The following is a 72,089-nucleotide window of genomic DNA, read 5'->3' as shown; positions in this document are numbered from 1 at the left end:
ACTTGTGGAAATGCAAGAAAAGATGAGACTGCTAATGAGGAAGGTTGATCCACCAGCTGCCCCAAAGAAGAAAACAAAGAACAAGTCTGCGAAGACAGTGGCGGACAAGAGTACCTCCATGAGAAGCAAACTGTAGAACACTCCGTCGGACAACACGAATATCTGTTCCCCCCCAGACACCTCGGTGAGTCTACCACCTCTGGACTACAAAATTGTTGGTGACATGAAGAAAACTCAGGCGAACATCATTTTGTTCAAGTTAGCTATGACTAGAGTCATCAAGACATCCCGTTGCACGCATTGGGACAAACAACAATGAACAACGCAACCTCTACCAGCAAGGGAGCAAGCACACCTCTTGGATCACTTTCTACTATGTTCAACACACTCTGGATGGAAGAATAAAACTCGGGTTGCCCTCCATTCCTACTATCATTTGAAATATTCAACTGCAATGTTCACAACTGCTTGGTTGATTTTGGCACATCTGTCAATGTCATGCCACTCTCCATTGCGAAAAAGATCAATGCACAATGGAGCAAGACATTTCCACGAATCATCCAACTTGATCAAACATCAGTACCAACTATTGGTGAACTACGAGACGTGATCATCCAACTATCTCATGATAGTCGAGTCAACTAATGCATCAACATAGTTTTTATGAACATACCGGAAGCATACAGTCTACTACTCTGCAGAGACTTGTCTAGCAAGCTAGATGGATATTTTGCTATATATTGGTCTCACACATGGCTTCCTACAAGGGAAAATGCAACCAAATATGGGTATTCTCTAAGAGATACATGAAGCATAATGTCACTCCCCTTAACGGTAAGAATGAACAGTTGGCCTTTGTAGAACTCATGTTTGGCAACTGCCTCCTTGAAACAGCATTGGGGTGTTATCTTACACGGCCAACTCCAACCCCACTAGACACGCAGTTGGGACTCCTTCCTTGCCCAACTAATGGTAATGAAACATGTACTGTGCATTGTACCACTAGTAGTAGTAGCAGTAACATTAATAGTACTAGTAGTACTATCACATCAAGCAGTCCATCTACAGACAAGTTATGGACCATGTACTTTGACGGATCAAAGGCACAGGATGACTCAGGAGCTGGGTGTGTCTTGATCGACCCTTACAACAGGAAGCATCTGGTTTCAAGTTGCTTGGAGTTCGAGTGCATGAACAATATTGCTGAGTATGAAGCACTCATGTTAGGCTTGCAGAAAGCCATCAGCCTCAACATTCTCACGCTTAAAGTGGTAGGCGATTCAGAGATAGTGGTATAGCAGGTATGTAACACCATTCATTGTTTGTCACCACATCTCAAAATTTACCAGCAAGAGGTATGGTAGCTAATCTCTAACTTCCAAGCATTTAACATCATTGTTGTACCACGTACACGTAATGCAGCTGCCAATGCTCTGGAAAATGCAGCTTCATGACTGTCACCAATTAGGGATAGATTTACTATTGAAATTTTGTACAAGCCATCTATCTCAGACAACATAACTAATTTTTGCGTGTTTAATGATGATCAATAGATACTACATTTCATGGCCAACGCTAACGTATTCAAAGACACATCGATTGATGATGACGAGCACGAGCGCTCTGTGCAAGAAAAAGCTTGTAACAAGAAAGGCCACCTTATCACTAAAGGTTTTGCGACATTGGAAATACTTTATGAATTTAAAGAACATTTTTAGGGACCAAGGAACATCAATACCCACAGTTCCACCATGATGCATGAACCGATAAACCTGGGAATAGAACAAGATCTTAAGTTTGTTAATCTTGGTATGTGTTGCACACAGTAAGAGAGGCAAGCCTTTGTTCGCTTATTCAAATAATACCAAGACATGTTCATGTAGATGTATGATGATCTCAAAACTTATGGCACGCGTATCATCCAACACATCATTCCGATCAAAGAAGGGGTCAAGTCATATCAGTAGAATTTGAGGAAAGTACATCCATCACTTGAACCACTCATACAGAAAGAGCTTACTAAGTTGTTGGATGGACAGATCATATACAATGATTGTCATTCCACATGGGTTTCAAACCTTGTTCATGTACATAAGAAGTCTGGGGAAATTCGCTTGTGTGTCAATTTCTAGAACGTAAACCATGCCTCCAACAAAGACAACTACCCTATGCTGTCTGTGGACCACATTTTGCAAACAATATCTGGGGCACATATGTTTTCTCTTCTCAAAGGTTTCTCAGGATACAATAAGGTTCTGGTAGCAGAACCTGGCAGACTTAAAATGACTTTTCATACCAAGTGGGGTACGTTCGCTTACAGACGAATGCTGTTTGGTCTTGTAAACACAAGCACAACCTTTTAGTGCACCATGGGCATCGCTTTCTGTGGACTCATTGGATAGAGAGTAGTGGTATACTTCGATGATGTGACTGTGTTCTCAAGAAGATGAGAAGACCACATATGCCATCTGAAGAAAATTTTTTACCGATGCCAGAGATACAGGATTTCCTTGAATCCAAAAAAGAGTGTATTCCTAGTGTCTAAGGGAAACCTTCTCAGACACATTATTTCCAAAAATGGGATCAAGGTGGATCTAAATTGGGTCTAGACTATCACGCAGATCCCTCACCCAACCAACAAGAAAGCCATGCAGTCTTTCTTGGGCAAGATAAACTCCCACCTGAAGTTCATCTTGGATTATGCACTGATAGTTAATCCCATGTAGGACATGATCAATAAAGATGCAGTCTACAGTTGGAGCAAGAGGGAGAAGTATGCATTTTCCTGTATCAAGCAGGCCGTTGCAGAAGTGCCTGCAGTCTACAACCTAGACTTCAAGAAATATTTCTTTCTATACACCTTCACCTCCGATAATTCACTAGCTGTAGTACTCACGCAGAAGGACGAAACAAACGATGAACGTCCCATCTCCTTCATGAGCACAAGCATGCTGGGACCAGAGATCAACTAGCCTTCCATTTATAAGCAAGTGTATGCAATGTATAAGGCAATGAAACATTTCAGGCCCTACTTTCTTAAGAACCACTGCATAGTCTTTGTCCCTCACCTAGCAGTCTGCACATTTCTTATACAACAAGAACTGGGTGAATGACTTGCAAAATGGATGACAGGATTGCAAGAGTATGATCTAGAAATCAAGCCAGTTCACACAATCAAAGGACATAGAATTTGTAGACTTGCAACTAAAGCAGTACACACTCTAAAGAGCAAAGAAGAGCTCGTCAGCTAGGAGCAGGAAATTGAGATGTATGATATAAGGCAAGCAACACCCATTGAAGATAGAACCTCTTGGTACACAGATGTGTGCTAGTACCTTGAGCATGACATCGTACCCTCTCACTGTTCCATTAAACAAAGGAGGGAATTGTGCCTTAAATCCTTAGCATATCAGTCGATGCACGAAGTGGTTTACAGAAAGCACAGTAATGGAGTTTTTCTCAGGTGCCTGGAGGCACATGAATCAAAGAAGGTACTTCAAGATCTGCATGACGGACCCATTGGGGGTCACCTTGCGAGAAACACCACTGTGCACAAATTTATGTGAGCCAGTTTCTACTAGCCCACGTTATTCAAGGATGCACATGCTTATGCCCGCAAGTACTTGGTCTGTCAGCGATGCGCCGACAGAACACAAATATCAGCAACCCCACTGCACCCTATTGTAGTGACCGAACCATTCCAACAGTGGGGCCTGGAAATCATTGGAGAAATCTTCCCACATTTGTCAAAGAAACACCGCTACATCCTAACAAAAAATGACTACTTCACGCGGTGGACACAAGCAGTGCCGCTCAAATAAGTGAACAACCAAGAGGTCATCAGCTTCCTCCAGCAAAACATCATCTCACACTTTGACATTCTGTTATCACTTGGTTTTGATAATGAAACGTACTTTTTGTATTTGAAACTCTACGATTTTGCATTACATAATGGCATTGCTAAAACATGAATATAATTATTACCCATAAGGAAATGGTCTCACGGAATCCACAAATAAAAACCTCATCTGCATAATCAATAAGAGTGTTTTCTTTAAGCAACGCAACTGGCATACCACCCTCACGAATTCATTGTGGGCTGACCGGGTAACACCCAAGCCCTCTCTGAATACATCATTGTACTTCTGGGTCTATGGTAAAGAAGCCATCCTTCCGCCTAATATCTTCTTGCATGTACTTCAGCTTTCCTGAGAATCCCAAGGCAAGCCTTGCCAGCTAGTTCAACGTAGGATGGATGCTCTCTATAAGCTTCAGGAAGAAAGGATGAAAGAAAAAGAAAAATTCACACTCCACCAAAACCATATCAAGAGATGGTTCGATAAGAAGTCTGCAAGGAAAGCTAACTTCGGTGTTGGTGACTTGGTTCTAAAATGGGATAAGTCCCATGAAGGAAAAGGAAGACACACGAAGTTCTAGTCCCTGTGGACTGGTCCGTACACAGTCCACGAGAAGTTTTTCACACACACGTATCATTTGCAATCACTTGACGGGATCCCTTGCACCCAATTTCAAAGCCTCCCTTGAGAGTTTCACTTGATGACTTCACACACTCAAGTTCACTCCGTCAGCTCGTGTGAGTCTTTTCATCTGCCTTGCTTTTTTATTTCATCCAAGTTTTTGCATGTTGATGTCAATGTCATGCTTGCGATCATGTTCTAGTCATGCTCAAGGTCTTCGCTTCATGTGTACATGTTGTGTTCACTATGAAAAAATCTATCACACTCACACACAAAGTCACATTCACTATTGCGCAAGTGGCATCATGATCAACCAACGATCAATCACAAGTGTTGCACTTGTCGCTTGCACCGTCGGTCATCCATGTTGAAAATGTGTGTCTGGATTGTTTGAGTTGTCTCGTCATCGAGTCATGTAAGTGTGTGTTTGTAGGATCATATGTGCATCTTTCACTCATTCACACACTTTGCCATTTTTCTTAAGTTCTGACGATTGGACTCCCCTCTGACAGTCAGAACATCACCCCACCATTGACTCAATCGAATGTCACCTAGAAAAATGTAGAAGCACCAAGCAAGTCATTTCAAGTTGAACTACCCACAAGCAAATCAATCTGCCTTCATGCTAGTCAACCAGAGAGTTTGACCCGATAGCCACCCCGAGACTCACTCCCCTCAAACATTTTGCAGAGGCTGCAGACCTTTGTTTCTTTGCTGGTTGAGAAAAATATGCAGACAAGCCAGACAGACACCCGGTGCCCATCCTTGTCTCCCTTGGAAAATTCCGTAGTTTTTCCAGCCAGGCTTCCTGAAAATCGGTTGGCTACTCACCTAGAAAAATGTACAGTTTTCATGAGCAAGCTCTTTGCTTCTCAGTAGTCCTCTCAGCTCAGAAACTACGTAAAGGTGTTCAACAGGCTAGCCTCCCAGTATCATCGCAAATTTTCTCACCAACATCTCCCGGCAGCAGACTGTCGGTTCCCTCTAGGAATTGTGCAGTTTTTGCTGCCAAGCTCCAGCAGCTGACTACCAGTTCCCCTCAGGAATTGTGCAGTTTTTGCTACCAGTGACCCAGCAACAAACTGCCAGTTCCCTCCAGGAATTATGTAGTTTTGGCTGCCAAACTCCCATTACTTGCTCGTTTAGGAAACTACGCAGATTTTGCCTGTGTAGCTTTCCTACAACTCAGACTGTTCCCCTAAAAAACTGCGTAGTTTTTTCCTCTAGCTAAGCCAAACTTCATGGACTGTAACTTTTGATCCGGATCACCCATCTTCATCACCCATTGACTCTTGCACAGTTTTCATCAATAGTGCCCGGAGCCTCCATCTCGCCTCGCAACCTTGTTACCTCTCCCTGTCACCTACATCCAAAATGATCATATATGATGGTAGACTAGGAGGTTTTTGGATTTGATGTCATATCGTCATGAGTGACTACAGGTACAAGTACAAAAACAAACATGGCACGACGACGAATGGGATGAATGAAGGGAGAACATGCAAAAGGACAGGTTCACCAACGGACGAACAAATGATGCATGTGAAGAGATGTGCTCGAGAATGGATGATCATGGAAAGATGTGTTCGCAGATGGATGGATGAGCAAACATGCAAGATGTGCTCACGGATGGACGGACAGACGAACATGCACCTTTCACGAACATATGAACTTGTCAAGCCTTCCAACATACAAGCAAGTAGCAACATGCAAAAGCAACATCAAGTGAACCAACGGCCATCAAAGACTCCACGCACTTTGCCATGCGGAGGTGAAGTTGTGACACACCATGAGGACATCCATCACCCAGCAGCACTGCAGCTCAACATGCACACCAGTAACTGCACGAATGTACTAGCACTATCATGTCGAGTCATGTCATAATTCATGTCATCCATATCTCTACTGTGGGCCATACTGTCAATCATTGTAATGTAACATGGAATTCCAAGAGACCTACTTGTTGTACAAAGAGTCATGTAAAGTTGAAAAGTCATGGAAGTCAAACAATCATGAGGGTAGTCGAACAAACACAAGGGTCGGTTTCACCCTTGGCTATAAACACCCCCTCATTTGTATATGGAAAGGACTTTTCACCACAACTCCTCCCACATAGCCAAGGGAGTCTGTAATATTTTCTTTGAGGAGTAAGTAGTGCCTCCAACGCCCCGCCCATGGGATTACTGATGTATGGTGTAATGATGTCTTTTGGAACTTTCGCTTAATTCAGAATCCTGTTAACAGGCCAACACATTTTCACACATGTATTGTAACTATTGTAAGACTAATATTGAACTCTTGTAATGCATGTTGCTTTAACCTGTGTTTACCACTTGAACTCATTCACTTGTTGTAATACATATATGTTAATGAAAATGTGTTGTATATGTTGTTAAAGTTGTCTTGCCCGTGGTGGCTACCTACCCGGACATCAAACAAACCTTTCACAGAAAAATTTCTATAACACTTGTTGTACTCGCATGGACTCATCCGCTGAGTGTTGTACTTGTTATATTACCTCATGTGTTGTGACTGTCGCATTTGTGTAGATTGTTCTTCTAGAAGATGTGCACGTCCTGTTGTGTTGTGTGTTCCTACTAGAGTTGGGACTTCATCGAAGCCAACTTTGGACTCACTCTCACCCTCTCCCTCTACAGTGAAAGAACCATTGACACAAGTAACACTAGCAATCACTAGGCACACGAACCTCACTTATCAAAGACAAAGCAGACCACTCTCTTGTGCTGGCAAGCAAGAGTTGAGGCAAATCCTTAAGATAATGGAAACCAGACCATCACACTGGATGGGACTCCCACACCAAACGGTGTGAGGTATAGTTGGGACTTCATACTAGGGTGATCCCCTGAATGTTGGCAGGTCCAACATCGTCAATAGTTAGCCATCTAAAAAATACATCACTTCATTAGATATTTAGCGAAAGATGGAAAAATAATATGTTGAGAAAGGATTTCTCTTATAACCAGGGAAAATGGTAATTGGGACATAAACTTCATAGGTTTAGAGAGAGAGAATGATCAAAAATGGGGAAAGAGGTGTCTAAGTAATTCTTAAAAATTGTACCCAACATCTCCCCCCAACTGAAGAAATTGTATGTCCTCATGAAAAATCTTTAGGTACTGTTGTTATATCAGTGTTGTAAATTTGTCAAGTTATAAGAACCAACAGTATCTTCGTCAACTAGTCGGTAGCCCTGAGTAGCCATCAATTGATGCGGCCTTGATTCCTCTTCATAATCACACCATCAGTAATGGGGATGATATTCTTAGACATAAGCCAAATCAAGAGATACTTAAATCTAAGTCATATCTAGAAGGCTCCCATTGATTTCACAATACGAGCATATTCTCAAACCCATGTAACAACAACCACAAAATTAGGAAACCCAAAAGGGTCACACTCTTGCAAACTTGCACTACCAGCCTCTGTATGTTTAAGGCATCTAGTCAATTCTCAGCTCTTCAGTTGTGCAAAGAGGTTAAGACAAAATCTAAAAATACTCCTCATGTAGATCACTGATTATTCCCTCATATCAAAGTTACTCAGAAATTTCCTAAATTCAGGCCTCAATTCAGTAACCATTCCTGGTTCTACTCTTATCCACAAGGTTGCCTTCTCTTCATTGGCGTCAGATGACTCCATGGCTAGATGTCATTCTACTTGATTTCTCATGAAAGAGATGAAGGCATGCCACTGCAAGTCCCCCATGTAGGAGAAAATGCGTAAAATCATATGCAGGCTAGCGTATTCACAAATCATATTATGTAGAAAAGCTCACAAAGTAAGCTTTTCTCATCAAAATCACATGCATGAAAAACATCTAAAAAAGATTGGGTAGAATTTCCTAGATAAGGTATATTCTCATAGACAACTTTTAACTGAAACAAATAATTTTTTTCCCAAATAAAGATAGGATAGGATGGGGAAGGCCTTCTATACCCCAACAAGTTCAGGGCGAGTCCGTACAAGTTATCTTTATCATCTGTTATGTCATGAACTTTCTGTTGTAACTGTTGCACTCATTGCTCCTTTTCCTTCTCAATTTTTTTCCTTTCCCATCTTGTCCACTCTTCCATAAAATTCCTCTTAGCCCATTGTTCTTTGACAGTATTTACAACTTTTTTATGCTCCTCCATCGATATCACTCCCTTTTGCAAAGCAAGTGCCAGCAGCTTCCATTTCTGTAATTATAATATATATAAAAAAATTATGAACACCATCCTGCTTCAGGATCTCGTGTTCTCTCACATGCAACATCAATAGGGGGTGTAACAACATCTCGAGATTCGAGTTTTTCTACTTCAACTGTTGGTTTTTGTGTAACAAGAGTGTCATCAGCATGTTCTTGTGGATCAGTTCTTACCTCTTCTTTGTGAGGGACCTCTGCCTTAACTAATGGTTCTTGTTTTAGAACAATATCTCCAACAGGTTCTTGTGTATCAACTTCTAGGCCAGTCACCGTGGGATTCTTCATTTCAGTTGTTGGTTCTTGTGTAACAACAACGTCGTCAACAGGTTCTTGTGTAACAACTTCCCAGGGTTTAGTTTGGGTTTCTATCGAGATGGTACTTGTAGCACAAGCTTTATACCCAATTGTTGCTAAATTCTTATCACATGTTGTACATACAAAACCTGGTGTAGTTTTTGTTCTCATCTTATCAACAGCCTCTGCCAAATTATCCAGACTGGGACCCTTGTTTCTACTTTACTATCCTCTAATTGCCGCCTTAATTCTTTATTTTCCTTTTCTAATTTTTAAATTTTACACAATAGAGTTTAGGTCTCATCCTTACCTGGTAAAGGAACCACTTCAGGATGGGCATGTTCTTCTTCTTTTTTCTCCCCTTCATCCTTATGCTTTCTTGACCTCATTCTAGATGGAGGCAAGGGCTCTGGCTGGGTACTGACTCCGACCCTCCTTTTTGGTGTCCTACCACATATTAGCTTTTCCAATGATCTTTTCTTGATTCTTCTTCCTTACGATTTCCCTTTCTCTTCAATCACCCTAGATTCCTTTGGAGTGTTAGCGGGGGTTTCAACTTTCTTCCAGCATGAATTCCTCGTCTTCCTGCTCATAAACTCTTCCCAGCTCCTACCTTGGAATTCCAAGGCATCCATTATGATTAATTTTATAAGGTAGTTCTTGGTGACACAAGTTTATGGATGCAAAGCAACCTTCATAGCCGCAAACATGTGCTTTAGGTTCTCCAACATGAAATATGGAAGGTTAACCGATTTCCTATGTCGTATATGGTTTAACAACAGGAAATGATAATTAAACACTATTGTCGCTCGTCCTTCACAAGTAATGTATTTGATAATGTATAAGGCAACATATCCCCATGGATGAGGAAGCAAAAATCGGTCAATTCCCCTACACTTAGTCTCGGACCAATTGTTCCTCCCCTTGCAAAAATTATGCCTTGAGGGAAGGATCTTTCATTTTCTCGCTAAACCATATTTTTCCTTCAAATTGCAATGTTGATATTGTGGCAATTACTTCTTCAGTGACTTCTAACTTCAACCCCCTGACCTCCGTCTGATTCCTGTTCAAATTCTTGGCAAACTCCAGGGCAACAGTTTCTTCTAACCCTTTGATTCGTTCGAAGAATTTTAACCATCCTGCCTCTTTAAAAATATGGCATGCCTCCGGGAAATTCTCCAATGCTTACGTGTAATTGAGCTTGTTCCTGATCGTTGCTCTTCCCATATATGCTTTAGACAATACTCGATGTTCTATGTATACTTTCTCTTCTAATAATTCTGTGAAATGAAGATGCAGTGCTTCGTTAGGATAGATATCGGGGCAGTAAAAGCAAGGATGTCAGATTAGGGGATCGTACGATATGCGTTATGGTCTCATTATTAATCCAAGGTCATGGAAATCTGTCTTAAATGTAATTTAAACCTATAGCACGATTGACATAAAAAGATGATAATGATTGCAAGATTTTCCAATGATTACAAGGTCTGTCACTTTAAGTCTGATTTAAATTACAGATTGCGAAATGATTCACCCTCCCCCTGAGTTTTAATGTGACGACTTTCCTCAGCCATCGGATGGAACATCATTTTAATTAACCTAATAGTTAAATAAAGAAAAGCAATATACCTTTCAAATGACTCACCAATGGTGATGTGACGGAAAATTACTGGTGACATGATTGACTCTGGCACAACATGTTGATTAGGTCATTTATTCTGACGGCAACATCCTGGTGATATCATTTTTTAAGGCGAATGATTGTGACCAATTCACTGCTGCAAATTGTTAGTTGTTACAGGTGTAACAATAGATGTAATTGCTAATCCTACTCTTTACAACAGAACTCCTATTTAAAATACTTTGAAAAACTTTTAAAGGAAGAAGGAAAAGACTTAAACGTGTAATAGCGTAATATAACATGTATGAAATACATAATTCCTTTACAAGGAAAAAAGCATGTAACAACCGCTACATAGTGGTTTTCAACTATTACCATTATCTGCATGTGCCCTTATAAGAGGTTTTAACATACAAATTTCTATTTATATATTATTATTATTATTATTATTACTATAATTATTATTATTTTGGTGTATCAGCTGCAAAAAGAGTTGGTTTTCAGCTGTTACACTTATTGAGGATTAAAAATTTGGTAGCGCAAGAGAACTTTCCCATGCTCCTATAATTTGAAGATCAGATTCCAAGACAATGTTGACAAATGAATCCTTTGAAGATGGTTTGTGATATAACCGAAGACGATGCCCATTAGCAAGTAATGGTGTCTTATAATTGTCAATGGTAACTAAATTCACAGTCCCATTGTCAAAGACCGTATCAACTTCATAAGGACCTATCCATCTGGTGCAGAGCTTCCCATTTATATCCTTGAATCATAAATCATATAGTAAAGCCCAATCTCCTTTCTCAAACACCTTCTATTTTATGAATTTGCCATGCCACTTAGCCCTAAAATTACTAGATGATATATGTTTGTTGAATGACAACCAACCTCTTTTCATCAAGTTCATTTAGCTTATTTAACTGTCGTTTCTTTGTTGTAGCCAAATCTAGATTCACTTGTAGTGTTCTTCTCGGTGAATTCATTTCGAACTCTATGGGAAATAAAGGATTTTTACCATACTCCAATTCATATGGTGAGAATCTCGTAGTGTTCCTTCATGTAGTCTTGTATGCCCACAATGATTCTAGTAGTTTATCAACCCAATTCTTTCGGTGGTTGGCCACAATCTTGGTAATAATTCCCTCAATAACCTTATTGATGCTTTCCATTTGGCCATTTGCTGGTGGAAGATAAGGTGAAGTAATTCTATGACAATTTTTGTATTTCTCAACTAGCTTCTCGATAAAATGATATGTGACTTGCGGCTCTCTGCCTGTCACAATTTCCCGAGGAACCCAAAGAAAAAAAAAATGACTTCAAACAAAAATTATGAAACAACGTGTTCTGTGGCTCTGGTTAGTGCCTTTGCTTCAACCCACTTTGTGACATAATCTGTGCAAACCAAGATGTAGGAATTTTGTTGATATGGAGGATTAATTGGCTCTACAAAATCCAAGGCCCTCTTCTCAAATGGCTCTAAAACTATTTGAGGGTGTAACAACATCTCATCGGACTAGATCGGTTGACCCATTCTCTAACAGCTGTCACATCCTTTCACAAATTTCTTTGCGTCCTAAAATATAGTAGGCCAATAGTACCCTGTTGAAAGCACCTTATACCCTGTCCTTTTATCTGCAAAGTGACCCCCACAAGGTTCTTCATGACAATCTTTAAGGATATCAAATATTTCATCCTCCCTCACACAATGTTTGATCTGATGATCTAACCTAGTGTGATAGAGGTTTCCTTCAATCCAAGAGTATCTTGCACTTTGTTGAACAACTCTTTTCTTCTCGTGTGAGGATAGGTGTTATGGGAGTCTTCCTGTAGCAAGATAATTAGCTATGTCTGCATACCATGGTGAGTGAGTTGAAATAGAAAAACGTTATTCATCAGGAAAAGAATCTTCAACAAGCATGCATTCATCACCAATAGTTAAACTAGAAAGAAAATCAACCACTACATTATCTTTCCCAGGTTTATCTAGGATTGTTATATCAAATTCCTGTAACAACAATAACCAATGTGTAACCCTACCATTAGTGATTGTTTTATTGATTAGAAACTAAATGGAAGAGTGGTTGGTGTGTATAAACACTTGATATCCTGTAATGTAGTGTCGAAATTTGCTAATGGAATGCACTACTGCAATAAATTATTTTTCTATCACCATGTAATTCAATTCAGCTGGGGTAAAATTCTTGCTTGTGTAATAGATGACATAAGGTTTTTTTTCCTCTAGCTGACCCAACATAGCCCCCACAACAATATCAGATGCATCTGTGGCTATATGAAATGACAAACTCCAATTTGGTCCTCACAAAACAAGGGTTGTTGATACACACTTTTTCAATTCTGTAAAGGCTTGCTCGGATTTCCCTATCCAAACAAATTCCACATCTTTAACAAGTAGAGAAAATAAAGGGGATGAAATTCTTGAATTTTTTCTATAAACCTTCTATAATACCCTGCATGTCCCAAAGCACTATGCACCTCTTTTTGTGTTTTGGGAATTGGAATTTTGAGAGTTACCTCATTATGCAGGGTCTACTTTAATTCCATCAGCATAGATAAAATGTACCAGCACAATTCCTTCATTCATTATCATGTGACATTTTTTTGTACTTAAAGCAACATTAGTTTGTAAACATCATTCTAGTACCTTTTCAAGGTTAACTAATGTTGTTTCAAAGGCTTCTCCATAAGGTGTAAGGTCATACATGAATACTTCTAAACAGTCATGTAACAGATCTGAAAATATTCCCAATACCGCCCTTTGGAAAGTTGTTGAGGCATTACATAGTCCAAAAGGAAGAACTTTGTATGCAAAGGTTCCCCAAGGACAGGTAAAGATGGTTTTATCCTGATCTTTTGGGAAATCTGTATATGATTGTAACCACTAAACCCATCTAGAAATGAAAATAATTTATTTACAAACAAGGTATCAAGGACCTGTTCTGTGAATGGAAAATGGAAATGGTCCTTTTGGGTCGCCTTGTTATGTTCTCTATAGTCTACACAGACTCTCCACTTGAAATTCTTTTTAGGGACAATGACAAGTGGGGATACCCACTTACTACCAGAAATTGGATAAATGAAGTTAGCATTTAGGATTTTTTGCAATTCTTCTTTTACTACCTCCTTAAGTGTTAGGTTCATACGTCGTTGTGTTTATCTAACTGGATTGAAACCCTCATTTAAATAGATATGGTGGGTGCATAGGCTAGGATGAATTCCTTTCATATCTGTGTAATCCCATGCAAATGCCTTTTTATACTTTTGTAACAATGGTAACAACATTTTGTTTTGTTCAAGAGTTAGGTTCGGGTTAACATTCAGATGTTTACCTGGTTCTATTTCAATTGGGTTTCTCTTGATGTTCAGAGTGGCCTTCGTATGTTCAAAGCTCAAATCCTCCACAACCTCTTCCTCCCCTGAGTCCTCAATAGAAGTAACAGAGAGAGAACTAATGATAAAAACATTTATAATATCATCTTCTATCTCATTCTTAAATTATTTGGTTTTACCGAGGGTAAGAAGTGGTTGGGAGTTATTTGATTCGGGTTCGAACTTATCCCACAAGGGGTTTCCCAACTCCCTACTTGGCTTTGCAAGGGGATAAAGGATGAGGTTTTTCATAGCCTGACCATATGAAATTGTCATACAGCTTGACCTACAACCTATAAATGCATCCGCAATGGCCAACCAGGGTCTTCCCAGGATCAAGGGATGCCCCCCTAAATTTTATTTAGGTTGCAAGAGAAGAAAATATGCTATATATCTCCAGGAATCCATTGTAATAACTATGTCTTCTAATACCCCTTCTGCTTTAACATGGGACCTGTCTGCTAATTCAAGTACGGTAGGCATTTGTCTCAGCTCATGCAAACCTAGAATAGTAAAGACTTCTTTAGTCATTACGTTAATTGCTAACCCTAAATCAATAAGTGTATATGGGATGGGTGTCTCATCAATGTAAACTGTAATTGTAGGATTGTAGGGAACAATTTCACCTTCTGAGCATCCGAAGTATAATCATATCTCCTGCATAGGATATCAAATTCAAACAAGAATGTATCAGGATCTTCTACAGTCATTCCTTGAAAAGATGGAAGAGATGATAAGGGAATGTTTTTCATGGGAGCTTCGCCCCTTATATCACCTATTGGGAATTCAAAGGTGGTAACAGTGGCATCAGTCCTAGTATTGTTATTGTTGTTATTGTCTTCCATTGTAGATTCCCTTGTTTCTTGTTTTGATGAGTCCTCTCCCAAATATCATTCAGGTGAGTGTCCTATGGATGAAGATTCTTGTGATGATTGTACAGGTTGCTCTAGGGCTGGTTGTTTCACGACACTGCCTGAATCTGGGTATTGATAAGTAAAAGAATTTTTTTCCAATTCTAGCTCTAAGTGCTCCCCACTAGTTTCCCCTTGGCCTTCAGATCCAAAGTCCTAGCCACTAGTTTCTTCGTGTTGTTCTCAAATTGAATCTACAATTTCAGGAGTATGTATACTAGTTTGAGGATGATGAGGTCCTAAGACGGAGGAACATAATTATTCTTACCTTAATATGGGAGTAACAACTTTCTGTGGTCCCGTTTTCCTTGTATCCCTACATGAATTTGATTGTTCTATCTCATCTTTTGAAACTAATTCCTAAATGAATGTTTTCCTCCCTAAATCTGCACTTTTCTTATTCCTTCTATGAGTTATTATGTTTCATGCTCTTATTTTCATACACTCTACACATGGACCCTATGTTTAATTAATTCACACTCCAAGTGCCTCAGTTGTTATAGTGGTGAGCTTGCTCAGGCATGTTAGAGCGACGTGTAGGTTCTTACCTCTCGTCTTACTGCCCAACGTCTATAAGAATCAGGACACTTCTAAAAAAATCAAAAGTTAACACACCCTAACTATTTTAATGATCACAGTGGTGAGCCCGCTCAAGTATGTTAGAGCGATGTGTTGGTTCTTACCTCTTGTCTTACTGCCCAACACATGTGCACTAGAAACACTATACTAACAAAACACACTGGTTGATTGTATTGTCAACTACCTTCCCCGACAAGAGTGCCAAAATTTTGTGCCAATTTAATTAATATTTGATTTGACTAAAATGCAAGCATTTAATTGTCAACTAGGGTAAGTTTGTTTATTTCAAAGGTGTCTTCACTATATGTGCCAATACATAATAGCTAGCGAAAGAAATGAAAGAAAATGTCGTTGAACACAATTGCATAACTTAAAGCACTCATGCGGAAATTAAAAGTACTATCTACAGGAATGAAGTTCACTGATCACACTTCATGTTTTTCTCAAATAACAGGCACGCCACACATCCTTAATTAAACTGCATCATCTGATTAAATATTATAGTTCTAACCAATCATGTGTAACAACATATAATGAATATGAAAATAGAAGTGCATCAATACTACAATTCATACAACAAAATTAATGAATCCACACTTAAAAGAAAGACAAACCAAACAACTAATATACTACTACTACAATCCCTGCTAAAGAGGAGGGCCCTTCCTCCCTAGTAGGGTGCAAGGATGAAATGGAAACTAGTTAAAAACTCAACATGAGATCTGTATGAACATCACCATAAGTGTTTTGTTTTCAAAATGACTAGAAATTACAAGATCAAAATTTTGATGTTGTTCATTTTTTGTCGTTCCCTTTTCATGGAACTGAACCTTTTTATAAAGTTTACAATCCCCAAAAATTAGGGAACAGATCAGTCATAAGAATATCATGATTCTCATGTTGATCAATATTAAGAGAAAAATAGAAAATGTTAAATACAATTTCCCAATAAAAGACCAATTCAAGTTATGCCATCTCCAAAATCATAACCGCTAAGATCCTTTGATCGTCTGTAGATAATTCATGATTCTTGACAACTATCTTTGAAGGCCACAACCATGGTATTTTGCAGTTGCAGTGTAACAACAAAACTTCGGACTATAACAACAAATCCTTGAAGTGTAACAACAAGTAATAACAGAAGATGCTCATCCTCAGTCCTTAGTTGTAGGCAACACCTGAAAGAAAAATAACCAGAAAACTTCTTCCACAATTCCCTTGGTTAGAAATTTCAAAAAGACATCACTTCATTCGATATTTAATGAAAGATGGCAAAATAATATGTTGATAAAGGATTTCTCTTATAAAGAGGGAAAATGGTAATTGGGACATAAAGTTAATAGGTTTAGAGAGAGAGAATGATAAAAAATGGGGAAATAGGTGTCTAAGATATGCTTAAAAACTGTACCCAATAGTGGTGCCTTCAAAGTGGCTTTCGAATGAATATGTGTCACCTGTGCGCATCCCCTGAAGGATTTGGGCAAAGTTGTTAATCAATGCATTCCTTTGTTGCTAGATGGCTTCCCCAAGCAATATTTTGAAGTGATCTCTTGCTCCCTCATATTTCTTTTCTTCTGCTATGGGAGGTCATCGAGGTTTGCGAGGTTGGTCTTGCAAAGGTTCAACTCATTCGAGACCTAACTCCTTACACCCTGACCTCATTAGGTACATGCAAAGAAAAACAGAGAAAGAGCAGGCTGCTCTGATACCACTGATTCAGACTTATGCAAGAATGCAACAAAATGCAGATATAAACGTAGAAACATATATGCAGCAAAAATAAATCTTCATTTCACTAATATCAAAGAACTGAAATATGCTTACATACAGAATGGAAATAAACTAGCTCAAGCAATGGTAGCTTATCTATGAGAATAGATGTGGTGATTACATGCCTCCAAACTATGTTACAATGAGTGTCAAAGGAATATTTATGATTGAGAAACAATGGAAAATTATAAACATCCAAAAACCTAACCATAGGAGATGAAGCGCCAAAAATATGGGCCTGGTTGGGGTAAATTGGTACAACAACTTCCCGGGGTCGTAACTTTGGTATATGATCTTCATTTGATGCGCACAATACCTCGTTAGAAATATCTATCTGAGGAATATAAATTTTGACTGTAAATGTAGTTGATAATTCATGTTTTCTTGTTTTCCAAAATAACGTCATTTAGGGCCTCAAAACAACTCCAGAAGTTCAAAACCTGAAAAACTGCCAAAAATAGTAAATTGTGCTACAATTAAGGAAACTGAAAAACTGAAAGAAACAATGGTGAGGGTCCAAGTGGAATAGGTTAGTGGCCACCAATATACACCTGGATTATAAATTAAATTAATTTGAGAGCCCAGGTCAAATAATGTTTCTATTTTGGTATGTTTAGACACGACCCTAATATGGAACAATTCACTCCTCTTCCTTTCATCAACATGAGATTCATTTATATCAATTGAACTAGAATCAATTTTAGAGCTTGAATTAACAAGAAGAGAGTTGTCACCTTGTATGCCCACAAATATAATCTACATCTCATCTCTGGAATCATATCCAAGATCCTGTTGCATTGTAACAACCATCTTCTGCTTCCCTTTTCCACCATATTTTTTTGGCTTCAATTCTGGATGCAGCGTCCAACAATTCTCTTCATGGTTCCTGTATTTGTTGCAATGTGTGCAAGATGGATTTCCCTTTTATTTATTTATTTTAGTTGTCTTCTTATCCTTTCCCTTTCCTTTTCCTTTGAATTTGTGTTTATGAGGTTTGGATGATGCCTTCTTTGGATGATCCTCCTTGTCATGTTTACCCCTACTTCCAAGATGGATAAATTTCACACTAGCCACATCAATAGTAGTAGGTAAAAAAAAAAAAAAATAATGCCAAACATAACTATGTAAAGCACCAATATATTTCATCACAATCTCAAGTGAATCTAAAGGAATTCCCAGTGCTAATGCTTGCTACCTAAATTACCTTGTGAAACTTTAAACATTTTGGCCTTTGCCATGTCTAAAATATTGCCATTCCATTATGGCATTTTTTTGATAGCCCAAAGGATATAATTGATCTCTTAATGCATAAACAAATTCAGACTAGAAGGAAAGGATTTTACCCAAATGTTTGCTACCTTTCTGAATTTTTCTCTCCCACCATACGAGAGTGGTGCCTGCCAATCGACGAGATGCTAACTGGATCTTGGCCTCATCTTCTTTGATCTTTTGTATCTGGAAATACACTTCAATCTGTTTTTTCCAATTATTTAGCTTTTATGCATTACATTCTCCATTAAACATGGGCAAATCAAACTTTACATCCAACTTAAGAGAAGGATTATTAGTAGCATTTCTATGTTGATTATTAGAATGGTGAGAAGAATATAAAGAAGTAAAATGTTCAAAGGAATATGGAGATGGAGGTTCAAGAGGTTATCCTCCATTTTCAAGATTTACTAAAGCACGGTCCTTTTCTTTCTCTTCTTTCTTTTTTTCATTCTTTTCCAATTTATTCTCATAATCTGCAAACATTTTATTTACCTTATTTTCCATGGTGTAGAAAGCTTTATGGAAAACTTGCTCATTCTTACTATGGGAATTTCCATATTCCATTTTACTTCATCGTGTTGCACGTCCAATCTCTGGGTTAAATGACTTAAGTTTTCCTTCACCCTTTTTGAGCTTGGACCTAGTTAGCATTCACACTTGCAATTCACATCAACAAGAAGACTGCTATGATATAAAACATGATCTAGGGTCTTTACTTCATTGATGTTTTTAGAATTTCATGAAAATAGTATGTAAATTCATATGTGAAAACACTTAAGGAAGAGGAAACATAAAGGAGACCATAAAGACAATGCACACAAAAATTTGATAATGGATCTTTCCCAGTGTGGACTACGTCTACATGCCCTACTTCAATAGTGGGGAGGCCTCTTCATTCATCTTAACAAAAATCAAATGAGTAAATAGAAAAATACATCATTATACCTCCAATCCAAGGAGTGACCTAAAAATGGGCTACTCAGATCCAAAAATGGATTGCCCCAGTGAAATCCTCTCGAAATTGTAAGAAATTTGAGTATAAACCTGGCTATATTTTGTCACCTGCAACTATGGCCCCTTAGGGAATCTAAAATATTCCACAATAAATTGTTTCAAAAGAATATTCTTGGAATATTCCCCTCTTAGGACCTTGAAGCGTGGTTCCTGACGCGTAGGGTTTTGTCATCAACTCTTGGTTCCCAACGCACAGGTTCCACCTCCCTCCACATGAAATTTCGCTAGCCTTCTCCTCTATTCTGTGACAATGGTTTGGGTTTATAAGCATGTTGGTGGACGGAGGTTCCAATGAAGCGTCATTGGCCCAATGGTCCCCCTAGCTATCTTAAGTTATTGGTTGCAATCCAGTAGGGGTTTTAAACTCTGAAAACGATTGTGAAATTGTTGTTTGTCGGTGTAACTGTTACCCATTTGATCGCCTAGGGTAACCACTGATAGTCATGCCATCATGTTGCCAAAATTTCCAATCTTCTACGGGGGTTGACCTAGCCCTTTCGGCTTCCATAGTGGTGCCATGTGGCACCATTTCATTGGGCCATGTGGCATCACCTTATTGGTAAAAAAATGTCATATGGTGTGTCGCTGAGGCTAAAAAGTGGCACATTTTGATTGGCTCGTGTGGTATTGATGGGAAGTTGATAGAGCTTCCATATGGCAGCCTGTGGGAGCACCATGTGGCACCCTGTGGGGCCTGCCTGCATAAACTTTTTATTGTTTGGCCCGAACTTCAGATAGGCATAACTTTCACATACGGTGTCGGATCGAGGTGTCATTTGCACAATTGGATTCAAAATGATGAGCTATTCAATTTGGTATGGATATTGCCAATATTTGAAGACTTCAACTTTTTGGCCTTTTGGGATCCTCCTAGATCAAATCTCTATAGAAGGATGACATTATATTATCACCAAATCTATCATCCAAGATCTCTTACTGATTTTATTTGATGAGTTTTTTGAAATATGAAGTGTCTTTTAATAGAAATTTCAAGGTTTATTTGTGTGACTTTATAATGATATAAATGCTCTCATTCAAGGTCTCTTATTAATTTTGGTTTATGATTTTTTTTTTAAGAATAAAGTATTGATTTTGGTTTATGATTTTTCTTTTAAGAATGAAGTATTGTTGATTAGCAAATCTAAGGTTTATTTTCAATAATTCATAGTACTATAAATGCTAAATAGATATTTCTTGAATTAATAAGGATAGTTTATGTTTAAATTTATTAATTGTGTTAAGAAATATGGGGTGAACTAAGCATGTATAAATTTAAATGTTATTTTTAATACATATTAATATGGAAAATTTCAAATTACTCACACTAAATATTATTGTTATTTGATTGTTAACATGTATAGAGGTGTACATACTCTACTCATTATTTCAATCTACAACTTATTAAGAGAAAACATATATTTCAAACCATTAAACCCACTAACTATTTGTGAAAAGATTTACCATGCCCACTTAAAATCAACATAGACATATTTGAGAAAATCATTAACTTTTAAGGTAAAATAAATTTTCTATAATGAAATTAAGGTAAAATTAAAGTATTACCAAAGTTTAGAAATTCACATGATTCTTTCCTAACTTTAATTTTATTGAGATAGGGAAATATTGCATTGAAATGTTAAATAAATAAATAAATTATATTGGTTTAATTTAAAAATTTAAAAAAAATGATAATTAAAATAGTAGGTGGAATCAATTATGATCTTGTTTTTCTTTCATGAGGAAAAATCGTAACTTTTCATTAATTTTGAAAAATTACATATAGTAGATGTCAATGGCATATGCATAATTGTTAGCCGAAGCCGTTTAAATAGTAAAAGAACGAGTTGTACATAAATCACCACGCAAGGTGTACTTGATATGTCTAATAAGAAAAAATAACAAAAATATATACATAAGTCAGTATAGTGTAAATGTAAACTGTTGATAATAAACAAATAAAAAAATTAAGGCCTTCGGATATGCCCTATGGATGTATATATATACCGATTACCAATTATAATAGGATATGCCCTATTATGGTCTTGTTATATATATACCTAAATTGAAATTCAGTAAATTAAATGAAACAATTAAAACATATTCATAAAAATATATGATTTTCTTTCTAATTGGGTCTAGAAGCGATATATAGTTTAAGATGGTAGAGATTTTGAAAGGAAGAGTTAGATAAATAAAAAAAAATACAATATTAATCCATTTTAAAAAGTAATAAAATTAGGGATGTCTCTTTTATTGTTACATTTAAAAATAATAAAATAATACTTACATTAACAAATTAAAAATTTGTAATAACAAAAAATAAAATCAATCTAGTTATAAACCAATACTATATAGTAGCTAGTAATTGCGGCTTAGTTTAAACATAGTTAAATTAGAGTAAAAATACTAAATGCATGTTATTGTTAAGATTTAGAATCCAATTAATTTAGGTTTTATTGGTTAGTAAATTGAAGTATTTTTTAAGTGTAATTTGGCATCGTGATAGTGGAAAATATATATCCTACTTGGCTACAATAAACCTATCATAGCTCAGTTGTCAAACTAATAATGAGTTCACAACTAAATTATCATAAGTTTTCTCATTTTTTAGATAAAAAAATAAATATTCTCATTATTCAACTTTCAATTTTAAAATATCTTAATAAATGAGAATATCTATAACAACTGTGAATATATAGACCAAAGTTTGGTCTCAATGGTCATCATCATCATATATATATATAGATATATAATTTAATTTAATTTAACTTAACGTTTACATTTTTCATAACTACTATACTTAAAATATTGTAAAATTTTATAGGTTTAAATAGAGAAAGGAATTGAATATATACACTTTATTAAAATATAAAATTATAAGATAATTTTTTTTTATTAATATAAATTTTTATTTTTATCAAAATTAAAGCTATAATTAAATATTAATTTTGAATTTTTTTATTAATTAACTTATTCAAATAAATTATATATTAGAATTATTATTGTTATTATTATTAAATATTTTATATTTAAATTTTAAAATATAATAAGTCAAATAATTAAGAACATATTAATTTTTGAATTTTTTTATTAATTAACTTATTCAAATAATTTATATATTAAAATTATTATTATTATTATTATTAAATATTTTTATATTTAAATTTTAAAATATAATAAGTCAAATAATTAATAACATATTAATTTTTGAATTTTTTATTAATTAACTTATTCAAATAAATTATATATTAAAATTATTATTATTATTATTAAATATTTTATATTTAAATTTTAAAATATAATAAGTCAAATAATTAAGAACATATTTTATTTAACTTATACAATACAATCAACTTTAATTAAAAAATATATATCTTATAAATAAAAAAATTAACATCTCTAATATCTAATTTAATACTATTTTATTATTATAATATTATTAAATAATTTATAAAGCAAACCGATACATTATTCTTTCTCAATATTAAGTGTGGAGGAAGGTCAAATAGCAGTTGTTTTTGGAAGCCTTTCCGGTGGGCTTTTCCGGTCAAAATCTGGCAGCATTTATTGGAATCGCAAGTTTGATAGCTAGTTTTTGCACAATCAAAGCGTCCCAGGGGTTTTTCAGGGTGCTGAATCCAAATATGCAGTTAAAAAACTATTTTAACTGCAACAAATCAAGATTTAACCTCAATTTCTTCCGCTCTGTCACCAAAATCTCCAAAAAGTCGCATTATAGACAACTCCGGTCAAATATACCTAGCCTATTATATCTGATCTTTTTCAATGAACTATGAATATTTTATAGCAAAATGAAGTCGCAATCAAAAATAATTTTCTTGAAGAGTGGTGCAAATAAGCACGAATGTAATATTGTTGCTCAAGAATGAGATAACAAATAGATGCGCAACTCACCAGAGACGAATGCAGGGACCGAATAGAATTGCAAGGCTCTGCCAGTTATTGACGCTTTTCGTTTCGCCATGAATAGAGGAGACAAACTCTTATGGAATTTGTTGATTAACCTTGGCCAAATTTGTTCATGTTTTCGTTTTCCCTAATACATTTCCGGCTCTTTAAAAAGGAGAAATCTCCATGTTCACACCTATCGGAATCATCAGGTTGAATATGACAGTTAACAGGTCACCATGATCTCCTCTAATCCCGCACTTAGCCACTAAGCCCAAGGTTTGATCGAGGTAGTTAATTAAATTAATAGATTCATACTTATGTGCCTGTCATTACTGCAAACACGCCAAGATGAACATGAAAGTAGTATACATATATTGCTATATGTCCAACATAATTCGTAAGATTTTAATGGTCTACTCAAAGGAATTGTCTCGACTGTTAAAAGTGGTTAAAATCCAAAAAAAAAAAATTCAAGAAATTTTACTATAGCAGTGTTTGAATCATGTTTTTGATGGTGGACATGGATTCAATGCCAAAATTCAAGAAATTTTACTATAGCAGTGTTTGAATCATGTTTTTGATGGTGGACATGGATTCAATGCCATAAAAAATATCCGGTGCACCTAAAATCTTAAAGTTTGACAATTGTAACTTGAATTTACAAAAATCCTACCTAATTTTATCAAAATATTACCTAAATATTCATGATTTTAGGGTGAAAACATAGTTTTATTAGACTACAACGATTTTAATACACAAGGCATGAAGAATTACAGCGCCACCCTGTTATAATTAATTTATTTGAAGCAGGTTCAAAAATGGTTGACTACTATGACGTTATAGTTATGATTGTAAGAACAATGTGGTTGTACGAGAGCATCTAATATAATGATTACACAATAAGAACTCAATCAATCATTTCCGAGATAAATAATTTTAAATAATAATAAAATTTAATTTATAATGTTAAATTATGGAGTAGGTTCAATTTTTTTTGGGTCAAAACCAAAGTAATATCTAGCCAAAGGTAGAATTGAAAGCGTAATACCATGCCATGCCATGACTGTGGTAGCTCAATAGGGTTTTTTCTGTGTAAGGCTCGTTAAGGAGGATTCAGGTTAGTAGGGTCTTTTTGGAGGGCCAGAAGAGGTCGGAGGATGTGTGCCAGACCCAGATCAACCGCCTTCTCCAATAACTGTCCTCCCGCGGCTAGGGTTTATCTTTGTCGTTGTCTGCATTGATCGCCGTCGAGAATTGCTTGTTGCTGTATGGTTTGTCTGCAAATCCAGATCAAGTCAGACGCTGCATGACCAGATCAAGTCAGATCGTTGTCCTAGCCACTTTCTACAACAGCTAGGAATTTAGGACTACCTGCGTGGGGATAGTCCGGAGGAAAATATCAAGCCATGCCAGTAGATTAGGGTCGGCATTAATCAGGGATGGTTTCATTCTGAAGAAATTATTCAAAATCTTGTAGAGATGGAAAAGGAAATGAGAAAGTGGAGAGGCAGTGATCTTAGGATTATCTTTCACGGGGTTGTTTTCTAGGTTCGCATTCTTCTGCGGGGCTTTTTCATTCTTCCGCAGGGGCATACATAAGCTTGGGAATCATCGATCGGCCTTGATCCAGATGGCTCCTAGCTTCGCGAAGATAACTGTTGGCTCAGTTCCGTCCACCTCTGGGGGGGAAGCTCCTGCCCATATCGTCAGCGAAGCCCCAGCTCCCACTGTCCAGGTGGTCCAGGCCTCACTCGATGAGGCTTTGAATTTTTCTGAAAGTGCCCTAATCTACCGGTTCAATGGTTTTTGGTCATAGCTGACAGCTCTCCACAGTTGGATCTCAAAGGTATGGAAGCCTGTCATTTCTGATGAAATTAATATTTACCCCTGTGCTAGGGGTTTCTTTATAGTAGATTTTGAAAACCATAAAAACAAATAATGTATTCTAGATTCCAGCCCTTGGTTTTGGGAAAACTCAGGCCTAGTTATGAAGCCATGGAACCCATCATTCGATCCCTAAACAAAAATCATAACCTCAGCACTAGTTTGGGTGAGATTGCCAAACCTACCCTTGCAGCTCTAGAATTTCTCCTCGCTAAAAGCCATTGGAAATACAATTGGGAAATTTTACTGCAAGTGCCCAGAAACAGAGGAATATGCCAGAACCACCTATGCACGCATCTGTGTGGAAATGGACCTTAATGCCAGATTTCCAGCTGAAATAAACCTAACAAGTAAAGACTATGTGTGGAACCAGAAAATCGATTATGAAAGTGTCCTCTTCAGATGTCGATACTGCTTTGAGACAGGCCATCTAGCCAAAAATTGCCCAAAAGACTCCGAAAAAAATTATACTAGAAAGAATCACCACATGCCTACATGGTGGGAAGGAGCACAAAAAGAACATTACATAGTAATCAAGGAAGAATACCCTCCAGAACACTCTGAATCGCAAGAAATCAGGTAAGAAAGAAACAACTCTCAAGACAAGCAAGGGGAAAGCCCCGCCCAACAACAAAAAAGTGAACTCGACAACCCCTCAAGCATCAACAATTATGAGGATTCGAATACCGCACAAAATAAATCTTCATTTAACAGCAAAGCAAATCTCCCATACCAAACTTCTTCTCTGACTATCGTCAAAAGGACGAACACAACAAATCACGAAGCTAAGACACCAATGTCCCAAGAACTAGAAGAGATGAAGGAGATGCAAGATAATGGAAGTTGGAAGACCACAAAGAAAAAAAGAAAGCTACAACACCAATCTCACCAAGAAAGATGAGAAGCCAAACAATTAAGAACTAAGAAAATTATAAGTCCGATAGACCAATTTGGTCTCAGTGGACGTTAACCACCACCACCACCACCATCATCATCAATAAAATACTTCAATTTTCGTCTTAATTTTACATTAAATTTTTATAGAGAGATGAAGTAATTGAAGTAAAAATCTATAAATGAGATTTGTAATTCCTTCAATGCTTAATATAAAATTGACATGCAACATTTTAAAGAATATTAATAATAAAATTAATTCAATGTATTTATATCTCATTTATATATGTTTTCTACTTGGCAATATAAAGGGAACATGTATTTAAAAACATAATAATAACAAAAAAACATTTCAATGTCAACTATGTATATATTATATAAAGCAAATGAAAACAAAAAAAGTTGTATAGTTAAAATATTTTTTAGTGTATTCAAAATAAAAGAGATGTTTAATTCATATTTAGCATGGAGTAAAATATTTCAATGTCAACTATCTGTATATTATATAAAACAAATGAAACAAAAAAATTACTATAGTTCATAACAATTATAAAACTTTTATTTTTTTTTCAAATTTTTAACTGTTTTTCAGTTTATTAAATAATCAGTAGCACGGCTTAAAACAACATATTAGAACATGAAAGCATGACATGGGAATCAACAAATAAGCATCTTGATCATCAAACACACATCACACATGTATCGAAACCCTTAAGTTGAGAAAAACCATCTTGCCTTATTTCTTTCTTCTCTTATTATCAGTCAATCTATTTTACTTTCAAATACTAACCCCAATGATCTATGAGCCACCAATCTTCTATATACATTCTATTGGCCTCTACCAACAAGGAGCCACCACCCTTACAACAATTTGTAGGCCACTACGAGCTAGGAAGCCCCAACTCCTTATCTTGGAAAGCTACCACTTGTTGGAGGCCCCAACCTCCTCAATAGTTATGGGCCACCCTTTCATTCATTTTCATATTGGACCCATATGCAATCTACTCAATAACACAAGATACAAAAATCACACTATTTCCCAACACAATCATATATCTTTATCAAACCCTACTGATAGCAAACTTTCTCAACCATATCAATAATAATCTCACCATACTATAGACAATAGCATATATATCAAACAAACCCCCTAACCTTATACACATCAACATCTCAAATACATCTTTGGAATATCAAACATAGGAAGCAATACATTTACTCTCACAAGCAACACACGCTCTCTCTCTGTGAACCCTTAAACAACACATTACATGGCATCAACACAAAGTACAAGGAAAACATACATAACAACATAGGCTCTATTCTATGTAGCATTCTGATCGGTTCCTCAACTCTACCATGAACATCCTAACAAATTCATTAGCACACACACAACCTTTGGTCTAATCATTGCACTTATGCTCATTTATAACACTGTGTCCATATGCACAATTTTTCTCACAATCCAATACATGATGAATACATTAAGTTCCAAATCACTCCTCACTTTTATAATTGCACTCTGCTGCATATCTCTTAAACCATTGATCTCAACCATTACACATCAGTTCGACATCATGCACATAGTTATCTCCAGCCAGCATCACTCCATACACATAATAGCTTTGGGTAAAGGAATACTTTGCCTCATCAACCAACATTACAATTCTCAATGTAGGAAATCCTAACTTCTTCCGTTCACAGTCCTTTGATCATCAAGTTCATGCACAAGTAGAGTGATCTATCTTCATGGGATACACACCATTCAACCAAATCGAATATATCCAAAAATACATTTCCAGTGCGCACTTAACACTCACCATCTGACCTATGCTCAATTCAAGACTTGGTCATTTGAAACAACTTTCTCAAACACAACACCAATAATAGAGCATGTCAATGTGCTCACTAATCCAAGCACGTTTCCTCCTTTACTTTTTCAACAATGCATAGGAATCACCACTAACAACACAACCAAATTACAAAAACATTCACACCTTTGGAGATCAAATCAATCCACAACAATCATGAACAAATCCTCATCATCAATAACATTCACATTACTATCAATGCCCAATTCATAGTGAACATTATAGACCATTCCATCCTCTTCAATCACATCCTTTAACATGGGAAGTTCAAGGGAGTTGGTTGCATCTTGGTGCTATAAATGGATTTCCTTATGGGTTGACCAAGAAGTGAACAATGAAAGTAGGATAGTATTGTGTATGGAAACATGTTGGTTTATTACATTGTTATGTAAGTTTATCTATGCTTAGCTTTGCTAAGTGTTGTAAGAATGTCTTTACACACCAACTCTCTCTTGGAATATGAACTCTTTGATCTACTTAATCCATTAATCCATTAATTTTCCAACAGGATATTAGATCTACTTTTTTGAGATTTGTCATGTTGTGTACAAGTCTTGTGGATCTTGTTCATTATATGTGCTCCTGAAAAAATCATCTATATACTAGATTGATTGAGGGTTTCAACTTGTGAATTGAATATGGGATTAAGATTGAAGCAGACATGTTGAATTGAGATCAATCAACCTTTTGAACTAAACTTGAGAACATAAGGTAGTTAACTATAATTGTTTTTGCTAGTGCTTCTCAAGCCTTGTATGCTCATACTTCTAAGAGTGAATGGATAGTGGACTCTAGTTGCACCCATCATATGGATAAAGACGCTTCTCCATTTTCTTCATAGAATGAGGGTGTAAAAAAAACAAAAATTAGTAGATGATTATGCACTTAATATTGTTGGTTGTGGAAAATTTGAATGTTAAGAGTGGTGATATCATTGATGTGTATCATGTAGCTAGCTTGAAATCCAATTTGTTAGATGTATCCCAATTAACTCAAATAGAAACTACAATGGTGTTTTAGACATATCAATTCATTTTGAAGGATGTAGACAACAATTTTTTTATTGCTACTAAAGGTTTTCTTGATGATAAGGAAAAACTATATAACTTATATAACCTTCCAAAGAAATATCCAAGACTAACTACACTCATAGCTCCCATCAATTACTGGAGTAGACTTAAGCATGAACATATCAAATATTTGAATTTTGGGAGTTTTAAACTGATGGTGAAATATGACATGATTACTAAAATACTTGAAGTTGTTCCCCTTGATGGAATATGCAAAGGATATAGTTTGGAAAGCATCATAATACTTCTTTTGAAATAGGGAAATATTGGAGATCAAATACTTAACTGGATCTTGACCATAATGACCTATGTTCCCTAAACAAACCATCATTGACCAATGTACAATATATATTGACCTTCATTGATGACTTTCCAAAGCATGATTGAATATATTTATTAAAGAATAAGAGTCACATGTTTCAAAATCTCATGGAATTTAGGACATTAGTAGAACAACAATATAATCAACCTATGAAATGTTTAAGATGAAAAAATTTGGAGGAGATAATTCAAGTAATAATCTTGAAAAATACTTGGAACAAAATGGTATCTCTTGGTAGAGTTATATACTTTACACACCCTAGAACAATATTGTTGTTAAAATTAAAACATGGACTTCCGTAGACATGGCATATTGTTTTCTTTTAGTCCAATGGTTTTTCAACCAAGTTTTAGACATAAGCTATTTATCACTCAAACAATTTTTAAATTTGTTCTAAATAAATATTTATAGGATGTTACTCTATTCAACAAATGGAGCAAAATAAAACAATTATTTGGAAATTTAGAACCTTTAGATACAAAGTGTGGGATCACATTTCATATTATTGAAGAAAATAATATAGATGTAAAGAGGCATGCTTGTATCATTATGGGAGCCCACCCTAAAATAGTTGAAGTCCTACAGATTGTTTAACCCTGTCAAACAAGAGATTATTTGTAGAGGATATGTTGTTTTTCATGAGAATACCTCATGCATCAATCTATTGAACTGCTAGCCTGGATTGTTGAGAAGTGATACTTTGAAAATTATAGAGAATTCTAGATTGACTTACTACAATAGGAATATAAACTAGTCAATCAACTTCTTTTCATGAATTTACTTGCATTAGAACTTCTAAATTAGAGTAGACTCTTAGATTTGGAATTCCTATTCAATCCAAAATTTGTGATCTAGTTGGTACAAGAAGTACTTCAAAAAAGGAGGTTTGTATTACAAATTTGTGACCAACAAAATTTAAGCTTCTTAACCTAATCCAAGAGATATCCATGACTTAAGAAAAAATACAATTAAGAAATATTTTGGTAGTTCTTTGGTAATGGAACATTTACAAGAGGAATGGAATTCAAAGATATGTGTAGATACACAAGATGAGCACGAATAGGAGAATTCTATAGCTAATGAATTACATCCATTGATGAAGAATGAGACATGTGATTTTATTCCTCAACCACAAGGAAAGACTATAGTGAAGTTTTAATGGGTTTGCAAGACCAAATTCAAATCTAAAAATGCTTTTAAAAGACATAATGTTTTTGTAGCAAAGGCATTTTCTTTGAAAGAATGCATCAACTACATTGAAACCTTTTCCTTGATTGCAAATATGAACTTTGTTTGACTAATTCTTTCACTTGTGTCTCACCATTAATGGGAGGTACAACATACAAATTTTAAAGGATCCTTTCTACATGGTGATCTGTCTGAAGATGTTTATATGGTGCAACTGCCTGAGATTGAGAAGGATAGAATTCTTGTGCGACTCATTAAAGAAATCCTAAAATGGTTTGAAACAACCCCTCGAGGCATGGTATGAGACAACTAATCACCTTTTCCTCGATCATGATTTCAAACAAGGCGAATCAGAACACACTATCTATGTACTACATTTGAATGGTGAAACATTAAGTGTTTCCTTGCATGTTGATGACCAATTCAATACAAGAAATAATGTTAATACTGTTTTGGGTTTGAAAAAATAATTAAGAGATACATTGAGATGAGTATCTTTGGTTTGTTGCATTTATTATAAGTCTTAAAAATGGATGATGGTATCTTTATTTCTCAACCCAAATATGTGTTGAATATTTTGGAAAATTCAAAATGGAAAACTATAAACCATGTGACACATTGTACTAAGTGGAATTGAACCTCACCAAGGAGTGCAATTCTCCAAAATTTGATGTTACACTCTATCAACAACTTATTGGTAGCCTTATTTATTCAACTTCAATAAACTATATATTTTCTTTTTTGTTAGTGTGGTTTTTGTTGAATATTGATATTTTGGAAGATATTTCTGGTTGGAAAATCCCTTGGGGATTTCTAGTTTGTTTGTTTGGGTTTTTCACCGAAGAAAAGTATTTAATATTTTGAATTTAATATAAGTCAACTTAAGGTGTAAAAATTGACTCGAGTCTCCCAACAAGGCCAAGAGACACACCCCCTTAGGGTTTCACACCCCTTGGAAAAGTATAAATACAAGGAGAAAGAAGGTAAAGGAACATTCTTCTTGTAAGAAGCAAGAGGGATAGAAGAGACCTAGTTGTAGGCAACAAAAGGAGCTATAGGAAGCAAATTGGAGGAAGGCTAGACTATGTTTTGTTGAGGCATTTGTTGGACTATGTTCTAGAGTAGAGTGTAGAAGGACAACCAAGCATTTTGTGGTTAAAAGGAGGCCTATTAAGGGTTGTAGGATGGAGACAAAGGAAGTTGTAGCTAGGAGGAAGCTAGCCACAGCCAGAAGAGAAGAGTCTAAAGGTTGGATACAACCCTAGGTTAAGGGAAGACATTGATTTGTTAGGGTTGGAACAAGAGGCCATGGGTTTAACGAGGCTATAACAAAGGGGTCAAGCCCTAAACAGAGCTTATGGAGGTAGACCACAAGCTATAGGTGTAGGTCCAGGGCCTAGAAAAACTAAAGAAGGTTGGTCATATGTGAATTAGGGAAACCTACAAACAAGGAGACTGGTTGCTAGCCTATAGGTGTAGCTGAGGGTTATAGGAAGGCTTAAGGAGGCTGACCACATGGTTGATAATAGGCTACAATGTTAGAAATAATGTTATAGCAAGGGGGGTGAGGGATGAAGGAGTGGGCCAAGGCAAGTAGAGTGTTGTTGCAGACTGTGCTAAGTCTACCAAGTGGGAAGCAAGGTTGACATTTGTTGGAGAACATCTACAAGGGATATCAGATGGGCATCTATACTTGTGAAGACTAGTTGTAGGTTTTGGTGGAAAATGAAAACCAGTGGTTATGGGAATATGAGAGCTAAAATGACTTAGCCTCATCTCAAGTAACTTGCACAACTATATTATATGTTGTCTTGTATAATTTGGCATCGTATAGGGATTTTAAAGGGCCATTTTCCATGGTATGGGATCCCTACATTTTTCTTATTGAAGGAATAAAAAGAAATATGTTTTGGGCAATAAATATTGTATACAATTATTAATCTAATTTTTGGTATATTCCACTGTGGAAAAGTTTTAAAGTTAGGCATTTTCAATGTTTTTATGTTTTATGTTGTGTGAAACTACCAAAAAATGGAGCAGACCTAGAGTACATGGAATTCTAACATGGTATTACAGATACTTTGAAGAGAAGTTGGATCTCACATTTGTGCATAGGTGGCAGCTCTGAGAGGGAATTGTGAGATTGTTGTAGGAAGAAATAGTGTTGCTAAGAGAGTTGGCTAGGTATTCCTTGAGAGACATGGAGCAAAATGCTCAAGACAAGGTGTTGTGGATTATTGTAGATTTGGGTGGAAAGATGGGAGTTTTGGTGGATTGGTGGAGAATTCAGTGCACATAAGTAAGTTGAGTGGCAAGTTGTTGATACCATTGATGGAATTCTATTGATTTATCAAAGTAAGTTACAACAGCTCAGGTGCCTTGGCATGCAGTACTTTAGAATGGAAAAGGTAACTTCATATGGATTATAGTTTAATGAGTTTCATGAGATATTATCTTCATTGGGTTGCATAGTTGCACATCCAATAGTGAAGCCATGTGCATATAAGTTGTTTGACCCGGGAGGATGAGGAAACTTGCAGAGTTTAGTTGCGGTGTTCTTGAATGGAATAGGCCAAGTGTTCAATTGCAACACATGATTGACCTTGAAAGGACAAAAGCTCAATTGCAACATGTGCATATAAGGTGTTCATGAGGTTGTTTTCCAAGAGGGAAAGTAACATGAGCCAAGGGAAGGTTGTGTAGGTTTAGAGGGAGTCGGGATTCAGAGGGAGATTATGAGCTCAGAGGGAAATTCAGCTTCCCAATGGAAGTCTAACCTTTAGGCTCAAGAAAGAAAGTGGAGTATTCCAAGCCATGTAAGGAAAGTCACAAACCATGCAAGGAGAGCCATGGTGCATGCAAGGAAAGTCATAGACCATGTAAGGAATTCATGGTGCACACAACTCATGGACTATGTAAGTAAAGTCATGATTGTGCAAGGAATTTCATGGCACATGCAAGGAAAAGTCATGGAGCTAGATATTTCTAGGAATAAGGAAAGTCATGGTTTGGGTGGCCATGTATGATATTTGAAGTGGGAGGCTTCTAGGAGCATTGTATATTCGAAGTTCCAAGTCTTCCAGAAGGATGTGCTTGTGGATCAGATTCAAAGGTAGGACCTCTTCCAAATGGTGGTGGAAATACCTTCCTCACTAAAAGAGAGAGTGTTGGATATTGATAGTTTGGAAGGTAGTTATGGTTGGAAAATCATTTCAGGATTTCTAATTTGTTTGTTGGGGTTTTTCACTCAAGGAAAATCATTTCATATTTTAAATTTAATCTAAATTAGCTTAAGGTGTCAAGTCAGCTCAGGTTAGCCAACAAGGAAAAGAGACACACCCCTTGGAAAAGTACAAATACAAGGATCAATAAGGTAAAATATCATTCTTCTTATGAGGAGCAAGAGGACTAGAAGAGACCTAATTATAGGGAGAAAAAAGAGTCACAAGAAGAATATTGGAGGAAGGCTAGACTGTGTTTTGTTGAGACATTTGTTGGACTATGTTTTGGAGTAGGTTATAGAAGAAAAGTTGAGTTTCCAGTGATTAGAAGGAGGCTAAAGAAGTTAATTTAGAGATGTAGGAAGCCACAACTACGAGGAATTTGTTCACAGCCAAAAGAGAAAAGGCCACAGGCCTATGGTGGAGCAAGAGGCTACAACCTAGAAAACGGGCCGCATAACTTAAGGCATTAGGGGAATTTTGAGGTCTAAAATGAACCTCTTAAGGAAATTATAAAATAATAGTGGAAATAATAAAATAAGATTAGATTACATCATCAAATTTTAGAGGGAAAAAAGAAAAACTATTTTTTCAACTCGTATTTTCAACTTATCTCCCTATGGGTTTACTCAAATTTAGAGTTGAAACACTCGTTGAATGCAAAATTTTATTCCTCATCCAAGGAGTATCCATGTCGCATATTTTTTAAGAACCTTACTATATGAAAAATGTCATTGCAATCATGTTTTTCCATGTATTTCTCATTTTTCATGTAGTAGGGTCCATTGAAAGTATGCAACATGGGTACTCCTTGGACAAGGAATTAAATTTTGCATCCAAAAAGTACTCTCACTCGAAATTTGAGTAAAAACTTAAGGAGATAAGTTAAAAATATGAGTTGAAAAAGTAGTTTTATTATTTTATTATTTTTTAGTCTTTTTACTTTTTTTACTCCAAAAATGGTGAATCATCCCCCATGGTTGACATCATCATCTTGAATCCGGTTGGTTCATATAAATTTTATTTTGGTTGTACATTTTTCTTAGGAGACCCATTTTAGAACTCAAAATTCCCCTAATGACTAGTCGGAGGCCTATGTTAGGGGCATTCATTTGTCTGTAAGGGTCAGAACATGAGGCTAATTTCATATGAAGGGTATAGAAATAGGGTATAGGCCTAAACAAGGCTTAATGAGGTAAACAATAGGCTATAGATGTAGGTTGAGGGCCACAAAAAACTAAAGAACATTGCATGCAGGTGAATTAGTGAAACTCACAACAAAGGAGATTGATCATTGGCCTATAGGTGTAACTGAGGATTATAACAAGGATTAAGGGCATTAGTCACAAGGATGATAACATACTATACGGCTAGCAACAATGCTACAGAAAGGGGGCCAAGGGTTAAAGGAGTAGGCCAAGGAAAGCATAGTGTTGTTGGAGATTGTGCTACATCTACTAGGTGGGAAGCAAGGTTGAAAAATTGGAAAACATCTATAAAATTTGCCAAGTTAGAAACTAAAAGTGTGAAGAATTGTTATAGGTTTTGATGGCCAATGTTAACCACTAGTTAAGGGGAAATGAGAGCTAAAAGGACTCAACCTCCACCTAGGTAACGTGTACAAGTATATTTTATTTTTTCTTGTATACTTTGGTATGGCACAAGGATTGTAAAGGGCCAATTTCCATGATAGGGGAGCCCTATGTTTTTCTTATTGAATGACTGATAGGAAATAAGTTTTGGGCAATAAATATTCTGTAATTTTCATGATCTAATTGTTGATATGTTTTGATATGAAAAAGTTTTAAAGTTAGGCATTTTTAGTGTGTTTATGTTTTATGTTGTGTGAAACTGCCAAAACATAGACTAGACTTGGGGTACATGGAATTCTAACATTTTATTGATTTAAGCAAGAGCCAAAGGAAATTCAAATTAAGGCCATAGAGATAACAAAAAAATATCAAGGGAATGTATTAGTTTGGTATAAAGTATTGTGATGATAGAGTGAACTAGTTACCTAGTTACATTGATTTGGATTTGGTTGGAGATGGTGATGAAAGGAGGTCTACATCTAGCTCTATTATGGATCTAGCTCTAGATCCAAAATATGGTATTATAAGTATGAGGTGGTCTCTCTTTCAACCATATCATGGTGTAGTGCGTGTTGGCATAGAGGTGGCATGGATTTGATATCTCATGGGTGAAATTGGTTTTCTAGTTGAAGCATTCACCATGGTATGTTATGACAATCAAAGTGTGATACAAGTTGCAAAGAATCTTGTTGCGCACATCAAGATGAATCATGTGGAGCTTCATGTGCATTACATGAGATAATTTGTATATGATGATATTGTGAATCTTATTTATTGTAGGATAAGTGATTAGTTGTTTATATATTTTTTAAATCCTTTCTTGGAATCTACATTTGTGAAACTTTAGAATATGTGTGTGCTTCAATACGTTGCATTGTGGAGGGTGTACATAAGTAATTCCACCTCTTGAATCTCTATAGTATTGTGCTAATGGGGGTGATGGAACAACAATTTATGTAGGTTCACCATAATTATGAATCTTTTGGAGACATACTAAAAGAGATTTTAGTCACTTATTGTGCAGCCATGGGAATGGAAGAGAACACATTATAAAATATTCAATCTCTTTTAATAAATTAGAGGAAAAATCTAAAATAATGATTTGACAATTTTTACCTTTCTAAAAATAGATCTACAGGTAAGGAATATAACATTTGGGGATTTTATTGAAGCCAAATGCATATGGGATTAAAGATAAGAATTGGTTCATCAACACAATTGAAAAAAGGGTGAGTATGTAGTGTGATTGATGGTTATGCTTGGGATGTAGACTAACTCTAGCTAAATAAATACTTGAAGCAATCCTTGTATGTTGATATTCTCTAGCTTATACTCTTGCAAGCGTACTTGAAAAAATTAGGAGGAATTTGTTGAATTGTTAATGAATTGGACATAGGGAAAAGGATGACATAGCATGTTTAAATGGAGAAATGTATCAAAACCAAAAGAAGAAGGTGGATAAAGATTATGAAATATTCATTACTTGGGAGAAATGCTTAAGTACAAAAAGTGTATAGAAGCTAATATTTGAGGAAAATTTATGGATGAAATCCATTTGTTAAAATTATATTGGAGATATTTCTCTGATTAATTGGGTAAGGAAGGTAATAACACATTTTATAATGGCTCAATATCTTGGAATTCACTAGTACATGTTTTTCCATTTATAGGAAATTGTTTAGTAAGTATGATTGGGAATGGGAACTAGGCGAGATTAGGGGTTGATTCATGGGTGTGATGTGGAGATTCAAACATACTATTAGATGAAATTCTAAACATTATTCATAATAGAGATATTTACAAGTTGCTTCAAGGGGCTCACATTGAGCATATATATATATTTGATATTAGGGATGTTTGAGAGCTCATCAGGTTGATCTAGAAAAAAGCAATGTTTCTTAGTGGAATCCATATTGGAAGCTTCAAATAGAGGACATGTGCAAATCAAGGAGGAGTTAGATTTACTAACATGGTAGAAAAAATCCTTACTAGGCACATATACTGCTAATATTAAGTATAAAACAATGTTGTTGACGAGATTCAAAGTGACCAGTGTTGTTGGGGAAATCAATACAGAAAACTATAATTGTAATAAAGACCAAAATTTTCATTTGGATGTCTTTAAGGAATAAGGTGACAACTTGGGATGTCTAAAAAAAAAGAAATAGGCAAGGTCCAAGGAGATGTGTACTTTGCAGGTAGGATGAGGTGACTATCCATCAATCGTTAGTGAGTTGTTAGTATGTAAAATATATTTCGATAGAATAGAGGGTTTATAGGTCATATATAAATTGCTAAAAAAATGGTTTTAAAAGAAGTGTTAAAAACACTTAAGAATTGCCATTGGTGATTGCCTGGGGAATTTAACTCTTTAAAAATTAATGAAAAACATATTCTCACATTTTAACATCTTACTGAAATCCATTCTAATTTTAAATGGCTTAAGAAAGTTGTTGAAATTAAAAAACCAAAGGATATTTTAGAAGTACTTATAAACAAATATAGAGTATAAAGTTATTTTGGTAGAGCAATTCAAAATATTCTTCCTTAACGTGAGGTTAGGGATATCATCTTTTTTTAGACCCATTTAATTAAACTCAAGGCATGCTTGGCATTAGGTTCTAACAATTTTATTGATTGGATAAGATTAAAAATCCCTTTCAAAAGTGTTAGAAAAACATCATATTTCAAATTTATAAATAATGGGTGATTCAAAAGTTGCTATTAATTTGATGACATATTATCTTATAAGATGGAGCAAAACCCGTTATTAATTCCGATTTATTATCAACCCAAAAGTCTAAAATCAAGCTATTGTAGTATATATTTTCATCGCATATACATAAAATTGAACATAACTATATATCTCTCTAAAAAAGATTAATCTCTATAGAAGGATGGCATTGTACTATCACCAAATCTGTCATTCGAGATTTCTTATTAATTTTATTTTATGATTTTTTTTTAAAATAAATGTTTTTAATAGAAATTTCAAAGTTTATTTTTGTTACTTGATAGTGATATAATTTTCAAAGTTTATTTTTGTTACTTTACAGTGATATACTGTTCTCATTCAAGATTTCTTATTAATTTTGGTTTATGTTTTTTTAGAGAATGAAATATTGTTGACTAGTAATTTTAGATTGATTTTTGACAGGTATTAGTCAGTTACCAAACTGTACAACCGGCTCAGACCCCAATCCTAGAACAAAGATCTTTGATAGACATCACCGAGCAGAGAAGCTTTGTCCATTTTCGACTGGTTCAATTTCTCACGTCTTTGCCACTCAGCCTCAACATGATTCAGACGCTCTTTCACGGCCATTTGCAGGTTTTCTCACACGTTTATGTGGCTTTCTCTTGACTACAACAGACCTCGAATCTTTAATTGAGGCAAAGGATTTTACTACAGCATACAACTTTGATTCAGACGCTCTTCACAGACAACATGATTCAGACGCTCTTCACGGCCATTTGCAGGCTTTCTCACACGTTTTCGTGGATTTCTCTACACTACGACAGACCTCGAATCTTTAATTGAGGCAGAGGATTTTACTACAGCATACAGCTTTGATTCAATGCTATAGCCATGGGTTTAATGGACTAGACTGTAAACCAGTGGCCTCCTCTTTTATTGCTACAAACAACTAAATTCCAAGGTTTTGAGTTTTGTATGATTTCTTTCCCTTTTTTAAGTAATTTTAATATGTATCTGGTTTGAAGTGTGAAACCACCGGCGAATATGCTAATTTATTAACTTGACGTTTTAAAATATCTTACAGGCGTTTGAAGTTTTTTTTCTTCCAAAATACAGCAAAATTGAAGGATTTTGAGTTTTATATCATTGCATTATACTTAAATAACTTTTTTGTATCTGGTTTTCAGTGGAAACTACCTGGCAATTACACTGGCCAGCAGTGATGTTGTCGCTGCTGAGATGGAACCCTGAGAACAACGAAAGGGATTTTTGAATGCCTGTATATCAAATGCCAGCAAATGAGAATGGTGGCTAGAACTCTGAGAACAAAGAAAGAACTCTCAGAACAAAGAAAGGGAATTTTGAAGGCATGTATATCAAAGGTGAGCAAAACCAGCATCTTTCTTTGGAATTTTGAAGGCATGTATATCAAAGGTGAGCAAAACCAGCGTCTTTTTCAGTAAGCCTGGTAAGAAAGAACCTCTCAGTCACACAAGAAAGACTAAATTTTAATGTCTATATTTTTCGAATCAGATTCATTTTTAGTTCTAAGACAAATCTGTTCCTAAACTGAGTGGAAAATAACATTCATATTTTTCAGACCTGATTCATTTTTAGTTCTAATACAAAGTAGGATGAAATGTTAAAAGACAAATATGTTCCTAAATTGAATAGAAAATGGTTTTCTGCATGCACCCTGATATCAAGGAAAAAAATTAGAAAAGCTGAAAACTGAACTTCAACCTACGGAAACACACAAGGAAGAAATTGCATTTGAAGAGGCAATTGTTTCAAATGCGAATGAAAACCAGAGGCTTGAGAACAACAAAAGGGATTTCGAAGGCCCAGTTACGTTGAGCGAAACTAGCCTCTATTTAAGATGCTTAATGAGAGAAAAACGCAGTGGTCAGACATTAAAGACATCGAATGGCAAAATGTTTCATGAATGCAGCCTGAGGCTAAGTAGATTAGAAAAGTTCAAGATTGAACTTCAACATACGTTGGAGATTTATACGGAAGTACTTGCATTTGAAGAGGCCATTGTTGCAAGAATGGCAGCCAGAACCTTGAAGAGAATAGAAGGAATTCGGTAGGGTCATTTATATCCAAGGTCAGCAAAAGTACTTTTTTTGCCTGCTTTGATACACTAATGGTTGAATTTTAGAGTTGATATCTTTTTGTGATCTGATTCATTTTTACTATCCAATATAAATGAGGATGAAATGCAGAACGAAAATCTAAAAATGGTGTTTTAGCCTGTAAAAAAAGACACTTAACAAAAGGATGTTGGTTGTTTGTTGTTTCGTAATGGGATTTAGATTTTAACATTGATTTATTTTAAAATTTTCACATATTTGTTTTCCAGGTTAGGTATTTCATAGTTGTGGATTTATGGTGAATTATTTGAAGTAGGAGAAAATACGAAGCCCTACATCTTTCACCAGTCGTTTTTGATAAATGATGCTACGAGAAGAAGGGATAAAAATTCTGAGTGAGATGAGATGGCTATCCAATATATGGGATATTCACACAATACCACTTTTGGAATCTATGGGCAGCGTCGGCACTGGTCTTTGAAACCACCGATGGTTTTTTGGCGGGACCGTTAGAGCCTGGAAACTTTTATTCTTAGTTGAATATTGAAACGCTATTTGGGCCTCCAATGCAACCATCTGCTCTTTAATTGAATATTTTACCAACTTTGTAGTTTAGCAACTTCGCTAAATTTGGGGATTTCTAAATGTTTCCACGCTGACCTCAGTAATTTTCGGACGGACGCAGGCATTATTGATATGATGTCAATGATAATCATAAAGGAAAAAAATTGTTAGGTTGTCAATAATAATCATAAAGGGAAAAATTTGATATGATGTCAATAATAATCATAGGGAAAAATTTGTTACTTTGTTGCCCATTTTTTTATTCAATATTTATTATAAATTCAATATTATCCATGATTTTTTTTTAATTTTTTTTTGTAATTTAACAATGATGTACTATATAATATTTTAGTATATATAAAAGTAATTTAAATAAATATAAAATATAATTGGTTAGACATAAATATAAAACATATTTTTTTCGACAATTATAAATAATATATATATAAATAAATAGCATATTAAATATGGAATAAGTTCAACATATTTTTAATCATTTCTTGTTCTTTAATGTATTTGAAAGTATCTCGGATCCGGGTGGCATCACCGACAAGGAGTTAATGCCCAGTACTGCTAGCTGCAGAGCAGTGTGGCCTCCCGGGACGTAAACTCATGCGAGCAGGGAAAGAGTATTAATGTTGGATCGGTTGGCGGATTCACATTTATGTTCTGCGTTGATCGACACAACATTCCTTCTGTTATAATCATGCTGCTCCATCATTCTCTCACCATGCCTTGTGCTCAGTGGCACGGTAATGGAACCTGGTTTGCGGAGGCTGTTGGTGATGGTTTAAATCTGGTTCACTGCTGCGAGCTCCAAGCCAACTCTATCAAGGGTAATTTCTCCCCTGTTCTGGATTCATGCTCTGTGTTGTTGTCTGCAAGTTTTGTGGTCGTATGTAAGTTCTGTTATATTGTTGTGTCGGTCGCAAGCTCTGTTGGGCATCCCTCTTGCCTCAATCGACTCCATCCTGTTGGTCATCCCGTCCATAATCCATTTGTGCCCTACCTCCTGTCTGTCATCATGGTTCGCTCGGGCAAGAGGCATCGTTCAGGGGGGCGTCGTGACAGTCGTTTGCATCCTCCAGTCGGTCATGCCATGGAAACGGTGCCGGAACCTTTCAATCCCTCCCCCATCCATGAAGCTGGGCCTTCTGTAGGTTTTGGTCGTAAACCTATCCCGAACAGTGCTTTCCAAACCACGCACTTTAAATTTCAAAGTAATTTGCATAGGCCCCTGGTCACTGCTCATATCACCATTATTCTCTCGGAAGAGGAAAACCTTGTCTCCCCTTTGGCCTGCATCGCCCCTGATCCTTCTCCAAGCAGTGAGCATTCCTCAGACAAAGACAACATGGAGAATTGGAAAAAAGAGAAAGCTGAACAGGAGGATTTTCTCAAAAATCTTCCTCCCCTTGAAGATACAGGACCTGTAGCTGAGGACAGGACTCATGGTGCAATCCCTGGCAGTGATTTGAGCGGCAATGAAGGTCTGAAGACTGGTGATATAGGTCTGGATGAGAAGAAGGACCATGGCCCGGCAAAGGAGAAGTAGCGCCACTTGGGACTGTCTCTTTTTGTTTCGGCTTCTGTTTCAGGCTCGTGGTCAAGTTTCTATGCAATTGTCCTACTGTTTTTTGGCTCCCAGATGGGAATTTGGTGACTCTTTATATGCTGGGTTGCAATGTTTTTGTGTTTCTGTGTTGGCTCAGTTCTCCTTCTCGGCAACACATGTCTCTCTTTATGTCTGTTATCTGGTTTCTTGCTCTTTGTAACTGGTTTCCCTAGCTTATGTCTGTAATGGAGCAGTTTTGTTCTGTCAAGTGCTTCCAAGCCTCGATAATATGTAAAAATATTTTGCCTTTCAGTTAATAGAAGTTAGTATTTGTAGAGAAAAAACAAATGTATTTGAAAGTAGATATTTCTCTAAAATATTTATAAAGTAAAATACTTTTAGATTTTTAAACCAATAGCTTTTCTTTTTAGATCTCTTTTCATTAATGTCTTCTTTAAAGTAGTTTGTTCATTTCTTTTGGTGAGAACTTTGCTAATATTATTTTTGTATTGAACCTAACCTATTAGGAAAATAAATTTTTATTTTTTTAAATGTTATTTCTATAATTAAAAAGGATAAAAATAGGAATATCAATATCATTTATATTTATTATTAGTTAATAAATTTATATTAACTTGAAATTAAATTATATTGAAAATACTTTAAATATGTTTATTAATAGTTTCGAATCAAGATGTGATTTAAAAATGTTTATTAATAGTATAATTAAATAGGATATGATGTCAATAATAATTATAAAGGGGAAAATTTTGTTATGTTGTTGCCGATTTTTTTATTCAATATTTATTATAAATTCAATATTATCAATGATAGCATTTTCTTTTGTTTAATTTAATAATTATGTATTATACAATATTTTAATATATAAAAAAAATAATTTACATAAATATAAAAAATAATTTGTTAGATATATAAATATAAAACATATTCTTTTTGACAATTATAAATATTATATATAAATAAATAGCATACCAAACATGGAATAAGCTCAACATATTTTCAATCATTTCTTGTTCTTTAATATATTTAAAAGTAGATATTTCTCTAAAGTATTTATAAAGTAAAATACTTCCAATTTTTTAAACCAATAGCTTTTACTTCTAGATGTCTTTTCATTAATGTCTTCTTTAAAGTAGTTTGCTCATTTATTTTAATAAGAACTTTGTTGATATTATCTTTGTATTGAACATAACTTATTAGGAAAATAATATGATGCTCCACTATAAGATATCACTTTTACTTCAATACTTCCCAATTAGTACTTGAGTTATTCATGAAGTCATTGAGAGGTGGTCGATTTAAGGTGATAGCATAAAAATAGGAAAATATGATGCTCCAATATAAGATTTCACTTTTATTTCAATACTTCCCAATTAGTACTTGAGTTATTCATGAAATCATTGAGAGGTGGTCGATTTGAGGTGATAGCATAAAAATAGGAATATATGATGCTCCACTATAAGATTTCACTTTTATTTCAATACTTCCCAATTAGTACTTGAGTTATTGATGAAGTCATTGAGAGGTGGTCGATTTAAGGTGATAGATGTGTATTGGTGTATATATTATGTGGTTGGGCTAGTTGAAGGTGAATAAGTGGTGAAGGCAAATACTACTTCTAAGAATAAACAAGGTGGTTGTTGATGATGATAATGATTTCCACCATCTTTAAAGACTAACTTTGGTTTATCTAACCTTATGGAAAATGATAAAAATTTAATTCTTTTGTTGTAGAAATTTGTTTTTATGCTCATAAATAGTGGAGAAAATTTTTCCTTAATCTTTGTACTTTTGATGAGTATTCTTAATGGCATCCATATTCTTTGAAATGACTACCTCATTTATTCACACTGGTATAGCAAAGGCTAGCAACTTTGTGCTAACCCCAATCTTGACTGAATTTTGAAGCAACCTCAAGAAACCTCTCATTTCTCATGTTAATTGTTTTTGGATTATACATAACGTTCCTAGTCCCAACCATACTCTCAATGGAGGAAATATAAACTTCTATGAAGGGGATGAGATATGGCATATTTCTTTTAATATCAAGATTATAAGTTATAAAAGACTTCTCCATTTTTCAATTCCTCTCTAATTCTCTAGAGATGCTACACTCCTACACTTCACATCCATATAAGATAACTAGAGCATTGAGAGTGTTAAAAAAGAAATTGTTTTTCTCATAAAACCAAACATTTGTTCATTTTCAATTTTCTCAAAACTAAAATAGGCCTTCCATCATTATTTCTTCATTTTCTCATTGTTATATTTCCACTTAAGATCTTCTTGAAAGTTGAAGTTTTTCTAGATATTTATATGAATTAACTTCCTCTAAGTTGTTGCCATAGAAATAATTAGTGTAACTGATCTTTTTTATTTGATTATATAGTCTTTTTTTATTATATTTTATTGACATGCACAAGCTATAAATGATTTTCTTTTAGAACTCCTAGTTGATTAGAGCAGGGGGAGGGGTTGCTATAGAAATACAATTAATTTTAAGGTTAATACCATAAAATGAAGGGTTGATGTTGTGTCTCTCTTATCTCATGAAGTAACTAACAATTTTCCAAGATTTCTATTCTTGTTCATGTCTACCAATAAACATTGACAAGATAAAGGTTGTGATAATTGGATTTTAAAAAGATCATTTCCACTAACTTTATTTGTGAGATTATCAAAATGTAAAGGAAGTTAATTCATAAAAATATCTTAGAGTTTACCTTCATCACAAGATTCATTAGCTCTAACATTGAGAAATGATTAATTAATGATGGAAAACTTCTTTGGCCTTGAAAACAACTATAAACAAGTGATGCACGGTAGCTTAGTCCCTACCACCTAAATTAGAAATTATACTCTTAGAAAAATTGCATATAAGATGCTTGTGACAAAATTAACTTATAATCATTTGATGGGTCGAGAATAATTTAGGAGGGAAAATAAGTTGAGTTCTAACTGATAGAAGTTTAGCAATGTTAGGGAAAATGGATATTAGAGGAATACTGAAATTTTCCACTTATTGAAATTATTTCCTCAATAAAATTGCATATAATATGGTTGTATCCAAATTAAAACAAAATGATTTAATAGGTATACAAGATTGAGTTCTAACTGGTACAAATTTGGCATAGTTAGGGGAAACAAATATCACAGAAGACTTGAAATATGAAATGGGTACATGCTGAATTTATTTGCAAGAAGGCTTCAAGGTTTCAAAACAAATATCACAGAAGACTTGAAATATGAAATGGGTACATGCTGAATTTATTTGCAAGAAGGCTTCAAGGTTTCAATCAAGTGAGGCAGTTCAACGAGAGGAGAAAGAAATATGCACCAAACTATTGTGGAAGGAAACAATCTCAACATCAAATACACACTTCACAAACTTTTTCCACTTTTTTGGAATAGAGTCTGCTTTCTAAGGCATAAAACTCCTTTTGCATTTATTTATAGGCCCCTTCCTAATAAAATACATAGTCCTGTCTTGCAGGATATCATGTTAAATAAAGGAAAGCTCGTAGATGCTACCATAAGATTTCACCATGGTAGCTCTGAACTATATTAGTTAAAATCAATGCTCAACAAAAGATCGACTTCTCTCCTATAAAACCTTATAAAGTTGTTATGTTAGTGACTAGCTTTATATATATATATATATATATATATATATATATATATATATATATATATAGAGAGAGAGAGAGAGATATATTTCGTAGCTCTGCTCTAAACTAGCTCATCTAATGGTAAATTTTAAATTTCTCATTTTCGAAAAAAAAACTTCATGTGTCACTAACCAATCCAAATTCCCAAAAGAAGTTAAGCAAGGACAAGCAAAGGCAAATCCAATCACCTTAAGAGGAAGTGATAAAAGACTATAAGATTTTGATTAAGTGATACAGATCAATATTGAAAAAGAGCACCATTTTTATCAAATATTTGTTATTGGAACTTGAACGAGTATCTTTGAAGATTGAGAGGAAATCTAAGTTGGAAAGATTATCAAATCTGTAAATTTGGCATAATGTAAGTGATTTCTCTTTATCTTATAACTTTAAATGGCATTTTGTTTACTAATGTGTATATTTTGTTTAATAATTTTCATATTCAATGATCTTATATATTTCAATATTGTTCTTGAATTTATACCTTAAAGCGTTTCCTTTGCAACATCTGGTGCAATTGCTAGTAAGTAGATATTTTTAGAATTATTAAGGATAATTTATTTTTAATTTTTCTCAAAACTTATGAGATATGTAGATACTTTTTTTTTGTTTTGTAAATTTGGTTGAACTACATCTTCATTATGTCTACTATCTTACTTTGATTGGGGTGAGGAATTGAACCAATAACTTCATATATGCCTTAACAGTGCATCCAATCACCTTCTATCCAAGACCCCATGGACAAGTTTTTAAAATACTAGGTATGTATAAATTTAATGTTATTATTATATATTATTGTTAACAAATTTTAATATGGAAAACTCCAAATTACTTAAAATGAATATTATTGCTATTCAATTACTAACATTTATAGAGATGTACATACTCTAATTCTTTTTGTATTTAAATCTATAACTTACTAAAAAAACATATATTTTGAGCCACTAACTATTTATGAAAAAATTAAAATACTTAAAACCAACAAATATTTGAAAAAATCATTAAATGGTTTGACTATGCAAGGCAACTCTATGAGCAGGTTCCCAAGGTTGACCCAAGGTTGACCCTCTCCCCTTGGTCAATACTGATACTGAACTCTTCACGGTACAAGAGTTAGAGATGGGTAAAGAAGTTGGGTGTTGGAAAAGCAAAATACTTAGCTGAACTCCAAGCAGAATATCTAAAGTGGGGCTCAAAGATTCTTGCACCTCATATTACAAAAATCTTCAACAACATCATACAACAAGGGCTCCCCACAGGTTGGACAACTAGTTTGGCAATACCTCTTTTCAAGAGTGGTGATGTCAATAATCCCTCCAATTATAGGACCATCATGATAAACCCTTTGTTTGCAAATCTATTTGGAAGCATGCTAGAAAACAAAATTAGCAAGTGGGCAGAATAAAGAGATAAGCATGCGAAAGGGCAAGCAAGTTTTAGACCTAAGCATTCCACGGTTGATCATTGCATAACTTTAAGGCACATCATTAAAACAGTTTGGGAGAAAAAGGAAGAAGTCTTTTGTTGCTTTGTTGATCTCAAAAAAGCGTTTGACTTGATTCCTAGGGATAAAAACATTTGAGAGCAATTGTGCATAGGCTGTATGAAGAGGTGAAAGTCAAAATTAGAACTTCAACAGGCATTTCTGAAAGTTTTAGAAGTGATATCGGGATCAAGCAAGGTTGCCCACTATCTCCTACCCTTTTTGGTTTATATATCGACAAGATTGAGGAGTGGTTAAATTCACAAGGGGGTGATGGTATCTATTTGTGCAAGTTTGTTATAAGGTTTCTTTTGTATGTAGATGACCTTATTCTAATTGCTAAATCGGCTCTTGGTTTGCAAGAGCACTTACTATCCTTGAGCATTTTTTTAGAAGTGTGGGGATGCAAATCAATATCAGCAAAATGAAAGTAGTGGTCTTATCTAAGAAAAGAAAAGATAACCAACATAAGTTCTACATTGAAGGCAACATTCGAGAAGAAGTTGTGGATTACAAATACCTCAGAATTGACTTCAACAAAAATATAAGCTGGAATGGTTGTAGAAAGAAAAGAACTTTGGGGGGTTGGAAAGCATTTTATGCTTTTCAAAATAGGTGTAGAGATGCAGAGTTATGGGACTGGAAGACCATTCAAACTCTGTTTGGGTTTCTAGTGATTCTGGTGATTCTCTATGGTTGTGAATTGTGGGCTCGCAGTACCTTCAACATGCAGTGGAGACAAATTGAGAAAATTCAAAAGTGTTTGATTACAAACAAATTTAAGATTAAAAGTGCAGTTCCTTATGATATCTTGTTAAGTGAAATAGGAACTGATCCTATTGAAGCAATTGCTATGGTGCGAGTCATAAGGTATTTAAAAAAAATTGAGCAAATGGAAGAGGGTAGATGGCTTAAGGTTGTCTTTAATGATAGATTGTGCAAGAGCAGAAAATCTTGGATGCAACAAAATAACAAATGGTTTAGTAAAGTGGCATACCCTATCACTTCCTTGCAGAAAAAAGGAAAAACTTTTAAATGGACTGCAGAATGCCAAAGAAGTTTTGAACAACTCAAGCATCTGCTCACCACAACACCTATCTTAAGTATAGCAGATCCAGGTAAGGACTATGTGGTGTGTACTGATGCAAGTAAGGAAGGGGTAGGAGGGGTACTGATGCAAGAAGGAAAGGTAATTGCCTATGAATCCAGGAAATTAAAGGAACATGAGCAGAAATATTCTGCTTATGATCTGGAGTTGACAGCTGTGATTCACGCCTTGAAAATGTGGCGCCACTACCTAATGGGAAAAAAGTTTCTTTTAATGACGGACCATCACAGTTTGACTAGTTATTTCAGTTAGCCTACCTTAAATGCTAGGCAGGCATGATGGGTGGATTTCCTAAGTGGTTTTGATTTCGAAATTAAGCATTTGAAAGGGAAAGAAAACTGGGTAGCGGATGCTTTAAGTCGGAAGGTGCAGTGTCTTTATGAAATTTCTAGTAGCGAGGGGCATACTAATTTCGATGAGATGATTAAAAAGGCAGCAGAACAAGATTCAAAATATCAGCAAATAGGACAACAAGTTCACAATCCAACCAGCAAAGAAAATTAGCAAGGTTACACTATAGATGCAGCTGGCATGTTAAACTATAAAAAAAGGTTGTATGTGCCCAACCAAGAAGACATTAAATGCTTGATTTTAGATGAATTTCATAGAAGTCCTTGTGCTGGACATCCGGGGTATCAAAAGTTGATTACTGCACTCCGGAAAGAGTATTATTGGCCAGGCATGAAAAATAATGTAGCAGAATACTTGGCACATTGTCTAGAATGCCAACAAATTAAGGCAGAACACCAGCACCCTGCCGGGTTGTTACATCCACTACCAGTTCCGGAGTGGAAATGGGAAACCATTTCTATGGATTTCATAACAGGTTTACCCAAAACAAAAAGAAATAATGATTCCATCATGGTGGTGGTGGAAAAATTAAGTAAATTAGCTCATTTTATACCGGTGCAATCCACTTACAAAGCAGTATAGATTGCCCATATTTTTATGCAAAATATTTTCAGACTGCATGGGTTACCAAAAACTATAATTTCTGACTGTGATGTGAAATTCACCTCAGTCTTCTGGAAAACTCTTTTTGAGGGGTTGGGGACTCAGTTAAACTTTAGTACTACCTATCACCCACAAACAGACGGACAAACTGAACATGTAAATCAAGTGGTAGAGGATATGCTGAGGGCATACGTAATGCAGCAACCATCTAAGTGGGAGGACTATCTGCATTTGGTTGAGTTTGCATATAACAACAGATATCATACTTCCTTGCAGATGAGTTCGTTTGAAGTTCTGTATGGACGAAAATGTCGCACACCCTCCAGTTGGGGGGGACCAGAGGACAAATTAATGTTGGGGCCTGAAATGTTAAAAGAGATGGAGGAGCTGGTAAAAAAGGTACGATCTAATTTGAAGGTAGCCCAAGATAGGCAAAAGAGTTTTGCCGATAAGAAGAGAATTTTTAAAGAATATCAGGTAGGAGATCATGTGTATGTGAGGATTCAAGCAAAAAGGAGTACGTTACAATGGAGTGGGTGCACCAAGCTAGCACCTCAGTTTTGTGGACCATTCCAAATTTTGGCAAGGGTTGGGCCAGTAGCATACCAACTTGCCTTACCAAGCCATATTTAGGTCCACAATGTCTTCCATGTATCAGTATTAAAAAAATACGTTTATGATCCTAAGCACATAGTCAGTTGGCAAGATGTACAGGTAAAAAAAAAAAACTTAAATAGGTTAGTTAAATTACGTTGTTAAAGGTAAAACTGACTTTAATTCTATGGTTACAGGTCAAACCAGAAGGCGAATTCTTGGTCAAGCCGCAAAGTATTCTTGAATGAAGAGAAGTAATGCTACGGAAACGAGCCATCATCCAGGTTAAAGTGCAATGGCAACACTTTGGGCCGAATGAGGCCACCTAGGAGGATGAACAACTCATGAAAGAAGCTTATCCAAAGTTGTTTGAGACTGGAAAACATCGGGATGATGTTTTCTTTCAGGGGGGAGATGTAATGTCCCCAGAAAAGTTGTAAATATTTTTATTTACCACTGTAAGAAAAGCTGGATAATATTCTTAAAGTTATTTTTTTTGTTTGGTTAATAATATTGTTAATTTCTAAAGTTAGAGAATGACTGAGTAATAACAGATTGTAACTTCTCATAAATAAGTTGGCAAGGGCAGTTTCCAGTAAAAGAGGGGAAAACCCTAACTGTCTCCCCTAACCAAAAACACTCCAAGAAAAGGGGTGGGGGAGAGGAAAAAACCGTGCTATAAGGACAGATGAGAAAAGAGAAAAAAATAAAAATGCTAAGTCTGGTGAGGACCAGATAGCATTAGCACAAGTGTGCTACAGTCTTGCTGAAGACAGTGGTCTTGCAAGCAAGCTTGGGGGGAGATTGGGTCTTGAAGACAATCTCATGGACGGGAGGATGAATTGCAGAGGTTGTAAAGGTGCCTGAGATTGTTGGGATCTACTGCACCGAATTACAGGTAAGCAGTACCCTTCAACAACCATATAGCACGGAAGTTGTTGTTTGATTAAATGGTGAATATTGCAGCGAGAGCCATTTCGTAATTTTTAGAATATTTGTATTGTCATTATGAATAGGATTATAAGAGTTAATGAATTATAAATTATCAGTGAAATCATAATCAGCAAAATTAAAGTTTATTAGAGAAATTCATAATCAGTAGAAATGAATTATCAAGAATGCATAGTCAGAAGAATCATAAGGGTTATTAATTTATAGTTTATCAGAGATTTCTAAGTCAGTAGGATTATAAGGTGCCAGGAGTGGAAGCGAAATGAAAGCTTTATTTTCCAAAAAAATCAATTTTGTAGTAATGTTATAGAGATAACCAATCAGCACATCTGACTTAACTCTACAAGACAATCAGTTGAGAGGGACTTACCGCCCAGAACTTGTTGGCTCTATTTGTCTGGCATTAATTGTAACAAAGGGTCTGCGCAAGAAGGCAAGCTTTGTCCACAGTAGTGACAGTTAATGGCAAGGTTTGTTAAACCTGTAGGTGACCCCAACGGGGGGGTTCTGTGTTGAAATATTTACCATACCAACTCACAAACCTGGAATAAGTAAGAGTAAGTATGAAAATTAACTAAAGGATAAACTGTGGGAATAGGAACCTGTAGGGTTTGAAGACCCCGAATTATTCAACCTATGTGTAATAAATAAAAACGAAATGGGTATCGTGGAATACAGAAGGATGGAGCAAGCTACAGGAAAAGGAGTCGGGTAACAATCCTAAGGCCAAGTGAGAGGCATTGCCTCAGACTGTTTAACAAGAAAGATAAAGTCTAAACCCTGAACCCCACCTCTGAATTCGAGACCTTGAGGGTTAGCTATAAGCAGAGATAACGCCCTTGCCTAATTCTTACAACTACAAGAACCATGACATGGCGGACAGTCTTATTCTTCCGCAAAAGGTTATTAATTTGAGAAAATCAAACATAGTTTAAGACACTGATTTAATACAACCATATACAAATAGTGGAAAGATGCACTCCGAAAGGAATAATCCCTCATAGAGACTATACAGACAATGGCAGCAAGCAGGGACGAAAACTACACTTGAACGAGCTAATAAAATTCTCAGAATGAGTTAATAAGTTCTTAGAATAGACAATTCCATGAAAAGAAACATTCTGTAGAATAGGAGCAGCATTAACACTGGAAACATAAACCAACGGAGCCATGTATTTTGTTGTCAACATAAATCTATGGAGCTCATACAAATTTAGACATGGTAAGAGAAAAAATAGATCGATAACTTAGCCATTCAACTGAAAATAAATACATCCGCCCAAAAGGGACAACAATCTTTAAATAATACACCGTAAAATCCATTGTTTAAATACATAGCATAATGGTCTAAGCCCTGAGAAGAACTAAATTATTACAGTAACTTAATACAAGGCCATAGCCCTCAAATAAACTCTAAACAGACTTGAAAGAGTGAACTGCAACTCTTAAAGGTACTAAGAGAAAGACCCCACTAGGCAAATGAAGCACTGAGAGCACCTGTTCACGGAAAGAGCCATATTACCAACAATAGACAGAGTTGGCCTTGCCTAAAAGACTAAAGATAACATTCCCAACCAGAGCCGAGGGATTTTCCTTGCTCAACAAAAAAATGATAATCCTAACAGAAAGCCAAATAACTTACTCAGTTTACATTGAACCTTAGAGATAGATGGGGAAGCCGCTATTTCTTCATTTCCATGGTGAACCGCATCTCCTTTGCCCCTGATCTTACAAAGGGGAGGTGTATTAGAATCATTTTTCTGTAAACAAGCTTGGGAAAAAGAAAAACAAGAAAAAAAATTAAACCAAAAGCAACACAATAGTGAAGCTAAGGAGAAACTGTTACCTAAAACTGGGTGGTGCATTCGTAGCCCATGAACAGGAGAAATTTGGCCACATCTGAGATAAGCCAAGCATGCTATGCACAAACCCTCAGACCAAGCAAATCACCAGAGGAGAGGCAGAGCCTGGCGCCTAGGAAGAAGGATGCAAATGGGACGCGTAGCCTAGCAAAGGGCATGGAAAAACCCTCTGGAAAGCTTCCAACCGTCCGATTGAAACCTTGCAGCCTCCGTCGTTGACGCAATGCAATATCCTGAGGTATCCTGACAGGATTTCCATGCCAACAAATCGGCAAAGTAGAGAATTAAACTCCAGAATGACCGGTGGCAGATGAGTGCGAGCTGAGTCACCTAGGTTGGTGTGACCGTCCATTAAATAAATCGGATAGTGGATCGACTGTAGCAGTTAATGACGGCTTGGTGGGACATCAGGAATTAAATATATTGCACTACATTACAATATTCATAGTTATGAATCCATGCTACAGTTAAGTTGTATAAATGCTACAATTAAGTTGTAATAAGGCTATAGTTGTTAACAACGATGTAATGCTTTTAATTTTTTTTATATTTATGATATTTCATTGTTTAGCAAATGGGAGTATGACATGTGGTATCAGAGCCAAGTTACAAAAAATGTGACCTCTGGCAAATGAACCGTGCATTAGTTACTGTTTTCCTTTGGAATTCTAACTGTTGTTGATCTAATAATCTGATTAAGTACAGGGTAACAGGACAACAACGGATATAAGAAGAACAGTTAGAGCATACACAGGAGTATGGCTGGCCTAGGGCCTGGAGCATTTCCTGAAAATAACCCTGAAATATGGGTACAGTTAGGGGAAGAGGCTCGTAGCACAAATCTTGCCATACTAGAAACAGTACAGGAATTAAAAAGAGAGATGGCCCGCTTAAGGGAGGACAATGCAAGGCTAACCTTGGAACAGGAAAAAATTATGAAGAGCCTGTCCAATAAGCAGAATCAACGCCTGTCGAATCCCAGCCCTGAGCAGCAACGAGTGTTAGAAGAACAAGGCTACCACATAGAACAGGAAGAGTCAGAAGGAAGAGAAGAGAATCGCGAAAAAATGTCGGATAATTCCTCTGAGCACTAGACATCGAAAAGGCAGCGGATAGAATTACAAGGGGAGTTCCAGAAAATTAAACCACCACACTTCAACGGAGAATTGGAAGAAGCAGCCGAAGCCTGGCTTATTAACATGAATAAATATTTTCAATTATATGAGTACGATCACAATCTAAAGGCCTGGTTGGCTATCTTTCAACTGCAAGGGAAGGCCACCTTGTGGTGGGAGGAGGTCAAGATTGTACATGGGGTGAGTGAACAAAGTATTACTTGGGAGAAGTTCCAAAAATACTTCAAGGAAAGATATTTGACAGAATGATTTTATGATGAGAAGGCGAGGGAGTTTCATGACTTGCAGCTTGGACAACAAACCATGGACGAGTTTATCACCCGATTTACCTCCTTGTTGTGATATGTACCATACATCCGTGAAGAAAAGGCTAAATTTCAGCGTTTCGTCAGCAGTTTACCCGTGGCAATGAGGGAGAGAATTGAGTTCGATAACCCGAAAATGATGGACGAGGTTATACGAAAGGCTAGGATATGCTACCAGCAAAATAAATAGAAGGGTGAAGTTTTGGGTAGAAAATGGACGGAGAAGAAAGGTAATAAGACTGCTTTTGGCAATAAAGGAAATCAGGGCAGTGCTGGTAAGGGATTTTCTAAAGGACCAAATAACAGAAATCTGCCCAAGAATCAGCTCAGAATTAAGCCACCAACTGAATCAAGGATCAGCGAGCAAACTGGCAGAATTGACAACAAGGGGACAGCAAGACCCCCAGTACAGTGTTGGGGATGCGGGGGGCCACACTACATCAAAAACTGTCCTCATCGTAAAGGCATCGAATAGGTCTCGCAAATCCACGAGGCATCAACAGTAGGAGATGTAGCCAGAAGCATTCCAAAAATTAATGCTGCTCTCGATGACCGTCAGGCAGAGTACCAACCAACTATGGTGGAGTTTGAAGGTAAGATTTTTAATCATACCATATCTATTTTAATTGATCCTGGAGCTACATTAAGTTATGTTAGTCCTAAGATTGTGGAACAGTGTAAATTACAATCTGTCAAGTTTAAAAACCCTTGGCTAGTACAGCTGGCAACAGGGGCAAAGAGACGAGTATTGGCCAAGGTTAATAACTGCCCTTTGGAAATAGCAGGTCAGCCTTTAATGGCAGATCTAAACATACTTCCCCTTGGTTCATATGATGTATTGATAGGCATGGATTGGCTAGAAAAATGCTTGTCCATTATAAATTGCAAAACAAAAACAATTTACTACAAGAATGAGCTGGGAGAAGGACGGGAGATGCAAGGCATCCCAAGGCCCATACAGATTCGACCAATAACTACCTCTCAGCTAGCAAAGTGTATTAGAAAAGGGTGTCAGATTTATGCTATTCAAGTTGGTTATGCCAACTCAAAAGAAAAGACAGCTACCTTGGAGAATATATCGGTTGTTCAGGAATTTGCTGACGTATTCCCAGAGGAGATACCTGGGCTGCCACCCAAAAGGGACATATATTTTACTATTGAGTTGATACCAGGGGCAGCTTTAGTGTCCCGAGCCCCCTATCATATGATCACACTCGAACTCACAGAACTGAAAATGCAATTGCAAGAGTTGTTGGACAAAAGCTACATCCGCCCTAGTGTGTCGCCTTAGGGAGCCCCTATGTTGTTCATCAAAAAGAAGGATGGAACCCTTCGTATGCATATAGACTATCGTCAGTTGAATAAATTTACAATTAAGAATAAATACCCTTTACTCCGTATTGATGAACTTTTTGATCAGGTAAAAGGGGCAATGGTATTCTCAAAGATTGATTTACGATCAGGATACCACCAAATTAGGATTAAAGAGGAAGACATAGCTTTAGTAAATGGGGTGTTTTCTTGAACGCGTGTCCCATAAACAACAAAGAGATAAAAGCTTTTGTTATGGAAAAGTTCCACAAACATACTTGGGATAAGGAGCTAGGAAGAAAGAAAAATTACTATATTGAAGTGTTTAATCCCACTAATAATCATCAACCAAAAGCATACATAGAGGCCAATATCTCTTGGAGAGCCAAAATTCTTATTGTTCAATTAAGGACTAATTCTCATCAACTCTGTTATGAAACAGGATGCTGGAAAAGGGCAAAGGAAGTGTGGGGGGAAAGGGTATGCATTTTTTGTTCTTCCAGAAAAGTGGAAACAAAAAAACATTTCATTTTAGAATGTGAGGCCTTCAAAGACAACAGGGAAAGTTATGAAGATATGTTGGCAGCTAGCTCTTAGGATAATCTATTTAGCGAGGGGTTTGTTGAGAAGCTGGGAGCATTTATTGTGAAGCTTCATAGAAAAAGGGTCGAATACATCAAGCACATGAAGAAAAAATCTGTCCCATAGGCTATCTTTAGCCTCGTGGACTTTGAAATAATTTCTTTCTTTCTTAACTTTGAAGTTCATCCCTTATTCCTAATTTTATTTATACCTTCAATGAAGTTGAATTGAAAGTCTACAATATGTCAGGAAATTGTTTAAAAAATATTTAAGTTTATTTTCATTCACTTTTGATGGAGATAGATTACCACATTCTCAGCAATCAACATATTTAAGCATTATTCCTTTGCAGTCTTCGAGAGAAATGTTTCATCTTTAAACCCATTTTCTATATCGAAATTAAAGTAAAATTAAACTATTACCTTTGTTTAGAAATTCACATGATTCTTTCATAACGTTTATTGCATTGAGATGGGGAAATATGGAAATGAAGTGTTAAAAAAAAATTAATTATATTGATTTAATTTGAAAATAAAAAAGTAATACCCAAAATAACAGGTAGAATCAATTATATATATATATATATATATATAACGTTATCTATATATATATATATATATATATATATATAGTTCATAATGTTTATTGCATTGAGATGGGGAAATATGGAAATGAAGTGTTAAAAAAAAATAATTATATTGATTTAATTTGAAAATAAAAAAGTAATACCTAAAATAATAGGTAGAATCAATTATATATATATATATATATATATATATATATATATATTAAATGAAATAATTCAAATATGTTTATAAAAATATAAAAAAAAATAAAATTAATCGGGTTTAGAAGTATTTAATAGTTTAAGATAGTAGAGATTTTTAAGTGAAGAGTTAGATTAAAAAATTGCAAGATTAATAGTTTCAATATAATATAGTTCTTGTCTTTATCACTAATTAATTATTTAAGCTTGTGCAGAGGGCAAAAGAAGAAATGACTGAGGAAACCAAACATTCTCAAATAATGAGAAAACGTGGATAAAAAATGATTTTCATTGTGATATGTCAGTGTGCAGAGCGAAAAAGTGCACAGGAAGCTACACTTTGAAAAATAAAACTCATAGTTTAATGTATTATGAGATCTTGCTTTCAAATTCACCAAAATAAGTTGTTGTATCATAATTCCCCGTTGTTTTTAGAAATTGATAAAATTTGTTAATAAATAAATTCGTTTGGTCATAAAATCAAAGTTAAATTTGATTTGGTCATAATCAATGCGTCATTGTGCAGATCTTTCACTATGTGGAGGAAACTTCCTTCACACAATTCTCAAATAATGAGAAAATGTGGAGAAAAAATTATTTTCATTGTGATATGTTAGTGTGCAGAGTGCAAAAGTGCATAGGAAGCTACACTTTGAAAAATAAAACTTAGTTTAATGTATTATGAGATCTTGTTTTCAAATTCACCAGAATAATTTGTTGTGTCATAATTCCCCATTGTTTTTAGAAATTGATAAAATTTGTTAATAAATAAATTTGTTTGGTCATAAGATTAAAGTTAAATTTGATTTGGTCATAATCAATGCTTCAATATGCAGAGATTTCACTATGTGGAGGAAAATTCCTTCACACAATGAAATCTCTGCACAAAAAAGCTCCTGAAACATTGATTCTTGCAATTCTGATTTCCCTGCATACATTCATTAAATAAAATGAATAGCAGGTTCTCAACCTGATAGACGTTAGGATTGTCTTTAGCTTTGGATTTCTTTTGGTATTGTTGAATTCCTCATTTTCTGTTACAGTCACATGTTTATTCGTAAAGCGTCGTGCGGAGGAATCTACGCTTTTGAAAAATAAAACCCAGAGTTTAATGTATTATGAGATCATACTTTCAACTTCAGCAAAATAATTTATTGTATCATAAGTCCCTATTGTTTTTATAAATTGATAAAACTTATTAATAAATAAATTTGATTTTTTCATAAAGTTAAATTTAAATTTGATTTGGTCATAGTCAATGCTTTGTTATGCGAAGTTTTCACTATGCGGGGGAAGCTTTGTCCACACAATGAAAGATTTCATTGTAAGCTTTGCACAATGAAAGCTCTACAACCTAGTAGACGTTAGGATTTTCTTTTGCTTTAGATTTCTTTTGGTATGGTTTGCCAAATTCCTCCTTTTCTGTTACAGTCACATGCTTATTTGTAATCGTGTGTAAATACGTGATCCATATCAATTCAATAAGCTTCCCCAAATGTGATATGAATGGGAAAATTAGTTTTATTGTGCTGAATTCCTCTTTAGAATATGTAAAAGTGCTTAAGGATTCATGAGGTTAATTGCAAGTTTTAACATGAGTTTTTGAATGCTTTTATGTAAATTTCGCACCAAAACAGTATCATAGCAGCACATAATGAAAGAGTTCAGTCCGCATGGGCTACATCTTCTCGGTCTAGCTTTCAATGGCTTGGCCCTCTCTATTATGCTCAAAAGTGTGAATACGTCAGTTTAAAATGCTCAAACAGCTCTCAAACATGTTCCAATGGTCCATAATGCCCAAAAATGCATGTCTAGCCTCTTTATTCTCCTGATTTGGTCAAAAACTAAAGAAGTTATGGTTTCCTCAAGTCTTTCTGCTAATTGCACCTCAATTTCCCCAAAATTCGTCACCATCCTACAATTTTGCCTCCAATTCCACTAACCAAATGCCAATTTCACCTAATCCCGAGCGAATTTGTCAGATGGATTAAATGCCCAATAAGGCCTTAATCCTAAAAATTAGGCCATATTCGGGGAGCCATGTGCCCGGCGCTAAGGCCAACATGCCACCCTCGTCGGATGGGCCCCCACTCCGTTATGCCCATGGTTCCATTGGGTGGCACATGCCTAGGGGATGGCCCCTGTTCTGGATGGCGCACAACATAAGGTGTAAATATATGCGACATTCCATTATATAACAAGCAACAAAGTATGGTGTGTTGGTTAGAATTGGTGCTTCGAGTTTGGAGGTCGCGGGTTCAACCCCTGTCGTTGCTGCACAGCCCTTAACCCAATTTTTGGTGGCCCCTATATGGGCCACATGGCAACCTGTGATTGGCCACCTACCAACTAATCAAAAGGTGCCACCTAGGTACCTGCCACATGTCAACACACAATTCGCCTAAGGTCAAATCATATGCATAGTCACCTTGCCACGTAGGCATGCCTAGTCAGCACCACGTCAGTAGTCTGGACTACTAACTGGGTTGCTTGCATTTTTTTAAAATTCACATGTTTAGGAAAACAAACAGGACAGGTTTATGGGAGCATATAGAGTCTGTTTCGCGTGAAACGGGTTGCGTTGGATTCAGGATGACGAGCACTATGCGGTCATTCAAGTTCCACACCGATTCAACAACTTTGAATTTTTAGCAAACTTTTGATCACCTGATCATTCCTCCCCACTGGAAGCTTTTGGACCCCAAAATATCACTTTCAGTTGTTCAACAGGTGAGGGTACAGTTCCCTCACCTTTCCAATCTCGATCCATTTGGCCTTGGAAGGATTTGTTCCTTTGAGCCCCACATGAAGGTAATCCACATTCCCTCATTTTGAAGACCTTGTTCTTCTATCAAGAATGATGTCTTGTTGTAGTTCATCAAGGTATTCAAGAGATAAATCTTCAATGGACTGAATTTGAACATTCTCTCCTTGATCTTCAATCAAAGGAGGCTCATACAACCTTAAATTTTCCACATTAACAACAACATAAATTTGCATATATGAAGGAAAATCCAACCTGAAGGCATTGTCACCAATCTTTTCCAGAATTCTGAATGGACCATATCTAATTGGTTTCAAATTTTTACCTTCTCCTTGGAGCTTCTCTTTGCTAATGTGAAGCGAAACTTCATCACCAACTTGGAACTTGTGATCTACCCGATGCTTGTCGTGCCTTGACTTGTACTTGCCTTGGCTCTTTTTTAGATGTTCTTGAACTCTTTGGTGTACCAATTTGATTTTTTCAATGAACCTTCTTTCTTTGTCTATGTTACTATGACCATCAATAGCAACATCCTTTCCAAAAATTAAATCTAAAGGAGACTTAGGAAAGTATTCCAAACATGCTTCAAATGGCGATGTTTGAGTTGAAGAGTTCTTGTCCCGGTTGTAAGCATGTTGAATGTAGTGCAAATGTTCATCCCACAACTTAGGATGCTTGCTACAATACCCATGAAGAATATGTATCACGGTTTTGTTCACCACCTCTATTTGACAATCTGGTTGTAGATGAAATGTTGTACTCTTTTTCAATTTGGTGTCCATGAATCCCCACAAACTTTACCAAAAGTTCCCAACAAAGTGATAATCTCGATCACTAGAAATGGATGTGGGCAATCCAAAATGCACCCATACATTCTGAAAGAAAACTAAGTAGTTTGTTCAGATGTAATCTGATTTTTACATGGCATCAAAATACACATTTTTCTGAACCTATCCACAACTACATACAAATAATCATGACCTCTTTTTTACAATGGAGGACCTCCTACAAAATCCATAGAAACACTCTCCCATGGTCGTGAAGGTACTGGAAGTGGTGTGTACAATCCTAACTTCCTATTGCAAGGCTTACTGGATGAACATAATGAACATCCTTTAATATAACGTGACACACTTTCAAGCATACATGGCCAATAATAATACCTCTGTAGACGTGCCACCATCTTACTTACACCAAAATGACCAGCAATAAGAGAAGTATGTGCTTCTCTTATGATGTTGACTCTTTTTCCCTGTGAAATACAAAGCTTACCAAGATGGTACAACAAGTTATCATGCAAATGATAATCCAATTCCTCTACTTGGTTACCTTGACTCAAGCTTGCACAAACATCCTGAAAGTCATTTTCTAATGCATACTGCCCAATATAACTTTCCTGCAAAACAAAATTATGCTTGAGTAAAGTAGTTGCACTAATAATAGGCCTAGAAATCATATCAGAAAATTCATTGTATATACCTTTCTTATACCTTATCACCAAGTGGAATTGTTGAAGAAACCCATCCATCGGAAGTTTCTTGATTGCTGCAACTTGGATTGAGATTGCAAGTATTGTAATGACTGATGATCAGTGTGAATGGTTGTTTCCTTACCCATCAAGTAGTGTTTCCACTTTTTCACACTTTGCACCAATGCATATGTATTCCTTGTCATATGTAGAATAATTAATCACTACACCATTGAAATTTTTCGAATGAAAACTGATAGGCTTACCATGTTTCTTGAGGAATGCACCCATGGCATAGTCACTAGCATCAGTCTGGATCTCAAATGACTGTCTCAAGTCTGGAAGTGCAAGTATTGGGGCTAAACTGATATCTTCCTTCAATGCATCACAGGCCCTTTTTTGTTTTCCTCCCCATTGAAAAACATTTTTCACACTATTCAATGCATGCAAAGGAGCTGTTATAGAAGAAAAGTTAGCAATGAATTTCTTCCAATATTAGGTTGCTCCCAAAAAACTTCTTACCTTAGTAACTGTCTTGGGCCTTGGCCAATTCAAAATGGCATCAACCTTGGAGGGATCTATTTTCAGCTCACCTCCTCCAACAATATGACCCAAGTAAACTAAAGAAGTTTTTCCAAACTCAGACCTTGACATATTTAAATACAATTGTTCTTTCTTTAAGACATCAAATACTTTTCTCACATGCATGACATGTTTATCACGAGATTTACTGAAAATTAATATGTTATATAATTATACTATAACAAACTCATCAAGAAATGGCCTCAACACATCATTCATCACACACATGAAGGTAGCAGGAGCATTACATAAACCCAAAGGCATAACTAGCCATTCAAACAAACCTTGTTTTGTCTTGAATGTTGTCTTCCATATGTCTCCTTCAACAATTCTAATTTGATGGTAGCCACTCCTTAAGTCCAACTTAGTAAAATACTTTTCATCTTTCAATTGATCAAGTAAATCATTTATTCTAGGCAATGGGTAACGGTTATTTACCGTAATCTTGTTCAATGCATGAAAGTCCACACACATGTGCCATGTTCCATCCTTCTTTGGCACCAAAACAATAGGTGACCCACATGGTGAAGAACTTGGCCTGATGATCCCTTTATTCAATAACTCTTGAATTTTTTTTTAATTTTTGCACTTTCCATCACTCACATCCTGTACATGTCAATGTTAGGAAGAGGACAACCTTGCTGCAACTGTATTTCATATGGGATTTCTCTCTTGGGATGAAATCCTTGCGGTTCCTGAAAGATCTCATCATATTGGTTAACAACATAAATTAATTCAGATTTCAATCTTGAGTCACAACCTTGAAAAGCTTCATTATCAATATCATGTTTGGGTTTGATCATTAGAAGCATAAAATTATTGCTAGAATTCACTACTAGTCTTTTCACCTGCCTCGCATTTACAAGTGAAAGATTTAGTTTCTTGCTATGGGCTCTTACAATGTATTCTACTCCATCTTTGAACAAATGGTATTTGTTTTCATGTCTATGGAAGATAGCTTTTTTGTCATAGAGATACGGGTTGCCCAAAACCATACCACATATGCATAATGGCACAACATCAAGTTCCACTTCATCCATGAAATTTGCAGTAACGGCGAATTTTAGTATACATTTTCTAGTTACTTGCATTTGTGCACTATCACACACCCATCCTAATGGATATGGCTTATGATGTGGAATGGTTTCCAAGTTTAAAATTTTGACAATGTTTTCAGAGATGATATTGACTTGAGAGCCACTATTAAAAACAGTATCAATTTTGCTATGTTTTGAGATTACCCTTATGTGGAAAGGTTATATCCTCTTCTTTTCATTTGGAGTTTCATTATGTAAATTTGAAGTACTAGTGCTAGAAATGGAGTCCTTACCTTTTATCCCCATGCCTGTGATTTTAGTTTCATCACCCAAATAAAATCCAAAATCATGTTGCATGGTTACAGTTGTCTTTTGCTTTCCCTTATTGTTGAATTTCTTTGGTTTCATCTCAGGATGAAGCTTCTAACAATGAGCTTCATTGTGACCCTCTTTGGAACAATGTTTGCATGTTATTTTCTCTCCTTCCTTCTTAATGCATGCATTTTTCTTTCCTCTCCCTTTGAAACCCTTTTCCTTTCCTTTACCCTTAAATGGATTTTAAATACCCTCTTCTAGAGTATTTTTCCCTTTTGCCCCAAGATGCGTGGCTTGCACACAAACCTCATATAGACTATTGGGATTAATCATAATGATAGTATGCCTAAGGTAACTTTGTAAACCCCCGATATACTTCAACAATGTGTCTTGTGATTGCAAATATACACCTAACATTAGAGACCTTCTTCTAAATTCTTGGGTGTAATCTTGCAGATTTTGACCTTTAAGTTGTCTAAAGTTCTGCCAATTCATGATGGATTTCTGCGTATATTCTAGAGGGTAAAACCGTCTTTTAATTATAGCAATGAAATCAGACCATGAAATTGAGATCTTAGCATGTTTTTTTATCTCTTCTTGTGTCTTATCTTCCCACCATATTAATGTTGCACCCTCCAGCCTCAAGGAAGCTAGTTGAATATTTGTATCATCATCTTGAAGGTTTTGAATTCTGCAATAGACCTCCAACTATCAAACCCAATTGTCAAGCTTCTCTGCACTCACTTCACCATTATACATGGGAAGTTCAAATTTAACATCAATTTTTAACATGGGTGTTTTACCAATTCCTTTTGAGGTATGTTGATGAGTATGAGTAAAGGTTGTATTAGTGGACGAGAGTGAAGATGCCTATGAAGATGGAGATGAAAATGATGGTGGAGATGGTGGAGGTTTACATCCATTTCCATTACCTCCTCCTCCTGAAGAACCTTGTCCTTTTGGAGGCTTGGAGCTTTCACCCTACAATCTTGTATTCCTCTCTTCATAGAGGACTTTCAACATCTTTGTGATGTCAAGGAAAGCCTTCCTAGAAACCTTCTCATCCTCTGACATATTTGTAGGCTCTCCTTCGTGTGACATGCTTACTGAAGCTTCGACTGTAATTTGAGGTAGAACTGGTGGTGGATATTGTGGCAATATTGCACTCCTTCTCCTTGACCCAACTTCAAGACCTTCAACCAACTTTCCTTCTCCTCTCTTGAGCTTCAAACTTTTAAGCATCACATTCATTTGCAAACAGTTAAATCCTCTTTGCACAAAGAAAAACAAGAGCTTTGATACCAAACATGATATGAATGGGAAAATTAGTTTTGTTGAGCTAAATTCCTCTTCAGAATATGTAAAAGTGCTTAAGGATTCATGAGGCTAATTGCAAGTTTTAACATGAGTTTTTGAATGTTTTTATGTAAATTTCATGTACAAATTAACATATATAAATGAATGAACAAAAACATATAACATACATGAACATCACCAAAACAATATCACGACAACACATTATGAAGAAGTTCACCCCCCCTGGGCTACGTCTCCTTGGTCCAATCTCCAATGGATTGACCCTGTCTATTATGATCAAAAGTGTGAATACATCAGTTTACAATGCTCAAACAACTCTGAAACGTGTTCCAATGGCTCCCGAATGCCCAAAAGTTCCCGTCTAGCCTCTTTATGCTCTTGATTTTGTAAAAAATTGAAGAAGTTATGGCTTCCCAAAGTGTTTCTGCTAATCGCACCTCAATTTCCCCAAAATTCGGCACCATCCTACTATTTCACCTGCAATTCCACTAACTGAGCACCAATTTCGCATAATATTGGGTGAATTTTTCGGATGGATTAAATTCCCAATTAGGCCTTAATCCCAAAAATCAGGCCACATGGGGGGGGGGGGGCCACATGCCCAGGGCTAAGGCCAACAACCTGCCCTCGGCGGTTGGGCCCCCACTCAGCTCTGACTATGGTTCCCTTGAGTGGCACGCGCCTAGGGGCTGGCCCCTTTTCCGAATGGTGCACAACATAAGGTTTAAATATATGAGGCATTTCATTATATAACAAGCAACAAATTATGGTTTGTTGGTTAGACTTGGCGCTTGGAGTTTGGAGGTCATGGGTTCAATCCCTACCACTGCTGCCCAGACCTTAACCTAATTTTTGGTTGCCCTCGAGCTGCCACATGGTGGCCCTCGAGCTACTACGTGGTGGTCCTTGGCTAGGCCATGTGGCAGCTTGTGATTGGCCACTTACCAACCAATCAAAATGTGTCACCTAGGCACCTGCCATGTGTCAACAGATAATTCGCTAGAGGTAAAATCATATGCATAGTCACCTTTCCACGTAGGCATGCCTAGTCAGCACCACGTCAGCAATACGGACTGCTGACTGGGCTTCCTGCATATTTTTTTTCAATTTCTCTTGTTTAGGAAAATGAACTAAACATGTTTATGGGAGCGTACGAAGTTTGTTTTGCGTGAAACAAATTGTGTCGAATTCAGGATGATGAGCACTACACGGTCGTTCAAGTTCCACACTAATCCGACAACTTTGAATTTTGAGCAAATTTTTGAGCACATGATCAAAATGTTTTCATGTAATTATTTGTAACTACGTGATCTATATCTATTAGTTCCTTGTAAGCTCCACACAATGAAATAAACTTCTACAATTATAGTTCTTAGTTTACACCCCAAGCTTATGATCACAAAACCAATGTGTATTATCCACGTCCACTTTGACAAGTTATATATTTAATTATTAAATAAATATTTAAAACTTTGGTAGCATTTTAGATATGTGAAGTGGGAATATGTATATACAGATTCTAAAATGAGTTCTTTAAATTATTATTTGCTTTAAGAAAATGAAATGTACAAATGTATAAGTAAATTAATTACAAAGACTAATTTAACATTGATTATTGCAAATGTATAAAAAAATTAAATATGGATATTTTCACAACGCTTTGAAAAATAAAACCCATAGTTTAATGTATTATGAGATCATTCTTTCAACTTTAGCAAAATAATTTATTTTATCATAAGTCGTTGCTATTTTTATAAATTTGATTTGGTTATAGTCAATGTTTCATTCTGGGAAGATTTCATTGCGTGGAGGAAGCTTCCTATGCACAATGAAAGCTTTCATTGTAATCTCTACATAATAAAAGATCCACACAAGGAAGGTTTGCACAATGAAACATTGATCCCTGCACTTCTGGCTTCCCTACATGTATTCATAAATGACACTGAATTTGCTTTCATAATAATATTAACTGTTTTAAGAAATTGATAAAATTTATTATTATATAAATTTGATTTGGTCATAAAATTTAAATTAATTTAATTTATATTTATGATTTTTAAATTTATAGTTTTTACATGAAATCTTTCATTGAAAACTCTGCACAAGGAAAACTTCGCACAATGAACTTCTTAAATTAAAACAAAGATAAGCTCCCGGTTGGAGCCCAAATTTTTTTTGTTCAAATTTGTTATGAATGAATTGCGCTAGAGGATTGAGTAGCACGAAAGGTATGGATGGTGTGAAGCATAGGACTAGCGTAGGAGGTAAGGCGTGGCACAGGTGGGCGTCGCACAAGGAGGAAGTGACACCCAAGGAGAGGAGGCATATACAAGGAAATATCAGCGGTCAGGATTTTTTAGTAGGTATGAAGTCCACAAGGGATGTCATGGTAGGAAGGAGGTTATATATATTTTGCAGGTGGAGGAATGGCAAGGTGGAGCAGTTCGACAGGAAGATATTTCAAAGGGTCATTACTACACATGGGTCAGGCCAGAGATGGGATCAAGAAATATCTCAATGACTTGTAGGACAACTGGAGCGATCAGGTAGATAGCTGAGAATATTCGAGGGGATTCCAGGCAAGGATAAGAGGGAAAGTTGAAGAAAAAATGCGAGTTGGATGAAGGAAAGAAGGGAACCGAGAAGCTTGTCTAGAAAAGGGTGTACTGAGTCGTCGATTGTTAGTAATTTTGGTTTTATGATGTGTGTTTCTATAAGTTTGTGGTTGTAGGCATGTATGCTAGAGTCGATAGCTACTAGGCAACCCTGTTGTAATGTTCATGGATATATATATATATATATATATATATATATATATATATATATATATATATATATATATATATATATATATATATATATATATATATATATATATATATATATATATATATGAGTTTTCCACTATAGATTCTTTCCCTATTATATATATGGTGTAGATCTGAAAGGCTAGTGAGTTTGTTGATCTCATGGTTGTATCACAACACATAGCACCTTTTTCTTTTATAATAGTATAATCTGATGGAAAGTTGAGTTTCCCCTTATGTTCCATGTTGATATCTGAATGTACACTTTTGTTTACAACATGTTGGACTTTTGTGTGCTGAATGTTTTATAATAGTTTCAAATATTTGTAAATCTGTTTAATGTTTTGGATATTCATAAGGATGTTAATTCTTTTATATGACATTGCATGTTTGTAAAGGAATCAGTCTCTGACATAGCCATTAATGGATGGATGTGTAACTTACTTTGACCCTTTGCACTTTATCCTTCTAGAATGGTGTGTTGTTTGGTCAGTCGAGGGGCTTAAAGCATTGCACAGTTCGTATTATTAGAGCAATGGTGAAGTGTATGCTTGTGGGAGTTCAATGTCATAGGTCATAGATAGTTCTGTCAGACTATTTTGACAATCACCCATTATCATCCCGAGTGAGATGTCACCACTCCATGGATGTTGCCGAAAGGTTTGATGTTGAGCAGGTTTTTGTTGGCCACTACATAGTAAATATCAGGTCTATCAAAATTTTGTGCACCAACACTTCCTCTACAAAATGAATGCTCCACACAATGAAGCATGTTGCTACAATTATGGTTCTCAATTTGTTAGGTGAAATCATTTTCTTCTTCCACATCTTCAACTCTATACAATGTATTAACTTTATGGAGATTTATTCATCCCCCCTCAATTTTGGCATCATTGGGCGGAGCAGCAGCATAACAATATCAGTGTTAGTGTGAGAGAACTCATCAACGGAATGGCCACTCACAAAATTAACATTTTTCTAATTTCAAAATGAATTGTCAAGCACTGATAAATACCAAAAATAAAATGTCATCCACTAGGGGAATTATGTCTCATCATAGTTTATTTAGCCAATTGAAAATTAGAAATAATATTTCAATAAAATTAGAAAAATATTTTTGAATTTATGGGAAAATAGAGCTATTCAACATTTTCCTAAAACTTTGGTTAAAATTGCAAAACACAGCAAATTAATGAAGAGTGAACACACTTTGGCTGTGAGGTGAATGTTATATTCCTTGGTGGGGAAGGGATTAATAATAATAAAAAAAAACAATATCAACTCATTTTAAAAAGTAATAAAAGTACGAGGATGTCTTATTTATCATTACATTTACAAATAATAAAATAATACTTACATAACAAATTTAAAAAAAAAAAGAAAAAGCTTTCAATGTAGCTTTAAATAAAATACTTTAATATTTGTCTTAATTTTACATCAAATTTAAATAGAGATAAAGTAATTGAAGTAAAAATCTATAAGTGAGATTTGTAATTCCTTCAATGCTTAATATACATTCAACATTTTAAAAAATATTAACAACAAAAATAATTCAATGTTTAGAAAGATTCTATCTCATTTATATATGCTTTCTACTTAGCAATACAAGGGGAGCATGCATTTAAAAAATATAATAATAATAAGCATTTTCATGGGGACAAAGTGTGACATAAGTAAAACATTTTAATGAACATGTTGGTTTAAATATTTCAATGTCAACTATGTATATATTATATAAAGCAAATGAAAACAAAAAAAAAATCCTATGGCTGAAAGATTTATTTGGTGTGTTCAAAATGAAGGAGATATATAGTTCATCTTTAGCATATTCACCATAGAGTTGACACATGGCATGTGTATATATCCTCTATTAAATATCAATAAAGATAAAAAATATTTCAATGACCATGCTGAGTAAAACATATATATATAAAATAAAAACCAAAAAAATTATTATAATTAATTTAGTGCATTCAAAATGAAAAAGATCTTTAATTCCTATTTAGCATAGAGTTGATATATAGTATGTGTTCATATATATATATATGTCAATCTTGTATTAAATATTAAGAAAGATTAAATTGACACAAACATTTTTTCAAGTTTTATATTATAAAATAAATGTGTTACTTAAAATAATTGTTCTTCTTAATATTTAATAGATTCCAAATTAAAATAAATTTATACTCATAAAACATTGCAATCATAAATATATGAAACCATCAACTCTAAATGTTTTCACATCGTTAACTTTAAACTAATTATACTTCAAAACTTTAAACATATAATATTTAAACATATATTATAACCAACCATATAATTTAATATGGCATAAATATTATTACTAATACCTTCATTTTATTTTATATAATTAATTAATTATAATTAACATTATTTGTAATTTTCATTATTTTTAAACTTTTTCTCTTGGTAACACTACATGTGTTTAGTTTGAAGTGCAATTGACACTCTTATGGCATGCTCTAGTTGAGCTAAGAGGTTCATTCTACAACCTAGTGTAATGGGAGGCTCATTTTACAACCTAGTATGATGTGTAAAGTTGTCTGTCCATTGATAAAGTTGAAATTTTGCTCATGTCAGCCAAAATGAAAAAATCTAAAAATCTAAATCTAAAAATAAAAATTAAAATTAAATAATTATACAACTGATCTGAATTGGATCCATAAAGAATAATCTGAAGAAGCATGGTTGTATCGGGTCGGGACAGACTTCAAAGAATTAAGAGCAGTGATAAAAAACACCTCTAAACCAGTGGCAGTTGGCAGCCAGCGTGAAACGATGAGGACCTCGGTCAAAGCATGCTGACCAAAGCCCATGGAGACTGCGCAGGAGGGGAAATTAGCCCCGAGCGCTCGGTTGCATGAGAGCCGGGAAAACCATGGGGAAAAAGGCTAAAGGCAAAGTAAAGACCCGCGCTCCAAAAACCGACGGTATTGATCAGGGGCATCCCTGGGTGGTAAGCAGTTTTTGTGAAAACAGAGCGATTCCACTCAGCGCCCAACGTGTGGCAAGCGAAGGAGAGAGAAAACTGTCGCTCATCGCGCACTAACAGTCGAGCAAGTCAACCGCACGAAACGAGCGAATGGTGTCAGATCTGGGGGCTCCAGATCTAACGGTTCAGATCACGCCCAATGGAGAAGATGGAATTGACGGGGGATTAAGCCGCGATATGAAAGAATTGAAGTCCGAATTGATCGCCAAGGTGGCAAATGACTCATTCCATAACGTAACTGAAGAAACGAACCGACGAGGAAAGCTGGCACAGTTCACAGGAGGACAAGTGGCCACTCCCTGTGAGTCTGATGATGGCGCCGAGACAGGGAACTCTAAGCACAACTGTAGCATGCGATCCGACGGAGTTGGAAGAAGAATCAAACAACCATGAGCTCGAGTGGCTTTAAAGCCATGCACAGACCAACAGAGGGGACACCCACACACAGGGAATAACAGAGAAAACAAACAAAGAGAGAAAAAAGCAGTAAGAAGACAGAGGGCCGAGCTGATCATAGGCAGCATTAAGCACCAGAGGGCTTGAGAAATTCAAGCCATCCTGGAATGGGATCTGTCAGGACCGAGCACCACATTGGGCTCCTTCCATTGTAGACTCGAGAGGTCATAAAGCCGGTAAGGCCAAGAGTCTGTGTACTCTAGTAGCCTGGGAAATCCAAGAACCACCCTGCCAAGCTATCCTATGACAGGAGACTCATATTGAGCTCTTTCTTGTAAATCTCCACTTTAAGACACAAATAAAGAAGGCCACCACTGAAAGCTAGACCGGAGATGTAGCCTTGGAGGATAGGGTGAAATCCTTCTTAATTTTTTGTGTTCTTATATTTGCTTACTATGTTTTTTCTGTTGTCTTCCTTTTCAAGTGTCTATTCGTTGCTTAAATAACCTAGACACACAAACTGAAACATGAGTCTATAATACCTCTATTTAATAATTCTTAACTGAGATCACTCATAGGACGATTATCAGATCAAGTGGTATCAGAGCTTTAGGCTGTAAGGTTAGAAAAGCTTGCGTTGGTTTAACTGTTGAATGCTCACTAGATCAAAGCTCAAATTAGGAGAAGGAGAGTTGGTCGAAACTAATCCTAAAATTGGGAGAGTCTATCCTTGGAAGACCATGTTAGACGAAGGTTCTGTGGGGCCAGACCCTCAATTCATAGACAGTTTCCTAGCTATAAAGTCCAGGGTAGAAGAAATGTATAGGGACTTTAGAAAGCACAAGGATGAAGGTTCATCAGGCTCTAAACAAGATAAAGAAGAAGATGAATCTCATTCCCATGACCACTCAAAAGGAAAAGGGAAAGAGGAAAACTTTCTCACACCTCCTAATAACCCTGTGCATAATAAGAAAGCATCCTTGATTAAGCTAGATGTTAAATTCGATTTGCCTATATATGATGGAGAGATAAATGCTGAAAAGTTGGACAATTGGATTAGACAAATTGATGTGTATTGCAGAGTGCAGAACATCGACTCAGGCAAGAGTAAAATTCAGTTGGCAAGCCTACGCCTAGGAGGCACTGCCTTGATTTGGTGGGAAGGAAAACCCACGCTGACATCAAAAGGCATGATTAGACTATCTCTGTCTGGAGTGAATTTGTTTCTGCCATCAAGAAGAAATTC

Source organism: Pinus tabuliformis, chromosome 9, assembly GCF_031772625.1.
Source record: "Pinus tabuliformis cultivar Carrire ecotype Pingquan chromosome 9, CPIR1, whole genome shotgun sequence".
NCBI lineage: Eukaryota > Viridiplantae > Streptophyta > Pinopsida > Pinales > Pinaceae > Pinus > Pinus tabuliformis.
Note: the sequence above shows the minus strand (reverse complement) of the source record.